Below are 55,814 nucleotides of genomic sequence, written 5' to 3'. Positions count from 1 at the left end.
GGATAGGCCACCCTACTCCTTGTCACGTACAGCCGAGGAATCGAAACCACGCCAGTTGACTCAATGACAGACGTTTAGCGATCATTTTCGCCTCGCAAAATTGAGTTTATGCCGTAATATAATACCAAAATTTCCTACCAAATTAAATTATAAGAAAATAAAACAAAAACAGATATTGTGATAAATTAATGCTAATAAATAAAATAGAAATGTAGGCCTAATGTGGGCAACCCTTTCTCTGTTTAAGACATAACTAAGGATACTTTTGAAATAAATAAATTAATCTTACTTTCTGGAAAACAAAAGAGATAGAAAAACGACAAATTTAACCTAATAAAATGGAGTTTTCTCCCTTACATTAGCTAGAACTTTACCGAATGGAAGGTATTTTGCAGTGAACATCGACCGCGCCTTTCACGAGTCTTTGATGCCGATCTGTATATTCTTACCAACACATAAATCCAATTCTATTCAATACTTATTTTGCAGCTGTGCATTAAAATGGAATTGAACCGTCCCTCAAAAGTTATTTACAAGAACAATTTAGGGTATAGGCCAATTTCACCCCCAAAATCAATCACTGCATGTTATTAATAGATATATTATTAGTTGTTTTGTGTTTTATTTGTGTGTGTGTGTGGAGTATATAATTTGGGTGAAATGTTGTTCTATAAACTGGAATATTTCACTATCAAAATTAATAGCGTAATCGAGATGTTTTAATTTTGGCCACCACTTATCATGGGTAGCACCTTTTAGTCGTGTAGACAACATAAACATTTTCAAAAAGAAACTAAAAACTCATTTTTTTAAACGAAACTTTCGTGATTCCCCGGTACGATTTTTAAACTTTTTCCTTACCATTATGAGAATTGTAACAGCGCACAGAGCAGCTAATCTAGCTGGATGTTGGCGCTCTATAAATGTCCATTATTATTATTAGTCGTTAGGATTTTACCAAAATAATGAGATCCACCCGTCTCCCCATTGGCATCGGCCACACGTAAAATAATAGTTATCTTTTTATACACACACATCTTCATGTGGACGTATTTTGTCGCCCCTGTCCGCCCGGACAGTACTGGCGTCCGTTCACAATCACATTTTGTTTATGACACCCTACAGGCCACAATTTTTAACCGAAATTTGAAATATAGGTTTATATCCCAAACATCTCGATTCCTTTCGATATTGGCATGTATCGGACCGTTACTTCATGGATTATGGCCCCTGATTGTACGAACAATCGTGGTTTTAGCTTGTGGACACTGTGGAGGTCACAATTTTGAAGAAACTTAAACCATATGTTTATAAACCAAAATCTTTGTTCCTTTCGATATTGACGCAATATGTCGGACCATAACATCATGGGCTATGGCCCCTGATTTTACGAAAAAAATCGCTTTTTTTACCTTGGTCTCTCGCCAACTCTTGCAAAATGTGGGCGCATTTTGCATGTCAATCCCTTGTGAGTAGTAGAGTAAGCAGAAATTGACATTTCAAACACTATGTCAGTCTCATAATTACCGTTGCAAAATATCGCCAAGAGGTACACCATCTTACCTTCTATCCAATTCTTTTGTTGTGAAAGTAATCTAAAACAGGTCAAATATCTTTTATCATGATATCAGGTCTTCGTTAGTCAGGATGGTGCATAAAATCGGGACGTTATTGTCGATTGGAAGCAATCATGTAGGCATGGATGACTATATTTGGCCAGATATTAAAAAAGCTACAAAGCTTGGGTCTGCACGCAGATATGTTTTCGAGGCAGAAGACATTCAAAATATGATGTTGTCTTTAAACCGAATATTTAGTTGACATAAAAGTTTTGAAAGATGGCATATTTCCAATCAGTTAGAGAAAACCACTTCTCTTACAGCTGAACGCTTCCAATCCTCTGAGATCCCTTCGGCTATAACAGAAGCGTCAAGGTTTACCCCATACACGAGGGGATGGTACGGGTTTATTGTCTCGTTTTGTGCCTAGGGTAATACTCCGATGTTGGGCGTACCACTCTGCGGCATGACGGCGGTCACAAGTTCAGAGAGAAGAACGTAAGCTGCAGTCCCGGTGTTCACTCGATTAAACACGATTCCTGGGGAACAACTCATCCAGCTTGATACCCCGTTGTGTCTCGCGTCTTTGAAAGAAGGGAGGGGTTTATAAAAATGATAAAAACTTTCTCATTTCTCCTTTCTTGAGCGTTTTTATCAGTATAACTGCACGTTTTCTTTTATGAAAAGAAAACTTTAATTGAATACCGTTTTAAAAGATAGCTTCAAATCATGCGCCTATTCTAGATGAACCAAAATGCACTTTTGTTGTTCTTACAGGGACACCTCTCACCAAAAAACTAATATGGATTAATTTCTTCAGAGTAACCACAGACTCGCCCAATAATTATCCATAGTCCAAGGCCCGACCAGAGGTTCAAGTCACCAGTTCATCAATTGAGGCAGCATTTCATTATGCATAAGGCAAGTTATAGTTAGGTCCCCTCATCGCGACTCGAGTTCTTAACCCTTTCAAGTCGCGAGTTGTCTCTGCCGAGTCCGTCGCAAGTCGGATCTTCTATAAGGTCGGACTCGAGTCAAGGTCGCAGGACTCAAGTTTCTACCTCTGGGACTGACCTTCCTATGAAGAGGGTGTTTTTTTACGCGTATTTGTAAAACTTCTTGAAAACTACTAACAAGCTTATATTATTCGTAAGTTTGAACTTCTTTACCTTAGCAGATTTTAGCTCAGAAACATCCATGATGTAACTGTATAATCAAATCATAAATTCATTATGCTACCCTCTAACGAACACATCAAAAGCGAGTGCAAGAGAGAAAAGGGGTTTAACGCCCTCTAAACGCAAACTAGTCACTAACATATGTCACGTACAAGCATGGGATCGAAACCAAGCCAATTGCCTCTATAACATGCCTTAAGAAGTAAAGTAGATGCATTACTTATGTAATATCGGGGATAAGATAGTCTAGTGATTGCATATTGACTCAGGGGATCGATTACACGCACTACCAATTTAAACACGGGACCACGTCGTTTCCTGCCATCCGAATGATAAGACAGACTTTTCATAGAAGCTCAGCATACGTTCCTCCGGTTATTGGGAACAGGAATGATGTATTAAAACAAGTATTTCTCGTTCACCTAGTAACGTAATTTAGATATTGGGCCCGCCTCTCAGAGTTCCGTGACATGGAAATAAGAAATTATGTTTTTTGTTTAATTTTGAAATGTTAAGAGATGTTGCCAGAAAACGCAGTAAATCCTAATCACATTTACTACGCGATCATTAAAATTTAAGAAACCCTAAAAACTCAAACAAACCAGATCATAGTTTTTATGAGTATTATTTCCGATATTGTATGCCTTGTATATAGCTCAAAATTTATGGAGTATAAAACTGAAATGTATTTATATAATGTCACCTTTACAAAAAGACACTTGACACGGGTTTAGTTATTTGTTTTGCATGTAATAATCAGAATATACGTTTTAGCAGATCATTTTCCAACCGTGTTCCCATTTGTCTGGGTATAGCGTCAGTAGAAAATCCGAGGTTCGCCTGTAGGCTATACACAGGGACAGTTAGAATTCGAAAAAGTGTAGGAATAATCTGCACTGCCATGGCGAAATTCTACTTTTATTAGTATACACCGTGTTGTTTTGACGGAACGTTTATCTCTTTCCTATTGCTAAGAGGACAATATGTTCCTTTAATTGTCTATATTACCCAATTATGGAAAGTTAACCAGTTCAACAATACCGAAAATAAAGAAATTTTTAGAATAAAATTCATAAATTAATTTTTGGGGAATTTTAAAACTTTATTAAAATTGAAATATTTGTTCTTTACTTCAAGAGAAGAGGGAAAACGACAAATATGAACAGATTCATGGTGGGATATTCGAGGCTTGGCGATGTCTGTCATTGATTTGAATGAAATTAAATTTCAAACTCCTGTTTTAATTCTAAATTTCCGGGTTTTTTGTGGCCTTTGAGACCACCATACTTTACAATCTAATTACAAACTTATACAATTTCCATTTGTGTTTAGGTTTAATACCATTTTAATTATTTTTATTGAAATTGCAAATTTTTAGAAATGTGTGTTTCTACTTGGTGAAAAAAAAAAGGTCTGCGTCTATCACTTGCTGTCATGTTGATTTCATACTTCCTATTAAAAATCTTGTAGTTTCTCAAAATTTCCATTTTTTAACACCAATCAGTGACATGGGGAAATGAATCCATTTTTTAAACAGTCGTCTGCTACAATCAGAAGAAGAGGCACGTCTTGTAGACATCATGCAGAGAGTTACGGCCTATAACGAAGCCACTTAGCTCAGCAGTTGAGATGAACGGTCTTTCTCGATTTTACGAAGCGAGGCCCATTATCTGATAATTTTCCGGTAGTTCATCGTTTATCAATTCTTTTCAAGATGTAGAACAGTCACTGTCACAGAAAATCAATACTTACCCTTAGAATTCTGAGAAAAACGACAGTGTTAGGAATTTATCATGTTATTGCGTTTTGATATTATCTGAAGTAATATACAACGGTTTTTTTTTAGAGATTGAAATATGGCATGATTGTGATATATGTATATATACATTCTGAAACGCAAAATTTAAAGGAACATGACTAGTGAGCCGGTCACCCTAAAGAAGCCCCCCCCCCCCAAATCCGTCAGACCGTGTCTGATAGCGTCGTGGACATGGCCAGGTCTTTGTGAGCGTGGTGCACATGGGGTCATGGTAGATCACGGCCTTACTAAGCGGGTTTGGAAGTAGCGAGGTAATGGTGGAAAAGCGTGGCCAGAGCGTAGTGAGAGCGGGAACAACGTAGTAGACCCGTACTGTGCGCGAGAAAAGCATCGAGATATAGGCAGTGTAGGGCCCGCGCCAATGAGCGTAATTCGATCAGCAAGAGCAAGTGTTACTTAACAAAGATTATTTCAATATTCTTGATTTACTAGCGATGGAAAAGGGAGATTTTTTGTGATATTTGATATTTTGATATTTTTTGTTTTGAGTATTAGGAATAGAGAGTAATGATATGCTGGCGTTAATGCGTCTGAAGGAGGTTCCGGAGATAGAATATTCTATCTCGTCATTGCTCCCAAATACTTAATACTTCTGGAATCTGGAGGAATTGACATGCTGAGGATTGGTGCAGATCCTCACGTGACATTTCCGATGATGACGTGTATATATGATATATTCAATTCACTCTTCATTAAAAATACATTGTGCAAGAGCTAAATCTGCCTATTGCAGGTCTTTCTTTAGCCCCGAAATGTCATATAAACTATTAATTAGATATTTATTAACATGGCAAGATAATAATAAATTCTCTATGCTATCGGATATCTCCGATATTAAACAGATTAGAATGGTTCAGCTATATTTTGATTTAATCTAAAATGGAGGAGCGAGACTTAGCTTCAAACAACCAGTACCGGGGTTGCAATTAATGCACACGTCTTGTCAGATCTTCAACGTCTAATATCTACGCTCGCAATAGAGTAATTTGAATGAAATTTTCAAATTAATCATTTTACATTATCTATTTTCGAACTATTATGCAAGAATGGCTAGCTCTTTATCTAAATCTTACATAATGTATCTTTAAGACACGGGTGGACATGAGATTTTTCCCACCCAATCCAACCCACGGCCTTTTAGTTGTGTTGATCCCCTTGCATTCAGATTTATCACATTATTGCTCCCCAATTTCTTGTGAACCTAGCACGGAAGGTCTGGCAAGTGCCGTGGCGCCGCTGTCCCGGCAAAATTCCCCAATAGCACACTGTATGGCGTATGCCCGTCTTCATTAGCCCTGTCGAAGCAAAACAGTAGGACGTTAAACCCCATTCCATTTCAATTCTGTAAGTGGTAGTACAATGTGATTTATGATGGGATATATTATTTTTAAAAACTAGATTACAATATCCGATTTATGAATAAATCAACACGCACTAATAGGCTATATAATATCCCCCCCCCCCCCGCCCCCAAGAGGAAAGGAAATAAAATAAAATAAAATAGGGTTTAACGTCTCTGTTTTCAGGCCCTACATCCTGAATCCCGAGGAACTTGCTCACCCAACATTGGTATAGAACCTACTGGTCAATAAGCCAACGGTTTACAAACTGAGGCAAGTATGAGCCTTATTAAACATTAGTAAAGTATGTTTCGCCGTTGACAAGGGGAACAAGGCTTAGAAATTCAGAGGAACTTTCGCGGCCAACACCATGAGATCGACCCCGAAACCTCCAGTCTATTGTGTCGACCCCTTACTCGGTGATCCTAATTTAAACCCTATAAAGACAACATCACTCTGAGAATGAACCTTGTTTTTTTCCTGTAATATGTGGATGGACAATGGTTTGTGTGTTTCTGCTAGTTCTGGCAAATGCCAAGTGATCTTTCACATGCACCAAAACGAGATTTAAGTGTTCATCTCTGAACGACTGGGCAGTTTCCTCCTACGTCTCACAGACATTATTGGTGACAAGAAGGAACTGGGATTGATATAACTTTCCTTCCGGGGTTCTTCTTCCGGAACATTCTATTCACGATGAAGTGTTTTCAAATTGGACGACAACCGCCAAACCCCTGAAAAAGAATTTGTGTAGCTCTTCAAAACAACAAATAACCTATACAAAACTGATTACATTGCACTTTCACAAATGTCCGTGGAAAAGAAAGAATAATGTTTGACAAGTTCGATCTCGTGTTCAGTGTTGTATTAGATTACATTGAGATGAATAGGAAAATCGGGACGATGTTTTATATCTTTGTTATAGGTTGTGTCCGTTGTTCTTGTCTTAATGCAAATAATCGTGGATGGTATATAGCGACACCGGAATTCGAATCTATGGCATTCTATTTACTACAGGGGCCCCAAATAATAAACAAATAAATACTAATTAGTCGAAAAATATAGATAGAAATTATGGAACGGAGTTTAACGTCATCATGATACTTCTGTCAATCGAGTTTTTCTAGGGAGAAGGATTTTAAACTAGAGAGCGTCGTTTTCTTCTACTCTTAAGGGTTCTTTTATTTTATAACTGCAGGCCAGTTTGTAGCCCTCTTACCTTAGCCTAGCAGGAAATACGTCTGATAAGAGGGAACTGGGTTTGAAAATTGAAAGAAAAGAGACAGTCTTATCACCACCGTCATTATAATCCTCATCATTTCTTCAATGTTTGTTTCCTTTTGGCTTTTGGTCTATATTCCTGCAAGTTGTCACCGATGGCAAAAAAAGTAGTTTATCATTTAAGTATAGACAGGCCTGCACCCAAGACAGATAATGTGAGCATTCCCATTCATTGTGACAAAGACATCTAGAGAGGCTGAAGATACGGCGAGTAACTAGATGCCCCTCCCGAGTATAATTATAAATCGATTAAGGTCGAGATCAGTTGATCAGGGGGGTTCGCTTTCAAGGAGGGGCGGTCTTAAGAGTCGGGCAGTGCTCGTGTCGGCTAGCGCATCCAGCTGTACCAACAAGCAAGTCGCGTGCGTCAAACAATGCCATAGCGACAAAAGACACGTGAGTGAAACGTTCTGCCCATTGAAAAGAACGTTTCCGTCATCTAGTAGTCAAGTTCTACTAACAAGCCATATTATTATTTTTTATAGATGATTACAATATTCGACTGTCCGAGGCTTTAATAATAATTATCGGTAATGTAATATCTTGTCAAGTAGTTGACCTTAACCTTTCCACGGTTTCTCGTAATCCTTTTTATGATGTCACCGTCGGAAGCAAAATATATAATATAATATACCATTGACAGGGCAGCTTAAAAAAATACTCCACAATGTCTTTAAACTTTTTTATACTAGTTGCACAAGGAGCCTCCTTCCAAGGTTTACTTATTACTGTCCAGCATTTGCGACTGCTCTAAAATTAAAACCCCCATAGTCATTAATACTGCTTGTTATACATGGGTAACACACCGAATCCCTACACATGGTTCCTCCAAACACCAATACTGTACACTTTTGTAACTTTTTAATATTTTACACAAACTATTGGCGATGCACAGAAAATATACTACAAATTTATCAAATATTTTATTTATAACGCCATACTTTTGATTCTTTAATTTAATTTATATAAAAAAATCTAGTCTCCTGAGTCGGGGTTGCAGTTTCTCTTGGCACACGGAAAAATACCCCCCCCCCCCCCCTCGCCACCCCCTGTATATTTTACAATGGCTAGTATTGAAACCCTAATAACAAACATTGAGAAAAACGAATGCAGTTTGGAGATGACTCATATAATAAGAAAACTAAAATGCTTGATCCTGAAACCAGTAGGAAAATTAAGCGTAGAGATGCAGAGCCAGAAACACAATTTCAAATCATGACAATGCTAGATTTCCCTCTAGTTACAGGTTCAGACGACTTACGAATGGTTGGAGCGAAGGGAGGAAACTGTCACTCGGACACGTGGTTAGGTTTACATGCTATTGATGATTTGTGTCAGGACTGAAAAGGGATATTTTTCATCATCGATCATAATCTGAAATTGCGTTTCCAACTCTGGACCTCCATACTTATTGCGACTACTATTTTAGCATGAAACAGTGTTGTTGAGGTTTTTTTCATCAGAATCCTGATTAAAAGATGTGTTCTTACAAAACCATATTCGTTTTTCCGTAGTTATGTTATCAAGGTTTCAAGAAAACGAAATGAAATGAAATGGGGTTTAACGTCCTACTGTTCTGCTCCGACAAATTTGAGTGAATAAAAGTGGTTGATTATCTGTAAAAATTATTAGAATCTTTTATTCCCGTCCCTCTGTGGCCATTAAGCGAAATGTTGTGTTTTTGACCGAGTGTACCTATTTTCATCATCCAATCAAATCTCACCTGAGCACCATTGACCTTGTTGGAAATGAAATGGGGTTTAAGGTCCTACTGTTCTTCTCCGACTAGACTAATGAAAACGACCATACGCCATACAGTGTGCTATGAGGTAAATTTTGCCCGGGCAGCGGCTCTGTGGCCTACTCTTATATCGAAGTCCAACTGCCAGTGTGTACACGGGACCTCGATTTTTCGTCCCATCCGAACGACTAGACAGCTGTCCCCGTCAGGGCCTATCCTACACCACGTGGCAAAATCTCGATGAACTTTCTCGGCGAATCCAAAGAGTTCAGTTTACGGGAAATGGGGTGAGTAAATACAGATTCGGGCAACAAAACTGCACACGTATTCTTAAAGGGTCTAGGCCGCTATGAGTTGATTTGAGTTGAGTTGATTTGATCTTATTTTGATTAGAGACGGGATAGCTCTATACAAAGGATTAAAGTGGATGTTGGTTTGTTAACTAAGAATTATTTTTGGTTAAATATAACTTAAATGTGTCGACACAGAAAATAATAATATGGACGTATATTTTTATCATCTCAATAAAATTTTTAGTATTGACCCAGATTAAATCTTGGAGATCAAGGTAAATAATTCGGTTAATTTTCTGTATCGAACGGAAGTAGTGTTGGTTACTTATTTTACTTTTGGTTTAATCCATTATCTAAACCGGTTTTATTTATGGACGAAATTTTAAAATACTTATAGGTCCTACCTTCCAATTTTAGATCAAATAGGGTTTGTAATTTTAAAGGAATCGATTATTAAAATCAAAGTGGAATAAAGTCATGTCAGCGGGTTGTCTCATTATTATCTTTAACAAGTGATTACCGATTACTACGAGGCGTCATAATTTCCTTTAACTTGAACAAAGTTGACGCTACAACGAGTTCATCGCTAACATTGTAGCACGGTACCGATACCATGATAGCGCATAAATAATTGTGGAGCTGGTCCTTGCAAACTGTTTTGGATTTAATGGTTTTCTTGTTGTCTGTAATATCAAAATGTAACAAGAGGAGATTTATTTTGTAATTCACCATGACCACTCCACACACCATTCAGATCGTTCGAATTGTTCGGTTATATCACCTTGGGCAAAAGTAGAGACTTGTTGTGTGGTCCATAATTCCCGAAAAATCTAATCGGGCTTGCCAAGATGTCGTGTTTAACTTAAATGGCGCTACCCCGTTAACCGATACTTTCAGACAAGGCACAAATATTGAATCCATACAACCCATGTACATGGCAAAAAGTGCAATTGGAGATACATGTAGCTCCAATATCTGTGTACGAAAACTTCGCAAGTTTCAAAGGATTCTTCGAAAATATTTAAATAAAATTTTACCTACTTTTCGAGCATTCAAAAGATTGAGAGCCCCGGTTTGTGATTGTCTAACAGATTCACAGATATATCAATGGATCAGGCGCATAATGTTGTTACGGTAAAGACTGCAGCCTACCAAACTAATGGAGTTTTTCTTGTGGGGCGTAAGGAGGAACGTTATCAAAATTTAGAGTATTTCGATCTAAATTTCCGAGTTGTCTCCCCGCTTACTTTTTTTTGGGTGAAATTTATATATGACCAAGTTCTAGTAAATTGTTTTGTCGGTCATAAGGATTTACCTTATAGAAACTCCGTATTACCACTATATATAAATTTCAATTAAAGCTTGCGGAGTTCATAATTAAATTGTTTAAAAGAGCCAAATCTCTAACTAAATATCATCACAGTCTTCGACACTGCAAACATAACTTATTAACCAATTTCAATCGACATTGATCTTGTTATCTTACGGTGAAAATATGAGCTTCTGATATCCAATATTTAAGACAAAATGAACATTTTAAAATTGGTACACGAATCGCGTGCCAGAATGCTTTCGAGCGCCATTTGTGGTAGAATGGTTGGACTTTGCTGATGGTGAGCGTATTACGGGGCCGGGGGTTGAGAGTCGGGTATGCCTGACCACCACCCGTTCTTTAACGTTTGTGGAACAAAAAGTGTTTTTAACTTGCGGGCGTTCTACACGTTCCTTCGGCACTTATTAAAGGTCTCCCTTTAATCAGGGGGGTTGGATGGCCAAATGGTTAGCACGCGCGCGCTGTATCATACGGTCTGTCATTGAGTCAACTGGCGGGGTTTCGATTCCCCGGTTGTACGTGACAAGGAGTAGGGTCGCCTGTCCAACCTCGTGGGTTTTCTCCGGGTCCTCCGGTTTCCTACCACAGCTAAAGACCTCTACACGCAAGCGAATTATTGAAATAAAATTGAACCATGTGTTAGTCCCGAAATGACCTAGTTTGGGTCGAGTGGACGTTAAACCCCATTTCTCCCTCTCTCCCGTTAATCAATACCTGATGACTGCAAATCAATACAGTTTCCCTTTCTCTCCTTAGATGTCCAAAATAAAAAGAATATTGTAGAAGTATATGAAAAAAAAGAAAAACCTAGGGGCATGTCGTGGATTTAGAACGTAAATAGAAATATAGAAGGCTATGATCGCCAATATTATATTTCTTGAAGATAATAAATATGATAATATTACATGTTAATTATTTTAATCACCTAGCGTTGTAACGAATAAAATATCAATTGTTACATGATAACACACCTGTAGTGCCGTAGCCGTTCACATATCTGTATCCGCAGGAAAAAAGCGGTTTACGGTAGCAATTAACAGTAGCAAGCAGCGTGTTCAATTTGCCGTAAGAAAGATAGAAGATATCCTGTAACTAACGCTACATGTTATGCGAGATTTTAAATATCGATTTCAATCGATATGCGTTTGTCGTGATTCATAGTTAAATTCTAATCATTAAATAGTGCGGTTGGTTAACGTGATTGACGGAACCTGTAGTTAAGGACGCTGTCACACGTCACCATTACAGGAGAGTACACCGGTTATTCGTATTTAACTCCTACTATAACGTATAAAGATCTTGTCATCTTAACCATTCTTTCTACATGATCAACTTGTCGACAAATTGATACTAATCCATTTCACATGTGTCAATCATTAATTGCCAGTTTTCTTCCCTCAAACAAGCAGACGACAAGATTGCAATGATGGAAGCAAACGTCGGACGGGATAGCATTTCCGCGGAACCTGCCGAAAAGAAACGATTACAGAAAACCCGATGCGTTTAATCTGTTAAAGCAGCATGACATTTGAAACTCGACTGACAAATCAACGGAAATAAAGAAACTACGAAATACAGAAACATTTGAAATGGCAGGCGGCCATATCTCGTATTGTCAATGGAAATCTGGCGTTAACTACGTGCACATCGGACGATAAAAAATGATATCACGCCAGGACTATAATTTGTCGCGGGAGAAGATTTAGGAAACGGGGGACCACACGAAGCAAATCACTCCGATAATTATTAAATCAGGAGCAAGCATTGTTCTAAGTTCGTGTGGTTGTTTCTGTGTGAAGAATAAAGTTCGTCAATAGGATTTGACCATAGTATTGCTACGTGCTGCACCTTTCATTCTAATATCAGTCAATCCTTACAAATCAAGTTGGACCACATTTCATTCGTCCTACCTATAGAAATTAGGAACGACCCTAGGTCCCCTCCCACCCAAGCAACGATGTGAATGTTAAACATAAAATATAAAATCATGTCATTTGAAAAGCCCATGTCAGTTCTGTTGGCATCTGCTTCCCATATTGTTAGATTATGCTGAGTCTGAATTTCCTGTCCAAAAGTGAGGCGAATCGAGGGTGTTATAAAGATAACTTATATAACTTAACCTCAAATAGTGCGGTTTTTTTTTTAACACGACAGGGATTTTGTGTCACATTGGTTTTCTTAAAAACTTTACCCTCTCAAACTTTAATTTTGGTTTCAATTTTTGCTTTGGTCTTTTATGCAGTATAGGTGAAGCGATATAATAATTAGCTATTGACCTATACTTAAGTACGTAAGAAATAATATGTATGTTTTCTCCTCAGCCATGTTTGTTACGGTGTGTAATATTTATAGATCAGTTTACATAATAGGGGGCCACGGTGGCTCAGTGGGTAGGACGTTGGCTTGATCCCTGCGTTGGCTGAAAAAGTTCATTTGATTTTCGTGGGTCTCCCTTGTCGGTGGTGTAGGACGGAAGGCCTGACAAATGACAATGTATAGCCGTTCAGACGGGACGAAAAACCGAAGTCCCGTGTACACATTGGCTTGTACGTAAAAGAACCGGACAAACTTTCCCTAATAGCCATGTGCGTGGCGTATGCCCGACTTCATTAGCCCAGTAGGAGCCGAACAGTGGGACGTTAAACCCCATTTCTTTTCATTTGTGTACACAATAACAGTATTCGGTATGTTTTAACTTGTAAACAACAGTTGGCCATCTAGAAACTAACATACTTTGTTTCACAGAATGAATGAAATTCAGGTTAACGTTCCATTATTCGGCACCAACCGGGTTGACGAAATAATGAAGTGTGCTATGCAGGAAATTTTGCAGTGGCAGTAATTGAATTCCAACTGCCGGGGTTCCTTTACGTTCACACTAACGTGTACATGGGACTGTTTCACAGGTGTAATACCTAATACAATTGTGTCTTCTGCGGCCATGTCATGATTTGAACCAAGACATCCCAGTTCAATATTCTCACAACATGCCAGACCTGAATTAGATTCTTTATTTATTGACTCTTTTATTTTAAATTCCAATTATTGCCCTTTTAAACATAACACGATTACCACATCAATAAAACTATTAAACTAATATTAAACAGATCACAATCCTTTCAACATATCATTTAGACACGAAGAAAAAATATTAGACTACAATTAAACTAGAACTATGTGCACTTAAAATATTCAGTCAAAGCTCTTTAAAACATGAATATTATTCAGATATGGGAGTTGTTCATGCTGAATTATTAGATTATATTGGCCATACATTGTATTATAATCCAGTTAATTGAAAAAATAACTTCTCTTTTAATAAATGATTAATTTAAATGGTGTTTCTTTGTATTGCTTTTTATTATTTTGTATATTGTTAGTATGTATTTGATAAATTGTTCAGTATGTAATCTAGATATCATCTTGAAAAAAGTTAAAACAATGGTTCTTGGAGACCATGTTGGTATTTCATTTGATATAATATATACATTTTTTTCCCAGTTTAGAGTTCGTTACCTCCATGAAACTTCTCCTAAATGTCTCCCCTTAGATTTGAAATACCTCCCCTGTCTCCGGTTTCAGTATCACTGAGTTAGGGCAAAGAGAAATATTTAAGATGAACACCACCACCTCTCCCATATTTGATTTGCAGTGACTATAGCAGTCATCCCGCACCCTCTTCCCGTTTTAAAAATTCGGGTGTCTACATTTTATATGTTCGTGCGTTCCACCCTACAGTTCTACCAACCGATATCACTGGAAAGTTCGACTTACATTGCATTTTATCATAAAATTAATGTATTTAATTCCTCAAATCCATACATAATTTTCGATCTGCTATGAGTTGGCTATACATTTATTACAAATGAGATCTTTGGAAATATCTGAGACAGGTCTGACGATCCATCGTTCAGGGTCTAAGTGACAGGTGGTAATGAAGAGCTTTACGGTATGGGTTTAGAGGTTTTGTAAATAAAAATATAAGAATGTATATGATGAATAAGGTATAAGAAGTATAATATAAAATATAAGAATGTTTATGAACAAAGTATATTAAGAGGTATAATGTAAACTATAAGAATGTTTATGAACAAGGGTATAAGAGGTGTAATGTAAACTATATAAGAATGTATGTGATGATCAAGGTATATAGGAATGATATTAATGTAAAATATTAGAATGTATATGAACAAGGGTGATGTTTTATAGGAAGGACCCTTCTATTATCATACCCCTCCTCTCCGTTTATCCGACCACAATACAACTATGGAGGGTCCATTGAAGAAGCATTATTTGTCGCTGTTTTTCAAGTTATAATCATGTTATTTACTTTAGTTGAGCACCTCAAGGTATATGTTTACCTAGTTTTACATCCTCGTATTTATTATGATTCCATCTTATTCTCAATACTAGTGGGCATCACATCATAGACAAAAATGATTGACATCTGCTGCGTTCTGCTCGCCAGATTGAGCCAATCACAGCCACTATCTCAACGTCGAACGCCCAGCAGCTCGAGTGATTAACGAAGGCTTTCTCAAGCCCGATTAAATAGTGAATGTCGACTGTGACCGCTAGCCCCTCCCCTCTAATCACGGCCGTATAGAAGCCATTGAATATCGCCTTATAACAAGAAGAAAAACCCAGGACTTCGTCAATTTCTAAACATTTGCATTGAAAACGATGTGTTGTGTGTTTATAACCTTATCATTTTAACGAGTTATCATCCTGTGTCATAGTGTTTTAGAACTGTAATAGGGGGATTTAACGGTAAAATACTGTATTTACAACTCGACGAACTACAGATTCCTCACGAATCGGTTTCATATCACGACGAAGAACCGTTAACGTAAAGTTTACAAAACTCGACGTTAACTTTTAACCATTACTAGAGACTGTATCCCCCTTCTCTCGTGGAGAGGACAAGGGTTTGGGGATAAGAATATGGTAGAAAAAACGGCGATGCCTTTGTCAGATAATGGTATGCAAGGACAAGGGACATGCTCGGATATTATTCCACTAGACTGCTATGCTCGGGTAAGTTATTCATTAATTGTATATACATTGATATAACATGTATGAAAATACCTGTCTTATAACCTTGAACATTTTCATATCAAATATATACACATACAATTTTTTCATAGCTTTTACATACCAAATAAACACGGATTCTTATAACTCGCCGAATTTCTTCTCTATATGATTAACTATATTATGATATTTTTATTCTTAGACAATTGTTAAAATTTAATTCTAATTTAAGTGATAATTGTCATTGTGATATAAAACACAGATGTGAATGTCAGTGATAATAGATATCAATATATCATTAGATTATGCAATAGGATTGAACCGTCTGTAGTCAGAGATCTAAATTATCCTCTGCTAGTCATCAGGTACCTGTCAAAATGGCACCACACACCCCTGTTAGATGTATAAGTAAATTAACGATGCAGTACAGAATTCTGGTTTAAGGAATTTCACTGACAATAAGAAAAACAGCTGAAAAAAATGAAATAATTCCTCGTCATTAAGAGTTAGCATTACAGAAAAATATACCGAATTCATAAAACAATTCTAGATAATAACATTTTAATATTCTACATAAGTAAGAATCTCTTGACACCAATATTATTATTTAACAGATTTGTTTTTTACACAATTATTGATAGTTTTTGATAAATTATTTTCATTTAAACACTAATAAATATAAAAGGTGTTCCACTGTATATCATTATATATTATAAGTTTGACACATATGTATTTATAATATTTGGGTGTGTGTTATAGCCCATGTGTTGAGAAACAACATCTCTGATGGGAAAAAGAGATGATTATTAATGATCTGATTATATACACACAACTATTAAAAGTTTTCATAATTATTGAAATAGATTTATGCACTATACAGTAAGTATAAGACAAAACAAAACTATAGTTATTTAGTAATAAATTAAAAAATGAATATATTTACTCGATTTGGATGCCCTTTATTTGTTTATAACACTGCATCTCTAACTTAAAAGACGATGAATTTAGGAATAATTTCATTACACACAAAAATACTCATAGTTTTATAATTAGATTTATTTATTTATGAAATGCAAAACTATTTCACTATCATTATATATATAATAAGTTTTGGTAAGCACTGAATTTGAATGTACTGTATAATAAATATCATATGTTTATAAAATTACATCTCTCAGCTGGATAGAAGATGGAAATAAGTGTGATAAATTCATTAACTGATGCACTTCAAGTTATATATAAGTAAATAAAAAAACAAACAAAATCATTCCTGTATGTCAGATATATGTTTCAATTTTAACAGAAAAATGTCATACTTTAAATCACTTTTCTTCCTGTTATATCTTATTCAGATGCTTATTTTATTTGGGTTATTTGAATAATTGGTATAAAGTAGGAGATACTGGTGCAGTTGGGATGTGGTCATAACGGTCAAAATTCACATTGGTCAAAACGGCCAAAAAAGCTATACATTTTTATAAAACATTATTTTTTCTTTAATACAAATACCAGCTGATTATTAGATAAAAAGAACTATTTTGAACATTACTCATCAATTCATGAATAAAGCGGTATGCTTTTACTATTAATTACATAGAATTATGGAAATGAAATGAGAGTATAACGTTCTATTGCACCAGCCGGACTAATGAAGAAGGGGGGGGGGATATCAAAATAGTGTGCAACATGTAAATAGATTGATGTATTTGTTTATAATTATATAATTGAATAAATATTACTGACTATTGATTATTGTTTAATAAAAAAATAGTTAATTTTATACTCCTGAATAAACAAATTATGCTTGAAATAGGGATTTAACATATTCAAACGTATACATGATATGAATATGTCATGAACTTGTATTTACATAAAGAAATATACCATTTGCAGTTATATATAAATAACACAGTCATGAACTTGCGTGGGCTACAAAATTGGTTAGCTTGGGATTTTTTTTAAATAGAAATTCAGGATGATTAAATAACTAGCTGCCATTGATGTGTAGCACTTTCTGTTTATTTATGGTACTAAAATAAATGAATATTAAATATTAAACTGGTCTTTGGTGGACCATAATACATACTCTTACAAGTTCCAGTCCATTTGTATGACATATAAAATATGCGCATAGGCCACAAAAATGGCTTAGTTTGAAACCCCTTGTCCCCAATAGAAATTCAAACATTGATCAAATAATTTTGCAGGGCTCTTTTACATGAAGCACCAGTTATTGGTTCATGGTACCAGAATAATTGATTATTCAATGTTGGAATATATTATAGTGTCATTCCATTCAATTTGTATAATACATAAGACTACAAATGTGTTTAGTTTAAGAACCGCTTTCTTTCCACAACAGAATTTCAAACACTAATCAAATAGGTTTATAGAACGATTTTACATTAAGGTCGTTTTATACATTTAAATGTCTGTGAATATCAAAACGACATTATAAATTAAATATTCTGCAACAGTATTCTGTTCGCATATGTTATTCATGCAAATGCTATATTCTCTTACGACAATGTGATAGTAAATTATGTTAAACACACTATTTGCAAACTGACAAGCGTTTTTTCACTAAATTATAGTAATTAGTTTAGAGAGCTTAATGAAAATTATTTAGTATTTAAAAATGTACCCTCACTCTTATCATTGTTAGCTTAAAAATAAGAACAGATTTTATTTTCTCGGATATTTTACAGAATTAATATTAATTGGTTGTATATATTTTTGTGACAGCGACCAGGTATGGAAGTAGACGATCAACCATGGATGTGTGCTGGCTGTGGTATGAGGATTTGTGATCGGTTTTACCTCATGGCTGTCGATAAACAATGGCATGTGCAATGTTTAAAATGCAGTGATTGTAAACTACCTCTTGATTCTGAATTAACCTGTTTCGCCCGTGATGGCAACATATACTGTAAAGAGGATTACTACAGGTAAGATAGACAGAAGAATGAATGGCTTTATTAAAGAAATGAGCGAATGAATTGATCATTTGAACCATTCTTAAAGAGTATAATTAATAATAAAATGAATATATTCAAATGTATCTTTAAATTTTTATAATTTAAGCCCATATATTATTGCATAGTGAGACCGTTTCTCTTATTTGAAATTCTGTGGCGAATGTTCACCAATAATAAGCAAGCTGATCAAAATTTATATCAATTAAGAATAAATGAAGGATGAGATTAAATATGAGTTGCTATATTTTCTGTATAATTATTTAATCCAATGACAATGTCATTTGATGTGTATGTTACACCGAAAGATGTAATGTATAAGTGTACATATAATCAATTTAGAATAAACCCAATAAACAATAAACAAACACAATATCTACGACATCAAAATAATTTTTAAATTCATATTTCCGATTTTTATATAGCGTCAATCTGTTTTCAACAATTGGTATTGTTTGTATCCATAATATCCTTCTCTCACTCTTCCTTCACTCACTCATCTTCACTCAGTCATCGCTAAGTAGATATCTTCATTGGTGGTCCTTCATGTCTAATCATTCATTAAAGATTCATTAACGACAATGACACAGATGATACCAACTTAATTCATTTTTAACTGTAAATAAATTTTAAATGTCTCTAAAGCTGGTTTATGGACACATTTAAGTGTGATGAATCAGTACATAGGAACAGAAGTTATTAAATATAAAACCAACTCTAGCATATGTATTTTGTAAACTTCTGACCGCATGTTTCATCACTCACTGTTCTGATCATGTTTCGGTACACATAATGATAATTAGTTAAAAATTCAATTTTCAATTATGTTAATTACAGTGAGTGTGACAATGTTATCATGAAAAGGACATGTTCAAATATCTCACGTCGATCAGTGTTATACTAACACTGCAATTTACGCTGGTCAAACGGTTGCGTGGCAGAACTTTAAGAAACGGGTACCTGCTATCTATTGCTACCTTTGCAATTCTATTTCGAAATTGAAAGTTTACGTGTGTCGAGATTGATTTTATCAAAAATGTCTATCTTCACTTACAAAATGACCCCCCCCCCCCTTTAAGTCGTATATTATGTTAGTTTAAAAAATCTAAAAATCCTGAAGCGTTGTCCATTTCCACGGGGTAGACAGTTCTAAAGAGTATTTAATTTTATATACATATTTTTATAAATATAATCTGGTAATATTGTTGCTTATGCAACAATTACTGGGTCGACCAAAAGTTAGCAGTGAGAATTGTACCAACACTAATCCATCATCAAAACCCCACAAAAGCCTTTAATGTTTCACATAATATGTTAATATTTTATAATTAATATTCATCATGCACAATTTCCCGAAGACAAAAAAAAGAAAAAAGGAATAATTAAAAAAATATATTTTGTTTCGGAAGTATTTTTCATAGTACACAACCGATTGTGCAAATACTACGGGATACATAAAGCGAAATAAAATTAGTAAATAGTATAGAATAAATCGATATATATTGAAACTGGATTGATTTAATTAACAAAGGAGAATACAATAACCCATCAACCAACAATAAAAAAGTTTGCTTAGTCACGTAGTCCAGATTAGTAAGACATGCGTAAAAATTAGTTATATGTGATTTGTATGGTATTTATTGTATAATACTAGATCAGAGTCCCCCAACGCCTTCATTGTCATTTGAAGAGTTTACCGTTATGGAAATGTTTTCATGTTTTTTCTGTATCTCTTTTAATTACCGTTCATCGTTTATTCTTTTCTGAGAGTATTTTTTATTACATGGCTTGCCTATAGTCTTGTATTTACCAGGAATCAAGATAAAAAGATTCCTTGGATAAAAGAAGTTTGTTCAGTGATATTAATTATTAATACACGGCAATTCTGGCACAATACCTGCGTTTTATATCGAGGTGTTTCGAATAGAATGGAAGGAAACGTTTTATTTATTTGATTGAAAATAGCCTTTCACTTTTATGTCACCATTATAGATTTTTTAAATTATTATTCATAAAACATACATTCATAGAATTTGGTAAATAAAACACCAACTAAGAAAACCGAATAACAGTTCGGGAAAACGAATGAAAATTTAATGAAAATCTATGAGAATTTTATAAATAAGTGAAGAATGAATAAAAAGAGAATAATAATAATAATAAATAAATCAATGGGAAGGAGAAAGGAACTTTTATTGTTGATATTCCTCGAAAAAAAAATGGTTTAGACTTTGATTAACGGCATGTCTTAGGGATATGACGTAAATGTATTCCACGTATTCCATATATGTATTTATCATTAGACTTTTAATGTCGCTACTTATTACGGCACCTTAAGATTGTCATAGCAACTAGCCCCAGACAAAATGGTGTACAAGCAGCGGCGTTAACTATGACATTTTGTAGCCCTCATCGTTTTGCCGTTTAAAAGTATGTTAAATTGGATGATGTTTCCTCTGATAACTATTTTTAAATCTAGATATCTATTCCTATACCAGAATAGAAACATATCTTTTAGGCTTGCTATGAATTATATACATGTGTGGAAAACAACGTTATGCTAGAAATAGAATGATTAATTAGTGAATGAAAAAAAACAACACAATGAATGAAAACATAATTATGTATGAAATAAAAGAGAAAATGAGAATAAATTCCAAAATGTTATTTTCATATTAAGAAAAGAAACATTCATAATTGTTTAAATTAATTTCTTTAATAAAAAACTACAGTGAATTTCCCCAAATAGTAAGAATGTAATTATTGAAAACGAATACTTCAAATAACAAAAATCTCTATATTAGAAAGAATGTGCAACTGCGTGAATGAATGATACTAACAAGTTTTATATTTATTCATTTATCATTCTGCACATCATCCGTCTTGCACACCAACTGTGTGTGTATTGTGTAGTGTAACGAAACGTCTGCTGGCTTATTTTACAAGATTGGAAATAAACTGACATCAGTCAGAAAAATATTGACTTTGTTATTTGATAGTGGAAGAGATAAAAGTTGAAATACCGAGGGAACTATAGAGAACCCATCGTCAACTTGTACCTCGTACCATCTTAGCATCTTTTTCACCAACCTGCTGAGAAAAGCACAAATTCTAATTTTCCTTTTCACAGATAATTCCTTTAAGATGGTTACGTTAAGGATTTGTTTCTAATTAATAATCATCGTTCATCAGCGATATATACTTCATCGTCTGTTGCGATCCTATATATTTAAACGCTGATGAACAAATTGTCTTTGATATATTTTAAGAGAATCTCAGATTACACGGAAGACGGTAGTTGGATGAGTACTGTCGTCAACGTAATCTATATTTTCATTTTTGCTGGTCATTAGAAATATACTTTCAGATCAAAATAAGTTATAATTCGGGAAACGTTTCTTTAAAGGGACAATACGCACAATCAAAAGTACTCTTAACAAAAAAACAACAACCTCATTTTCCTAAACTTAAAGGGGCATTATGGGAGACTAGATAAAGAGCTGACAGTTCTCTTTAAATAGTCAAAAAATAGATAACGTACAGAGAATATGCGGAAAATTTCTGTCAAATTGCTCCACTCTGAACCGAGATATTAGCGATTGAATTTTAGGCCTAGCCTCGATCATCATCTTGATTATCCATTTTGACGTTAAATCATCCATCACAAAATGTATTTAAATCCAATAAATATCGCAGGCTAACGATAGCAACAAGCGTTGATTATGGTCTTGATAAGTTAATTAATGTCTAATTAATAATTTAGATAACATTTCAGGCCTAAGGAAAGATCTGCAATAGGCAGATTGACCTCTTGCATAATGTGTGTTTAAGTCATTTGGTGTTTATATCCGAGTTCATAAAAAAAATGATTTTATACAAGTCAGACCAATTTAAAAACAGGATGATTGTACGGGAACTAATTCTACTGAAATTTGAAACATCCGACATAAACGTCATGACGAATACATGCACGGGTATATAAGCACTTAATCAATTTTGTAGATAAAAATATAAAAGTTTGATATTTTATACATTAAAAATGTCTTAATTTTTGAATTTTCAGACGATTTGGAGTGAAGAGATGTGCTAGATGTCATCTTGGTATTGCTGCTAATGAACTTGTTATGAGAGCCCGAGATGTTGTTTATCATTTATCCTGCTTTACGTGTAATTCGTGTAATAGACCTTTAACTACCGGTGAACAATTCGGTATGAAAGACCATCTTGTGTATTGTAGAACGGACTATGAAATGATATTTCAAGGTGACTATTTATCAAACATGTCACTAGGACTAGGGGGCCATCACCACAGTCCAACTTTACCATATTATAACGGGGTCGGAGCAGTTCAAAAAGGACGACCACGAAAACGAAAAAGTCCGTGTCCGGAAATGGACGGATGTCCACAAGGCATGGGTAAGTTTTTTTCAATTTTTGATTTGATTATTTTTACACTATATCATTTACATAGTAAATTTATCAACATGGAACTCGGGTACCATATCATTGATCAGTTATATATTTGCGGTGCCAACATAAAATGGACATCGTGGCAGTTCCAACACGTTAGGCACGTATTGGTAACCATTATTTATTTGGAAAAGTTTCATTTAAAAGGCTGTATTAACAATGGCTTTAAATCCTGTAGCCTTTGGCATCTCCATATTTTTTTATTATCAGACATTAAAGACAACTCATCAGGTTTCAAGAACGGAAACGTTAATGTAATTAGCATCACTTTATTGACATAATTTGAACATTGTTCTAGCAATGTTGTGGTATAACTGAAATTATCCGATTTTTGTGCAATAATATCGGGGGATTTATTTACTAGTGTGAACAAATACTGGACTAATTCTAACACCAAATCCTTTTCACATCTACTGTTAAATCGACAAACACACATTTAAATCTCTGATTCATAGTATTTAACACAAATCTTTTCATTTCATGTCCACCCTGTTTTCTTGTGTTTTTATCATTAATCTATGTAACATTGTGAATATTGTCCCGGTTGTACCCTAGTATTTATATACAGTAAATATATTAAGATATATGTATATAAAGAATGCTCTTACAATAATGTACATGTGTATAAAAACTCTACTAAAGGTATGGTGTATTACGAGGTTTATATGTACATTGGTAGTTTGTCTTCCATATCCGATACATTCATACCACAATGTCGACTAAATTTGAGAACAAAACCCACTTGTTCGCTAAAATAGTGAGACGTCTTATTGAGCACGGCTCATGGAACAATTAGTGTTTGCCTACCGTCCATTTCTTTTAACATAAGGTGCGTTGCCTACAAAATAAAGCACACACCTCCCAACACCTTTTCCGAGTGGGGTCCTTCAACAGGCCATTGAGACGGATACTCTATAGATTGACTTCCCACGTTTATGAAAGCTCTATCAAATTTCTGTCACTTGAATCAAATGTCTTTATTCAAACAACTCGCGCTCTGTCCATAAACACCGGTCAACTTCGCAAAATAAACCCTGGCCTTTTTACAACTGTCCACTGCCATGGGGGGTCCCCCATCTGACTCGAGATCGTCTGCTACCAATCTGCTTTCTCAGGGTTTAAAGGCAACCGTCCAGCCAAAGATATATAAGAATCTGCCCTAAAACTATCAAATTTGCTACCGGCTGCCACAAGCCTCTTGGGAAAATCTGCTCAATACGGTCGCTACAACATTGATAAAAGTTTTAATACATGTAGAATGCAGTGTTTATTTATTATTGTACACGTCCATATGTAGTTATATTTTATCTTTGATATCTCTCTACATATATACTGTCGGATCAATTTTCATACGAACTAATTTTTTTTAGTGCAAGAATCTGTGTATTTTTTTTTAGTGCAAGAATCTGTGTATATTTTTACTGCAATATCAAAAGTAAAATTCTCAAGCCATCACGCCATTTAACAATTAAATTATTGTCATAAAAAGATTTGAAATGTTTTAATCATAAAGAAACAAAGTGTTATCTTAAATAAAGCTGGTTTGGCTTAAAAATCGTCCTGATAGTTTTAAGATTTTTATTTTCTTTATTAATTTTTTTTTGTGACTTCTCGCAAATTCCATCTTATCACGATAAGTGTGTATTTATTCATAAACAAACGAAGAATGTTTGCACACCATTGGAATAGTTTTATTCAAGTGAGAAAATATTTTAGTTAACGGTATCGAATTCACGTTGATCTACATTCCATCATTGTATGAAAAGTTGTCGGTTAGTTAAACGTCACTGAATCTAGAATGTCTTAAAAGATCAACCACCTTCGAGAACCTTGTGCCATGGCTTTGGGCATCTGTATACATAAAAAGAGATGCCTCTAAAACGGGTCTTATTAAAAGACGTTCATTGATATTTAAAATTGCGAATATAAAGCCTAGCTTACAATTAAAAGTTGATCTGACGTTATTACAAGGTCTTCAACCTTTGATAACTGGTTACAGCTATATTTTAGGCATATAGGATGCTTTGCTAAATGTTAAACTTATTAAATAAATAATTATGGTTATAAACACTCCTTATCATACGAAAATGAAATAAGACTGGAATGCTAACTTAATGGGGTTCTTTTACTATATAATTATTTTACAATTTTCTTATAGATTACAAACTTTATGCAACATACAAAAAGATTTGTAACTCTTTCATAGGGTTTGAACATTATAAAATACACAAAACAAATGGTAAATTCCAAGACTTCGTGACGGATAAAGTGACCAAATATTTGGTAGTCTGAATAGGGATACAAAAAGGTAACATTTGATTAGTAGATAAATGTAATTTATCGTTGATTAATGATACAAATTTCAAATATTTTAGTTAATATATAGATACGTCTTATTGTTGTTATGGAGACCACCCCACAAGATGGCGTCCATTCTGGCTTCATTAATAACCTTGTCATCCTGAAGATTAAAGGATGTGGATGTAAATAGAGGGGGGACTTACATCTGAACACTCCCCCTTCTCCTTTCTGTTTATATGATACCAGTCATTAGTTAGGTGTCGTGTTTATCTAAATCTTTTTGATACATTGAATTCATTTCCAAATCTTTTTTCTACATAATTAGAACGGTCGTTGTCACTGTATCTTCATTAACAGGTTAAAGGGACGATCGTACATTTTAGGAGAAATAGCATCTGGTATATACTTACATTGGTTTTTCATACTCAGATACACACCTTTAATTTGCAAATAGGTTATACCCTAAACTATTTTCCCCAAGCTCCATTTAGAATTCCTTATGTTCTATATTTTCAAATAATACGTCTTATAGGATATATTGAGTCATTTGGCAGGTAACAAAGAGGATTGCATAACCATTTCTTGTTCATTAAAATACTGGTTAAGTTTATTCATGAGATATTTTCCCACGAAAACTGTCATTAAAATCGAAAAATCGTTTTTACAATTTAGACTTGACTTTGGATTTGAATATAAAAATTGCAGCAATAAGGCGACGTTGTACTGGTAACGTCGAAAACCATTCTTCCATTTGACTAGTGAGGCGATTGTTGGCCACCAAAAATAATTTAATAATCCAGTAATAACAGGGATTTTAGGTTGTGATTTCCACCATTAATTCGATGTTTAGTATTGAGATGGTAATTACCCAGTGCCTATATTATTATCAGTCGTCTGGGGCGGCCTACCACCATTGTTAATGGTCGCCTCGTGTATAATGTTATCTCTGTTCTATTTTGCTCTATCTGTTGATCACTGTTATCAACTAGTTGCTCATCTTGTCAAAATTAGGCGCTTAGTTAGATGAAGGCTTTATACTGTGACGAGCAAAGTGATTTCAATATCGCTGACTCGTATTATACAGACAGCGTCAGGGATTGCCCATGGTTTGGTCGTTGCGCGGAGCTCATCGCGTGGTGTGCCCTTCTAGACAGCCCACCGTGACATGACAATGTATCTGTTTCAATAACCGATAGATAGAAGACAGAGATAGTCTGCACCAAACATTTAGTTTGCCAGATGATGTTTACCAGGGCAGATGTCTCTCTCCTCCCCTCCCCGCCATACTTTCGGAAAACACCTGACCGCGACGGCGGCTTTTCCAACACTAAATGTTTCCTCCCGCTGGGATCCCAACAAATTATTTACACCTCCGACTAGTTGTCTCTGATTACCTAAATTATCTGTTAAATATAGAATAGGTAATCCTAATTAAGGAACTACTGATGATACCGTATCTTTTATTGTTGAATTTCACACTATTTCCGATGAGCAATTATCAGTCCTTGATTTGCAATATCTTGCATAGTAACTGTGATGATACAGCATTATATATGCTGAACATTGTTTGTTGAAAAGCAAATTTGTAAACACGATCGAAATACAAAACAAAATCCAGAAATATTTCAGTTACAACAGAGAAGTATATGAAGTGATGGGAATATTGTAAAATATCGAATTTTCAAAGATCTGCTGGTAGGAAAATTGTCACATTTGTTATAATATTGACTCAATCATCTCTGATATATTGGTTATTTTCTTCTCAGATCAGTTGAACATTTGTTCAGCATACAGAATGATAAGAGCTTGATTGCTACCAATATTTGTACGAAATTTGAGAGAACAGCTTGGAAAACTGTATGGAGAAACTTTGCTTAGATTGGGATTATTAATGTGAACAGAACTAATAAAAGAAATGGACGAATGTAAACCCAGAAACGGAGATGAAAGAAGGCATTCTTATGATATATAGATCTAGCTAATTAGTAGCTGGCAGATGCAATAATAGATTTTTTTCTCTCCATTTTGACGGAGCCGTTGTTTCAGTTTCGCTGAAGAATCGATATACGTATAGTACGGGAAGAAGTATGTTTACAGTATGAAATATTAATAATTCTAGAAGTCGTGATCAATCGTCATAGTTTGAACACTGGGAATCTGAAGCTCCTTCTGTCACGTATTAACAAACTTTCTTTCTTTACTCTCTTATATTCTCTTCATTCATTCTTTTCTCTCTTTTATTCATATTTTCACCTTCTTTTTCTCTCTGATTCCCTCCTTGACCTCCCCAGATCAATATTAACGTATTTCATAGCATTTTGTAATACATTGATTTCCCATCCTAAAAAAATATTTCAATTAGTAAGGACAAATGAAAATTTCTGTCAAACGTTCAATAGTGTGAAATATTTTTACAGTTCTTTGTCATTTAAACATGATGTTATTGGACGATGTGTAACGATTTTTGTTTAAAACGACACTTGCTGTCGTGGTTTCTGAATCATGTAATAAGCACATACATGTATTAAACTCAATACATAACAATTATTTCATTGAAATAAAGCTTATGATCAGATAGAAAATTTATTTCACGAGGGCAGTGTCTTGAAGCATCACTTATGGTCAACTGTTTTTTTTGGGTTTTTTTTTTTGAAAATATTAATTGAGATAATATTCGAGATTTTCGTATTGAATTAATGAGATTTTAAAAACATAATATTTTAAAACAAACCCGGGAAAACTAAACTGGTTCATTGCTTAAGTATTAGAATCATAGCACAGATTTTTACCTGTTGGCCATTAAAACGGCTGCATTCTTAAAATATTTTAGTTTAGGTTTTCTTGTAAAGGGCCCTGGTGGTATCATTTATTAATTTTAGCCAATTTTAACAAAATATATTAAAGACTTTGGAACTGGTGTTTGGAGTGTTTTACCTTTTTGTCGTCTCAATAAATTCAGATATTCGGCCATATAACAGTAAAAATGTCAGTCATCAAAGAGAAGTTGGAGATGTCTATCACCAGAATTACAGAAACTCTAATTCTGTTTGTTATGTTATTCTGTAAGATTTTCAACTTGGATCTTATCAACATCCCGCTCTATTTATTATTTCAATACGACTTTCATCACCGTGCCCTCGTCGTAGTTTATAGAAGGTGGTCTTAACACAACAATTCAGACCTTTGAACAGATAAGACAAGGAAGGATCGGTCCTATGTTCGGGAAATTCTGTTTTTGCCGATCATCTTCCAGAGGAGTCCCCGGTGCCGCGGGCTTCGTCTCAGGGGTCATTTACTAACATCTTTGATGTATATTTTAAATACCCGACCCTTATTCGCCAGTGTCAGATTCTTCGCACTTGCTTTCAACCCCCGCGACGTGGGGTCTGTTTAGCGGGCTAGCCTGATTATATCGCCAACCATTGAAGAGAGTTGATCACAGGAGGGGGCAAGGAGAGTATTATAACACTATTTATCTAGCTAGGATATTATAAACTCATCTCGAGTTTTACTTATTTAAACTTATGTAAGAAGTCGAGGAGTAGAGATTTTTTTTCTTCTGTGTCTAATATAATAGGCGAGGTTGATCTGATACTCGGTGACTCGGCTATTCATAATATGTTCATGTATAATACAGATCAACATTACTTACATGTATATACCTATATCTGTCATAGACTTGTACAGGGATTATATATTACATAACTCTCTCACTTATACACTGTAATTTCTTTATTTACAATATACAGCCAAGTGGTTAGGAAGGGCAGTGACACTGTCATGAAGACTATTGAAGGGGAAACTTGAAGCGTCTTAAAATGTTTGGACGGTGAAGCACTATAGAATAGATTTTAAGCCATGACTATTTCAAGTATCTATAGTTAATTGTTGACATATATACAATTGAATATAAGGAAGAAGGTCACCAGACATAATATGCCCTAGTTGAAAAATAGTTTTTCTCTCCTTGATTTATTCTGTTCTTGGCAAATTCCCGAGAACATTAAGTTTTAAAGCCATTTTTGATTACTATTGTTACCTATCCTTTCTTATTTTCTTAATAATGAGTTTATTTATTCTCCAACACCTTAATGTTTGAATATTTATACTCATGTTTGAATATTTGGTCTCATGTTTGAATATTTGTACTCATGTTTGAATATTTGTTACGCATGCCTTCTTCCGTGTTTGATTTTTTTAATACTTGGTTTAGATTTTCTTCTACATATTAATGATTTCTCAATACAATTATGATAAAAGTTAATCGACCAGATTAAAACACAGATCCTATTTCGTTTCGTTTGTCGAAAGTATAAAAAAACCCAAAACGAAATATAGATCTGTATTCTAATCAGATTGAAAGTTACTAACTGTTTTTTATCCACAGTATTCATATGAGATTTTTACAATTCAAAATATCTTTTGCATTGAGGTATAATGTGATTTAGTTTTAGTATAGACCTGCAGTTGCATAAATTTTTCAATGCCATACAAGTATCGTAAACAGTAATAAAATTTTATACACGAACAATGATTTGGGTTTGTAAAAGTGCATTATCAAGAAGATATTCCTCTGAAATTAATACAGTTTAAGTATTTTCTCAATTGTCACCAGATTAATTTTCAGTCTTCTACTGAAGCCATTATGCCGGAAGTTATGAATTATAATCTTATTGATTTCATTAAAAGAAGAGTTCCTGGATTTAAGTGTCAAGGTCAATAAATGGCACGAGTATGAGCCTGACTAGTCAACTGACGAATAACGGTTAATCGGCTGTAAAACGATTACATGGCGATTAGTAACAGAATTAAAGTCATGATATCCATTCGAGCTCAAATGAAACGGTCTTTTATCGCCATATCAAACGGATAGCCTGATGCCAGGGGGCCTCTTCAACTGTTTGAACTAATTTGGTACCAATCTGGGTGGACAAATTGGAAATTGATAAGGAGGTTTTGGTTGAGGACAAGTGGAGCCTGCAATAACACCAGTTTTAAGGCTAAATTCCACTAATCATTTCTGGAAACAGTTGTTCCAATATTGACATTGGAGAAAAACAAATCACTGCATGTTTGTTGGTATTGAATTTTGTATTGTTCGGTAACAACTTAATGTAGCACGATAAAGACACAGAAATGGTTTTTAATGGGTTAGACAGAAATTTGGCACCTAACAAAATATGTTACTATAGAACAGAACAAATTCCGAATATCCAGAGAAATATGAAATTTAACACGGCGTGGAATTACACCATATTTATGGGAGTAGGAATATTTATAATGAGGTAACTGCAAAAGTCGATAGAACAGTTTTAAAAATGGGCATTACAAACATACAAAAAGTTGCTGTTCACAAATACACGCTCATTTTTTTTAACAGTTCTACAGATCGTGGCATTTCGTTCTTGAAATGTTTATCAGTCATTCTTTTCGTAGGGATTAGAGATTATGTGTATAATTTCTTTGAAACTTTAGCAGTAAGATATATAAGTCGTCTTGTTGGATTTGGCAATTGATTTAAATCCGTGTAGGAATTTCTAGCTTAAAGAATTCCGATTACATCTTAAATACGAGTATTAGCAAAAAAAGCTTTGATATATTCTCTCTATTTGTGACATGTGTTCTTGGGTGTAAAAAAGGAGTGATTTACGACCAGAACTTTATTGTAGTGACATATTTAGTCCACCGACTCAATCAAACACAATAGCAATGTGTTCGACAACAAGAGACCCATACAGGCGTAAAATCTCTGCTCCTCTTAATATTATCAAAGCCACCGATCACTCGAAACAGATAAATAAAATAGCTGATCTCCCTACGAGAGCTCAGGTTGCCCTAGGGTGGGTGGCAGGGGGTCGCTATCTTCAGATTATCAAAACACAAACTCAGGGTAGAATTGTGTGTTGGCAAGGGGCGGGTGGGCCAGGGATTGACTGCCTAAGCTCAGTCTTTCACACTGCTGTCTGGCATCTGTGTTTTAGATAGTTTAAGTTGTCTTTAAGTTTATTTATCACATCTTTCTATCAGATAATCTCTGTTTATCTTTAAATCACATAATCTACTCATTTATCAACTAAATTATTTGTCCAGTTACATCATAATCTCTTAGTTTGAATATATATTACTTACCTTGATCTTTAAACCATCGTGACATTCATACACCAACTGGTACATTAACAAGAAATAGCAAAATGGAAGGCTGCAATAAAATCAAACTTTCCTAGAAAAGTATAAAAACTACGTCATCGATGTGAATTACTGATATCTACAGTAGTATCGGGCGTTCTAGAATAATTACACATACCCTATCTCGTGCAGGATACCTGCCAGTTCTTATATAGTGCAAACTGGTTTGGGCATGAATTTCAGACGCTATCCATCTCTATATTTTCATAAACATTCATCTGGTGAATATAGGAGTAGCCTATATTTCAGTTATTTTTATTGTCCCTTTTTTCTACGTTTCTTTCTTTTTTTGTGTGAAAAGGTAAGCATATAAAAAGAGTATTCTGCTTCGTTTCGTAATTAAAGCTATTAGCATATCATATGAATTAATTATTGTTTTTTTATGTGTTGTTTTCTTCCAAGGTCCACATAGTTGAAGCCGCAATATATCATTTCAATTAAGTTAATAATTCTATAGAAATGTTATAAAATCTATGTATAGTGGAAAGTTAGAAGAGTTCTATGTCTAATAAATAGAACGATTATTGTACTATGAGCTGGATTCAAGGTATCTTTAAGAACGCAAAGCTAGCAATTTGATTCCCTCTAAAGACTAATTAGTGCAGGAAATAAAGTTAAATGAGATATGTATTTCTCTAATTTAAAGCGTATCAACAAACAGAACGACCTACTTCTCACTACCAATACCACCAAACAGATGACGTAGATCACATAATTTTACCTTCTCACAAAATTTAACCGCATTTCTACGTCTGGTTTTCTTGTTCGTTTCGCCAATTATTTTTCTCCTATTGATTTTGAAAGCATTTGTTAACCTTCCTAATGAGACACGTAAGGTCAAATGACACGTCTTGTTTCCCAGCTGTTTTCCACTACCTTTTGTTCACGCATGTAAGTGTGACGACATGTAAATACGCACAAACCTTCTTTAATTTATATATTTATTTGAATACTATAGAGTTAATATTTGCCCCACTTTATTAATAAGACCTTGCAATAACATATACTACCGATATTTGTCTTAAAAATTGAAAAATTGTTTATGTTTGCACATTTTGTTCTAGATTTCATTTCTGGGGTATAAACAAAATACCTGGAAAACAAGGTTTTTTTCATTTGTAAATTAGAATATTTATAAAATTTTGATATATTTCAGATGACATTTTCTTGATTTTCACCATTTTGTGTTCATATCAGTTATTCTATACCATAAACGTATTATGTTGTTTTTATTAAATTGATGACTCTAAGACTGATTCACTATTTTTCTATGATAAATTACTAAACTAGTAGAAAATTACAGGTTGATAATTACTCTGATGTGATAGTATCAAAACAATATCAATATAATTACAAATTGATTCAACAGATATAGACGATATTAATATAAATACCACACAATAACAACATTTATGACATGTCGTATTTTCTTTTTTTTTTCTTTCTGACAGTTATTGCCGCCCATTTCTAGAAGAGAAATGATTTATATGATGTAAACGATTAATAAAACAATAGATCCTATAAACATTACAAATAAAATCGTTTTGTAATTAATATCTGCTTCATATTCTTCATCCGGATTATCTTTTCACATACACTGATCCCCGATTAGTTGTATGGAGAATGACAATCATGTGATTAGTAGGATGATGAATTAACAAAGGTTTAGCTGAGACTTAAATTAACTTGAATTAATAGGAAAAGTCAAACTAAATTAATTATCAATGAGACACAAACTCATATTAATTGCTTTAAACTTCTGTAGTCTCTGGGCCTATACTTATTTCAACATGTCAGCTTAGCTTTGTAATCCATATTATTAAGCACGATGCGAATAAGTTATTTAATTCTCAGTATTTAATTTCATAACGGTTGCATTCAAAATAAAAATGAATATTTATTTTTCGACCCTACACTTTTTGCCCTATTAAACTAACTCGTGTTTTAATTTTTGTTTTAAATTAAATTAAATAATATAACATATTTATTACTGAGGAATACGCAAAACAAATTCGTGGACTTCTATGGACTTATTTTTCTGTTATTATTCTTTTCCTGGCGATTTCACACACGAGCTCTATAATCAAACAGGTTTATTCGGTGTGTCGTGTAATTCTGGCCTTAGGCTACCCTACAAATCATATTTCTAACAATATGGTCGAAGCAGCCGTTTGATATTCTTGAATGCATTGTTAAACACTTTAAAATCATGAACAAGCCTTCGATTATACTGTTAAACTAACCCCCTGAAGATATTTGACATATTCGTAATATAGTCTTAGATCTTGTAATATACACATGTAAAAAAACTTATGAATGAATTAACTCATTGTGAATAATCTACGGTGCCACTGTTTATTACAGTTGACTGTTATTATATAGACAATTTTTTTCTTGTCGCCATCATATTTTCACATTTTCTCTCAACATGACGAGAGGAGAAATCAGTCACGTTCTGAGGTGTCAATCAACGATTGTTCGTGATTTCCCGCCAATACTCTTCAATATAGGAGTTACATTCCGTCTTCCACTTCCTGTCTTGTGTAGTGAAGGTTTCCACGTTAAGTAGAGTTTAGAGGATGTTCTTTAAGAGACGAGAGGACCTTGTTCCGTTGTGATGAGTAATACCACCACTGGACTTTCATTCATTTAATATTCAAATACCCTCTCTTTTCCCAGCATTTCCTCTTAATGAAAAGAAACTAGCGTCTCGAATTATTTTGAGTTGTCACGATTTCACTTGCTCCCTTCCTGCTTTCGATTTTGTTTGTACAAATCTTAAAATTATCGTGAAATTTGTTGTCTTGCGGCAATCAGTTAAATCTATACTTATAATGGTCATCAACAGATAGAATAAAAAGAACTGTAAACTTTGAAACATTTTCGCAGACCTCGGATACTACGTATAATATGTCATTCCCCAAAAAATAAATAACTCGGAGGACATTTTTTGTAAAAATAAAATTAGTTTCGTTTGTTCAGTCGCGTTCCATAGTCTTATCGGCTTTCTAAAAGTACCTGCTTTGAAATAGAGCCATAATTTAAGTTTATGGTATTTCTGTCAAGACAGTCTTTGTCTTGGGTACGTCCAGAACCAGTAATGATTAATTGACTTATCAACATCAAAAGTAGCTGGAATCGTAGACGATGCTTAGATGGATGCCGTGTCTACAGACATGACATAAATGGTAGGGAATCAATGACCTTGAAGTCGTGTTACTCATTAACGTACACGTTATCGTTAAAACCGCAGCAATTTGTAAAGTAACATTTCAGCTGCAGACATCGCTGTAGTGCTTTTGAAACATGCGATCGCATCCATTTTGTAAAACTAAAACAACCCTCTGCTATTTTCCTATTATTTTACAAAAAAACCAAGAATAAATCATCTCTAAACAGTTGTGTACAAAATAATGTGTTAGCTCAAATAAGAACTGACATCAGGTGTTCTAAGAAGCAAACCTTTTATAATTATGGCTAAATTTCAGAAGCTAGATAGTTTGTGTTTTCGCTGTCTAAAACATAAAAAAATATTAAAAATATTATTTAAACAAAATTTAAAATCTCTAAACATGTGTGTTATATATAATTGTTAAATATCCGCGTCTAAGATTTTCGAAAACAGAAAAGTATTTAAATAAGCCTTTAAAATGTTAATTTAGATCCAAAATATCAATTCATAGAAATTCGTCTCCTAAAATAGTTATGTGATATAGTAAAAAGCGATGATTTTTATTGTAGAATCCGCGAATAAAGGAGTTTTAAAGCACCCTTGTACAACATGTTTGTTACAACTCATGTTCTTTCCTCCCTTTCCTTCCGGGATAAGACGATATCCTAGCGAGAATTTAAATACTTGTTAATAATGAAATAATGGAGGCACTCATTAAACAATGGTCGTACTTCTTTACTGCCACTTTACTGCAGGTGGCACAAACTCGAATACGATGCTCTAGAGACTGGAGTATTGTAGACGGAGAGTCTCGATCATCGCGACACTCATCTTTTTTTCACTAAGTGGTACTTTAGCTGTACATTCGCCTGGTTGGATTACTGACGTACTTGCAACATAATGAATCGCTTCCCAATGATAATAACTAAGCCGACAGGATATATCTATTTATTTGTCAGAAAAAATCACAATAAAACAAAGCTTTCCCTGTCCACGTGCACATCGGGGAAAATACGCACGCGTGCGATTTACGTTGTACGCACGTGTATTTTAATGCACGTGTTTTGTCGTAGGTTAGTGAGTAAAGTGGATTGTAAAGGAGTCAGATGGTTTGCAGGAATCACCAGAGAAAGGAAATGAACTGATTTAGATTTGTAATAAAGTAATCAGACCTACAAGGATTTTTTCTGTATGATATGGTTTCATATCCGGGTAAAACGAAGGCCACTTTAATTCCTAAATTAGAAATCACAGGAAAGAAATCCGCTTGATCCAAGTACGAAAAGATGGACGAAATTTTAGAATTAGTCTTCCATTTATTTTCTGTGTATTTAGAGTTGTATGATGTTTCAGAACAACGGCAAAATAAAACCACCAACGGAACAACACCAATTTCATGCAATAAAAGAAAATAAATCGCTAAATTTCAAATTATGTGAAACATTTAATTATTGTTTAACGAGTAAAGACAGACAATCTTTATAAAAATAATAACAATTGTGGTTCGGTAGCCTACTATAAAGTTATCAGTAAGGGTATTTGATAAGTGCTCATCATCTGAACACGGTAATAATTGTCAATAACATGGTGAATAAGTACAGGTAATGGATGTTTTATTAGGTTTTGTTAGAGATTAGACGAGTGATTTAATCTTATACCTGACAACTGACCGATAATACAACTAAATACACCTCTATTTAATCTAGCTTACTTCATGAGGTGCCAAATTTGAGTAGCAAAATACAGATAACAATTTTACTTATTAAAGGTTACAAACTCGTTCCTTAACACGCTCTATTTTCTCCTTATATATTTCATTGAAATGTTTGAAAATATCGCCCCAATTAACTATAGGGGACCGCGGAAGTCGAGAGGTAAGTACACTAGACTCTCGACTAGAATGGTTTGACCAGTCGTTCGGATGGGGCCAAAGACCGAGATCCATAATGGATTGCTCGTAAAGGAACCCCAGAATTCGATTAAGAGTAGGCGGAAACGCAGCTATCCGGGCAAATAATCGCCTCCCAAGCATTATATTTAAACGACTAGTTACAATAAAGAGCATTCTAATTTATTTTGGGTTAAAGCAATTTGGAAGAATTGTAGATCAAGTAATAGCTAAATCCGACAAAATGGCATTTGAATTATTTTCTTAGTTGCTTTTTAACAGTCCATTGCCCCTTAAAAGTCAAAATGAAATTAATATGTTTGTAGACAGCACAACAAAAGATTGTTTTTTGTGTGAAACCTGTTTTTTTGAAATGTTGCAAACAGATTTAACTTTGTTGTGTGTTTTTTGTCAAGAAAAGTTAGACGACCTGTTTACACCCAGTCTTGTCTCTTATCCCAAATTAAACTAAATCTTGTTTAATGTTAGATAATCAAACAGAACAAAAAAACTCTTACAATTGTTATCTACACCTTTAATTGTTAGCAATTTAAAAAAAAATAAGATAAGAAATTTTGTCTTTGTTTATTTTTGGTTCTAAATTGATTCAATACGATTTATATTGTTTAAATGATCTTTAAAACTTAACAATGATTAGAAAGAAAAAAAGAATCGACTCTCTTCGTTCTCAACCCCCTCTCTTTATCATCGTGAAATGGTAACTAGGACTAAGAATTTTAAAGTGACAATTTGGAACTTTAAAGACATTTTAAGCTTTGTTGAATAGTAAATTAAACCTCGTGATATCTATTAACGATATCTTAATTTGTTTAACATTTTAAATCCAAGACAGATTTTTGACTTAAAACGTATTCTTTAAGATAGATTTTAAAAGTCAATCTTCCCTTTGCAACTCGTTGACATTATTTTGAAGATAGGATGCAACACTGTGAACATTGTTTTAATGTCATCTATGTATTCTTTCAAATTTAACAACTATTTTGCTATCATGGTCATTTTGAACTTTTAACGGTATTTTAAATTTTTGGGCGTGTATCTCTAATTACAACTACGAAATTAGAAGTCGTCCTAGATTGTACAAGTAGCATGTTCGACAGGAAATATGGCTACAGATTTAACTGTTGATAAACATTATTATGACAATATTTAAAAGTTATTCTAGAAAAACATTTCTTTCTACTACTTAATAAAACTAGACCAAATGTTTTATTGACGTGAGTGTGTTTAAAAGCTCTTAATTTCTCATCAACCAAGCGAATGAAAATGAAGAAAATTAGGTTTTTAATTTGCCCTGCTAACCTCTGCCAACAGGAAACTTGACGGGTCAGAAAAATTAGGCAAAGATTGAGACTACTTGATATCAATTTTCTACCGACAAATTGGCCCAAGTTGAAGGCAAGGCGAATAGTGATAATATTTATTTAGATTCAATGTCTTGCACGTGTGACTCAGGAAACGTATCATTCACTTTCTTGTGTTGTGGAGAGGTGGATGGGCGAATAGAACGAATGAATGATAGATAAAGATATTGTACTTAATTATCTTGGAAGCACACACACACACACATCTTATACTGCTACACGTGTGGGCTATAAATAGAGTAAGATAGATTGGGAAACTTGTAAATAAATATATAACTTTTGATTATTTGACCAGATCTTTACCGATGTCAGATTATAAAAATTGTTTATATATATAAGTTTACTTATCATACATAAGAGTTGTGGATATTTTGCCTTAGGCCGAATCTAGAAACAGAAATGGTGCGAATGTCTTGTTGCTTCCATTTTGAAACATGTCGAATAAACAGAAATAGTATTTCTTGAAACATTATCCCAGACCTAGCTGAACTCAGGTGGCACGAGCAATATGTTGGGGTTTCTATTGTTTCTCATTGATGGTAAACGATACATTCTTTGAACAAACTATCAGGATTAAAAGGCATTAGTAATTATTGAATAATCGACCTTTTATCACAAAGAACGTGAATTTGTCCTTTTAGTATTGATCTAAAAAACATAACAGTTTTATAAAATAGCAAGCTTACTTCAAGTTTAAATTTATGTGATTTTACAATATTATAATTTCAAATATATAATATAATTTATTAAAATTCAATTGTTGCTTTAATTAATTGACTTACTGAGTGTTTTCTTTGCTTAGTTAAAATATTTATTTGCATTAACTAAATACATTCTTGTATATTTAACATTACACGAATAAATCCTGTTTCGTTTACAAAATTATAATCTAGCTAACAGATTCAATTTATAATATAAGACCTATTGAAAATTCATAAAATCCACATGCTATTTCGAGCAATTATAGAAACAATCAGCGATAGTCTATTATGACAGTTACATAGATCAAATTAATATAGAAAAGTATTCAAGTTTATCGCAAAGAAAACATTATTCAAAACATTTGCCCTTGGTTGAGTTGCTTGTTATAAATTATGAACAAAATCGCGAAAGAGATCAGTAAGCGTTGCAAAGTGATTTTAAATTATTTAAGATGAATTCCATCACGTTGTAAAGTTAATCAATGCTTACTATAAAACAAAATATCTAATATGATATTCATACCGCTTTGATGATTTTATTATGTGTAACAGAAGACTGGTTTAATTAAAGAAAAATCGTTGATGACGTATTACTAATGGATCACTGGATGATAGAAACGATTCACGGATAAAATCTTTTTTTTTATCAAGTTTATTCCGGAAGTACAGACTGGCAGACGACAGAATTTGTCAGGGCAGGTGGAATGGAAGCGAGGCTAAAAATATATAGGCATGTTTGATGTATATAGCCAACATATCCTCTACACGAACATAAACAAGCCTCGTTATATCTGTCATTTTAAACAGTCGTAAAACACACGGCCAACCTCGCTGTCCAACTCTAAATTGGGCTGATCATTTGTAGAATTCCAGACATGTCGTTTGTCAGATTTTACTAGCACTAAACTTTAATATATGACTCTGCTTATCAACACGTGCGTGTGTGTTTGCTTCATTCGGTCCGTCATTGTTTCGTCGTATTTAGTTTCTCTTGCGAAATGGTCAATGTCGTAAATTTGCTGTTTCGTTGTCCGTAATTTGTTTTCTGATGAAATTTGTGTGTAGGGTTGAAGGTTTGACAGACGTCACATGTCCTGGTAAATTACAATGGCAGACTTGTGTCAATAAATCAATATTAACTAGTATTATAAAAACTCAATGACATTATGGTGGTTATTGATGTCATACTGTCATTTTATCAATTATACATTCATAATATTTACTTTCTTCATTGGAAAAACTTGAAACGCCCGGCGCCAGTGTGTTCTGAAGATTGCTGCAATTTCCATAAGAACATTTTTCTACAGAAATAATTGTTGGAAAAGTTTTCTCAAAGTTGTCCGGTTCCAAGTTACACAATTTAAGTTGTCCAATTCCAAATTACACTCAAAGTTGTTCGATTCCAAATTATTACACTCAAAGCTGGCCGATTCCAAATTACACTCAAAGTTATCTGATGCATGTAACATTGGAACTTTAAAATTTAAAACATGGGAATGATTTATTACATTTTTGAATCGGGGCTTATTTTTAGTCCGTTTGTCGTTTTCAGATCTTGTTGTTAAATAGAACCGTTTTCTATTTTTGACTTTCGATGACTAATTTTAATTTGATCAATGTATATAATTATTGGCAGTAAGATGTTTTTTGTAGTTGTAGCAATCCGAGTGGCGTTTCACAGGAAGTGTCTGTCATACAACGGTAGAGTTAAGCGACTTAACACTCTTTAATCCTACTCTATACGCAAACTGTTTGTTTTTATCTCAATTTTTACGCCTCGATTAACCGAATGACATGCTGAATTTTTCATTATATCCTTAGCAGATGGCAACTTCGTCTTTTCGCGGGGATTTTTTGTGTTTGGTACACCCTTCATATTTTCTTGCCATCAGTTTTTAAAACGTAAGTTAAATGAGAAAGATTGAAGTTTGTTTACTATTGCTTGTAAACGACACCCAGTTTGTGTTGTAATGCCTATCTTATCCATCGGTTCTTGACAAGCTCCCAAAACACGCTGATAGGTGTAACACAAACCCCTTCTACAAATAACACACACAAAAAACCAAGATGGAGTCATATTTTTTTTAAAACACACAAAAATACAAATGAATTGAAAAAAGTATATATTTAAAATGTGCTTATCAGTTTCATTCTTAATTCTATAAAAATACGACATAGTAAATAGAGAAATAAACACGACAGAGGAATTTAAGGGAAAATATTTCATTTCGTAAGAAATTTATCAAGATAAGGAGATAAGGATAGAGGGGGCTATTAAAACAATCTGGTAAACTGCTGTATAAAGTGCCATTTTCCACGCTACGTGCTGTGTACGACATCTTTTACCAAACGCCATTCTTCTTAAATCTCGCTGATACGAGACTCTACGGAAAAGACATAAAAGTGCCAAAATCTCGTATTTAGCGTATAAGAGTGACAGGGATTGAGGATTTCCGTGCGCGAAGGCGATAGTGAGAGCGCTGGAATCGAGCTCGACTCCCTGGGGTTTAGGCAAATAACCTCGGAGATAAATTGACAGCTGAAGAGATTTTATGGGCCGTTTAACAACATAACGAAAACTGACAAAGCAACAGTAAAAGACAAATATTTAGATATGTGTGTTTCATCAGGTCAGTTTGTTGTCTAACAGGTGACCAATAAACATCACTGTAACAACCTCCACTAATAATAACAGATTCTTCTTACCTATGATCAATTCAATAGACCTATATCATCTAAATTAAACTAATGAATTATATATACGGAACAAATTAGAGAAAGTGGAGTTCTTATAGAATTTGCTTAATGGGTAATTTGACTACAATTCTGAACCTGCATCCGTGAATCTGTTTTTTTCTGGGTTGACAAAGATGTGATTTTCTGATGGGTTTTATAAGTTACTTTCTGTTCTTTTTAATAAATCAGTTTAATTAATACATAGACTAAATATAAATCTAAATACAAAAACAAAAGAGAGAGAGAGAGAAATGGGGTTTAACGTCCACTCGACACAAACTAGTTCATTTCGGGACTAACATATGGTTTAATTTTATTTCAATAATTCGCTTGCGCATAAGTGTCTTTAGCAGTGGGAGGAAACCGGAGGACCCGAAGAAAACCCACGAGGTTGTACAGGCGACCCTACTCCTTGTCACGTACAACCGGGGATTCGAAACCACGCCAGTCGACTCAATGACAGACTTTATGATACAGCGCGCGCACGCTAACCATTCAGCCATCCACCCCCATCCCCCCAAAAAAGAAAAAAAGAATAAATAGCAAAGTACAAAGCACCCGTACTTCTAAATGCCAATAAAGATTTAACCCCGAATTATTCAAAGCTGGAGAGGTGGTCTATAAGCCTGTTCCCCAATCCAGTTTCTGTACATACATATTGTTTAAAAAACGACAAAACGTTCAAAAAGGCGTCCGAGAATCGAAACCCACTTATGAAATTTGAATTCTATATTTAAGAAAGAATATCTATCGTTAGTGACACGCTGAGGACCAGATCTCTTTTTAGTCCTATTTAATTATCATCCCATGAGTTTTCAAGGTTTCGTGTCAAACTCCAAGTATTTAAAGATTTGTGAAACGCTAAGCCGTGTTTACGACTTGATTCCTGCAAATCATTAGACTGCTTTAGACAGCTTGTGGAATTTACTTTCAAATAGGATTGTGCTTGATTGGCCAAATCTGGACGTATTAAATGAGGAAATTGTCCGAATGGAGCGTCAACTAACTGGTCATGAGTTCAACTGGTACCATAGACAATAAAATCTTATGAATCATTAGTGTATCGGAAATCTCCTGTCATGGAATTAAAACTGAAATAGATTTTAACAATATCTGTCATTATTAAGAATACTTATATCATGAATTTATTATACAAGAAATGACAATGCATTAACACGACTGCCTCACATGAATACACCTAGTATTTATTGTAATTTAGCTAAAATAAATACATACTTTAAACTAATATGTCGATTCTGGTCATTAACCTAGTTTAAGTAAAATTACAAAAACATTGGGTAGATATACAAAAATTATATAGAGAAACTTATATACATGTAAGTACACGACTTGTAATAGTTTCTCCAATTTGTGACTTGTATTGCTGGAACGTTATAGAACTGACAGTTACAATGTTAGGCTTTGCAATACAGTTTTAAAAGAATTATTAGTTGAATGCCGGTTTTAAACATATCAATTAACTGTTAAATGGTGTTGTTTCAAACATACAGAAATTTACTGTTAAAACCTTTTAACGGCACCTGGTAAATTTAAATTCAAGCATGAATCTGTTAAAGACGTATAAGCACCACGCATCATCTGGATAAACCCCTTTAATTTATATATCTTTTAATGTGTTTCCATGCATTAATATATGAGGTGTGATGATGAATGTATCCACACATTGAAATACGAGGTATGATGATAGATGGATGTATCTATGTATCCATGCAGGAAAGACGCATTAGATGTAGACATGCAAATCACTTGGTGGGCAGCAATCTAGGACTACTGATTTGATCTCACAACATGCATTGGTATCGCACTTATTATTCAATAATTTGTAAAATATTTATTTATTTCACAGGTTTGGGACCATTAGATAATGGCGAGAGACCAGGGGAGGTTTTGGATCGAGAATCATATCACAGTCAAGGTTCCAGACAGAAAAGAGTTAGAACATCATTTAAACATCACCAATTGAGAACAATGAAATCATACTTCGCTTTAAATCACAATCCAGACGCCAAAGACTTAAAACAGCTCGCTCAAAAAACGGGCTTAAATAAACGAGTTTTACAAGTGAGTTAAACATATAAATTATTATAATCGATATTATGTTATTTCTTTAAATTTGCCATCTTTTATCCCTGTTCATCGTCTCAAGAACTTACAATGGTCGTCCCACTGCGGAGACGCCCTAGTATGGCTTAAGTTGAATTATAACGATAGATTAATTAAATTAATTACAAAGGAATAGAACAGGATTTGAATTAAGTAACAGTGACGGAACTAATTGGATATAAAGGTTTTTCAATTCAGACATTTTAAAGACACAACGAACCAGATTTTTCACGTGTATCTCAAAAGTAAAAAAAATGACAATAACATTGATCGATTAAAATAATATTTGGACTGATTTGTGTTTGATAAAATAACTTCTGATTGTGTATGATCAAAAACTCTAAAGTTTAAACAAATCTATTAGTTAAAGTTTTTGGTATATGTAGTTGAAACTCAAAACAATACACTTCTATTGATCAAAAACTGTTTAATTACTTCATACATTTTGGAGCGCCCTTATCAGTTTGTTATATTCGAAATAATAAGTTTCGGTTATAGCTAATTAATCGATATTTCTCATCGCGATACCAAACAGATACCATATTCCCAGTAAAGGAAAATGGCCAGCATAAATATAACATCAGAAGAATTTGAGTATGACGGTTATATAAATTATAGTATTTACTTCTTTGATCATATTGAATATACATGATATATATATTTGATCTTATATTGAATATACACTGTACAAATATAACTTCTAGAAGGTGATATACATTGTTTGTGTATTTTGTCGAGCTTTTGCCCCAGCTCTACATCTACACCGACTCAACCCCTACCAATATTTTGGTAAACTTTAAGTGTATATTAGCCTTAAACCGTGTGTTTATTTTCTAAAGAGCGTACGTAACATTGAACACTTTCGGCTTAAGAAACCATCCAGCTATGTTTCAGCAGATAATGTAGTATTCCTCCGACTATATAAATGCATCTACACGAATGATTACTTATGCATACAGATTTAAATGTGCAATGCACATTCAACACTAAAACATATTTCAAATCCTGGCGAACCTATTTTAAAATTATACTTTATTTTTTTTTTTTTTTTTTTTTTTGCTATTTTAGAAATGGTATGTCATTGTTATTACATAAGAGTACGAATATCGCATACCTGTTTGCTTAACATAAGTTTATACTAATATGTATATAGCTATGTTTCAGCAGATAATGTAGTATTCCTCCGACTATATAAATGCATCTACACGAATGATTACTTATGCATACAGATTTAAATGTGCAATGCGCATTCAACACTAAAACATATTTCAAATCCTGCCGAACCTATTTTAAAATTATACTTTTTTTTTTTTTTTTTTGCTATTTTAGAAATGGTATGTCATTGTTATTACATAAGAGTACGAATATCGCATACCTGTTTGCTTAATACTAATATGTATATTACAAGGTCGGGTTTATCGAGAAACAATTTTTGGCTTGGAAATGAAATGAAAATGAAATGAAATGAAATGGGGTTTAACGTCCTAGAAAACAGGTTCTATTACTTTGCAAGAAAAATAAGTGTTCAATTTAAAGGGTAGCTCACATTTATTTTTTAGTGATAAAACCAGTTAATTGAGGGTGAAAGAGCAAAGCTTTATCGTAGTCATGTGCAAACATCTCAAGCCATATGGTCTATATACTTGTAATTATTACAGTATATCGCGATTAAGAAATCACTCGTATGTTTGAAGAATAAAGTTCTGTGACATCTTTAGACATGGTATATGCTACATCGTCATATTTTGGCGGACTCCTTTTCTGGAACTCCCTCTTAGTATAACATATTATATTAACGTTAAAAATTTAAAATATTTGATTTTAGATCCTAAATTTATTGTATAAGTTTCATAAAATATTGTTTAAATATCACTGGATGTAAGGATGTGATGGGTTGGATCAGTCAGAACAAAACAGTAACAACATTTTAATATGTTTTGGATTTATTGCAATGTCATAATACCAATATCTTGTACTTTTCGTTCCTTTACTATGCTTCAAATATAACATCTAATTTTTGTTGTATTTTGAAATCTACCTCTAGACATATTTCATTGAGCAAAAAAAATTGCAACGGACTTTTAAAAAAATATTCCTTTGAAAAAAAGTAGTTTGTATAATCGGCATCAACGAATGTGAAACTTGCTTGTGTCGATACACGATCTCTTAATGCGCCATATGTATATGAAGGGCGGGTAATCCCCTTCTCAGCTCTGTTTGATCCATATCGTGTCAACTTGGTGGAAATCGCGTTTTATATTTCACTCAAGTCAATCATTATTTTAATGACAAACATCCTTCTACTCTCATTTTACACTTCAACAACTCACTGTATTATCCCACAAAGAAAAAAAATACATCAATTTGGATGCGAAAATTTGAAACCGTTTAAAATTCACCGAGAGGTCATGTTCAGGGTTTTAAATCGACCCTATTTTTATATGTCTTACATGCCCGTCGTATATTTCATAGGAAGGCAAATAAAAAACTAAAATATGTAATACTTTAAATTTTAAAATTAAAAGAAAAAATATTCCAGCTTTGTGATCATTCGCTTTATTTTTCTTCCTAATTTTTACAGTGAAAGAACATTCAAAATTTGGCCATGTTAAAATATACATTCAATTTGTTTGATATCGATCGTGAATTATTTGACACTTAATTTCTTGTCAGAAAGGTTGGAAATGGAGTAGTCTTTCTATGCCATACAGTGTTCGTTATCATGTAAGACGCCCAATTATATTTTTAGTATGTGCAGGAGGGACGCACCACAGATACAATACCAAGACAAACCTGCGGACAGAACACGTATAATAATATGCTAAATATACGGTGCAACCCCTGTTTACATTTTAAACAGAATATTAACAATTTTCACATTATGTCCATATAACATTAAATATAAACGGTAATCGGTGGTATTTATACTGTTTATATTGGTGATGAAAATATTTTAAAGTACTGTGGTAAAAATATGAGTACCATCTGTCATTGACACTATACCAACAACATATCACATTTTCACAGCTTTGATTCCAGCTTTCCCTTCTCTGCAAGTCGTCCTCTGTATCGCTCAAGTTAATCTTTTATTGATGACCGCGACTAACTGGCGATAACTCGATCAATTTACACTTTATTAAGTCAGATCAGTGACTTCAGGCTCTCTGATATAACCAGGCCCGAACAAATTAATTTAATTTATTAGGATGAAAACATGGTTTAGGCAAATTAAACTAATCTGTTTTACAGCAAGCAATTGGCGGGTGTTTAACACATTAAAACCGCTGGCTATGCCGGGATTGTAATGTGCAAATCGTAATCTGTATATTAACCACAGATTTAATTAAAACAACATAAAGCTTCTTAATTTTAGATGTGATTATTTCCCTTTCATGTTCAGTTTTGTTTCATTTGAATTATTGGGTGGCCTTTTAGTCACCACCCCTCAAAATACACACAAAAATTATTAACTGAATGATGAAAAGTTGAAATTTAAATTGAATTAGCGAATTGACAATAATCTTAAGCTAAGATAGTATTGCATACAAATATACGATTTGTCATTTATACCACAGGATGTGACGTTAATACCTCGCCATAAAAAGTTATACAAGTAATAGTACTATTTATCAAAATAAATATTGGTTTACTGGAGATATTGTTTTGAAAGTGTAATGTTCTTGTAGTGAATTCATTCTTCCATTTGTATTTAAAGTTAAAAACGACTACCTGAAATGCGAACCTTGGTGCACCGCAAGAGATAGATAGTTGGTGAATGATATTAACATTACAACAAGCACAAAACCGGCTCAACTTTTCTCCACCGACCACACACAAATCACTCAGTCATGGAAAAAGACTTAAGTTTATTTGCTAGCGATAAAAAGGGATATTACATTCATTTACACCTCTTATTAACATTTGATTTGTAAATTATAATTTGTTTACAATACACCTCCTTCTCTCGATTGCATATTTTGAAGCAGAAAAAAAACGGTGAAAACAACCCATCTTCTTCAATTCTTTCTTTTTAATCGTGCTTACGTATTTTTTCTGGTTTCTCGACGGGGTGGGCGGGCTAACTTGGTCACCATTTCTATGAATTTTCTATACATTACATTGCCCTTTCTTGGTAAATATTGAATCGGGCTCTTAACAAGCAAAAATAGATTTTTGTCATGGTTGACACCTTTTGTATGGGCAGACGACGAGCCACAACGGGACAGGCACGAATCTTTATTTACTCATTTTTTCCCCTGCTTTTTGAAATTTCAATTCATCATACAAACTATATGTTAAGTGCGCTTGCCTGTGTATCCCATTCAGATATTGACATTTTATAAAACACTGAGCACGAGCAGGATTTTGAATTTTCAATGATGTAGTTTTTCTTGAATATTACTGTGGAAGTTTGTCAACGACTTGATGGTGGAAGGTGAAGTGTTTGTCCTCCTCTTCGCGTGAAAATCTACAAATATCCTCCTCAAACAAACCATACAAGTTTTTATAGACGGACGTAACCTGTTGAAGGTGACCCAGTCAAACATACTTTTGTTGCATTGTTTTACCCCATTTCCGTGAGCACACGGCTTGAATGCTAATGTAATAGGTAATATAATATTAACTAATGCTGCCTACCTGCCCTGCCATTCACCTCTATTTATCAGCTGAACTGTTCACATTTTTAAAATTTTCAAGCGCACAATAGTACATTACCATTCCGTGGTTTCATTGTAGGAACTGAAGCTAGCTTTTTGGGTTGGTTTAACCTTAAATGGATTGATTAACACAGACATTATTTATTATTCAAGAAAATTTTAATGTCCTAGAGGTTGTCGATTTGCTAAATGAAATGATTAACACAGATTTAATTATTCAAAAATATAACAGAAACAAGGGTGTGTGGATTCGGGTGGGGATGGGGGAATGAGGGTGCCATTAGTGTACATACCTATGTCTGCCATTTTAGATGAAATCAAGAATTAAATCTGATACAGTATTTTTTTAAAAGGACAATATCACTAAATATTTTCTATGGAGGACACAAGACAGAATCGTATAGTTTAATTATATGAGAATACAGGTATTTTTGATGAAATTTATCTTATATGTTTTAATGTATCCTATTTTTGTATTTTTCAGGTGTGGTTTCAAAATGCAAGAGCAAAATATCGACGAAATGTGTTAAAACAAGATCCTGATAATAAAAATGGCACCGCGCCAGGTTCCCCATCTGATGACAAGTGCACAGACTCTCAATCTATTGATGACATGTCTAAAAATCAATCTCCGGCAGTCTCCGATATTAGTTCCTCCCCCTCTCTCTCTGACCTCCACACACCCTCCCTAGACGCTGATCAAAACAGTAACAGCATTTCTGATATATTCAGCAGTTCGATCGGTGCGCTTAATTAAGACAGTGTGAACTACGAGTGATTATATTTCTTCGTGTATTGATGTATAAACTAAGTGACGTCACAACGTACCATAATACACATTACAATGTGTATAGCAAAAAGTCGTTTTAATTTAAAGAGCTGGTCGAATATAACAAAAAACTAATGACCTATCGACAAAACACTGACCCTTCTAAATGATTGGATAGAGGAATCCAAGACTAGTGACATCAAAGCACATTATAAATCCCCATGTTTATGACTGAAAGTCGTAGTGGTTCCAGTTTTAATGGAAGCCAGAAGACGAAGAAGCAAGGATAAAACAATATAAATGATATTATATATATACATTATTTATGTGTCCTCAAACCGGACTAAATTGTCTATTTTACGATTATGAATATGATTATTAATTAATATTATTTTATTTGTTTTAAAGTCTGGTGGTCAACGTGTATCAAAGGTCGTTAGTATTGTCAAATAGTGTAAATTTCTTATATACCGACTTTTATATGAAGACCCTGTACCCCAGTCTCTAGTGTTCAAACGATTATATATATATTTTTTTTAAATTACCCAGTTAAACGTACATAAATTTGCGGATATGGGATAACAATTCCTTTAAGCACATATTTTTATTCAAAGTGCTGTTTTAAGGTGGTCATTTTAGAAACTCCAAACCGGTTACGAAACCGATTAATCAAAACCTAACGGAATACTCGTTTGAGCACTACTGTACCCTTTCGTTTACAAAATACAATGTATTGCATAGAACAGTACTGAATGTAAAGATACTCATTATACCATGTACAGACAAAACCATTCCAATTAGTGTTAACTCTTGTTGGAAGATGAAACCATTTTTGTATACATATTATATAGATGTTCAACTTCATTATTTTTAATATTGTGTTATTTTGACTACTGCATAATAAACATCGAGTTAGATTTTGTGTTCATTTGTATATGAAACCATAATGTCAGCTTTAGTTTCCAGTATTTCAACCGAAATATCTTTTTATTTAAATATTATATCAGCTCGTCTTGTAATATGTAGTTCGAATTTTAGTTCTGAAATGCGTGATTTTGTACAGTGCAATGTCATCTGCGTCGCTATAAAATAAAACTGGTGTCAGAACACCACCTTGCGAAACTCTAAATTTGTGCACTGTATTAAAAGTCTACCTATTGCTATCATGCCTTTAGTTACAAATTTATCTAATTCTAGCAGCACACTGATGGAACAGGAAAAGAACAATTTTAAATATTTTTTGTTTAAACGGAAGAGAAAAAATGATCATGTTTATACTTAAATATATTTATATAATGTTTTGACCAAGAATGATATTTTGAATCTGTTTTATTCTCTAAATGCATTTCCGTATATTTTTTCACAAGGAAGGAATTTTGTATTAAAACAATGAATTGTAATAATAACATAATTAATTTTCTTTTGGTATAACGCATAATATCAGTTTTACTCCAGTTTTGTTTGACGATTGAAACAGGTTTTATTTTCTTTAATTTTCTTTATTTAGATTTGAATATTTTTTGGTTCAACTATTCTGTTATGTATTATTGAGAGTCGTGTCTATAGTATGACATAATATAATATTAATACTGTTTTTATAGTTCTAAGTGCTGTTTGTTAACTATTGGTTTACCGTCATGGTAAACCCTACTCGTTGCTTTCATATTGTTTAATATTTGAAATAAATCCATATTGTAAAACAAAATTAACACTCGTCTTTGTCATCTTTGTTTTGAAATGGGGATTTAGAGTGGAGATGGGGATGATTCAACAATGTGCTAACCTAAACCACCGGATGTGATACCAACGACATCAAGATAGGCGATTAAACGATTTTCACTCATACTCATTACCTCATTAGAAAACATTTAATATTTTCGATAGTTCTCTATTGTGCTAATCACTATTACAATTACCAATATTGTCAGTTTTCACTTCCTTCGCTTTTTAGTATGTATCTAATTCCATTCAAAATAAAATAGTACAAACATTTATAGTATCAGCAATTTTGTTCATATTCTCAGTTTTATTATTAAAACAATAAGAGGGAAAACTGCATTCTAAATCTGAAACGAAAATGAGACAGTTGTTATTAATACAAGCGTGTCCACCCCCCCCCCCCCCCTTTTAAAAAAATATTGTTGAGCTTTGGAAGTTTTTGGTGCCATTTTAAACATTACCAGCATTGCTCCATTTATTAACACCATATAGTCATCCGTTTTTGTAAAACAGATTGTATAAGTATAATTAGGTTGATAATAGTAAACAACGGATAAGGCAATAGAACACAGGCTAATATAAGGTATAGTGCATTGCAGAAATAATAAAGAAAAAAAATAGACGTGACGTCAATGATTTATTAAAGACGGAGAATATTCCCAAGAGTGGCGTTTCCTCCCCAGGACACAACAGATATCATGAAGAAATAGAGCAATGGGGCAGTAGGTCAGTTACATGTCAAAATTGTCTGAGGGCCATGAAGGTAGAATTTCATCATTATCGGTGAGCTATTTCGCAATACTGGACATGGAATTCTGCCTTCTTCCTATTCCGCGAGCGACGCTGTAATTGGATTTGTTTTACGCAGTATCATACATGTACTGAACACTTCGCAAGATGTTGACCAGCCTTGAATAGAATGAAACTCGAGGTCTCTGGACACTGTAACCTGGGCATATTTATATGATAATTTCAATCAAAACAGTTCGGGTCTGCAGGCCTTATATCCAAAGGAATTAAAACGAGGTACTGATTTAGTTGATAGAAATAAAATGTTGAATTCTGCTGATCTGATGTGCCATTTCGTTTAAAAAGATTATAAGCGACAGTTGGGTCGGTCACTATTTTTTTCTGTTTTTAGCCGAATCGCCCAACCAAAAATTAGTTATATCTAAACATTGGCGTCGATCTGCGGACCTTAAATTTTAAATGTAGACACATACCAAATTCGCAAATAATAAAATCAGCAGATCAAATTCAATTCAATAAAAAACTTTGTCTTATTCCTTTTCTACCCACATGTCAATTGTTTTACCCAACGAGGTCGTATCCTTTCACTTTTAGCCTAATCAAGGAGATCATATCCTTTTTTACTCCCCGATAAAATAGGTCGTATCTTTTCATTGTTATTTTTACCCTAATTAAAGAGATCGTATCATTTCCCCCCCCCCCCCCCAAACAAAGATGTCGTATCCTTAAATTTCAAAAGTAAATTAGATTAAAATATGATGTATTATCCCTTATTACTGTGAACTTTCTGGGGGGGGGGGGGGAGAAATGACATAAATAATAAGCAAATCATGCATCGTACATGACACACGTCGTCCAACTGTGGATATTGAAACGGTTGATACAACCGTACCGGCGTATCATGACTCGGGAGCTGAGCATGGAGTCGCCATCTTGGAATTGTGACATCACATCGATGGGTATCTGTCCAAAGCACACGCACTTGAATTGGAGTCGCCACCCCTAACAAGAACAAACAACAAGATGAGCAGCGCTAGCGGCTCAGTTTCTGGTCAAAAATTGCACAATGTCAATTCAGTCAGAACTGAAAATATTATTCACTGTGGTTTGTAATAATCCAATTATTGACAAATGTTCTTGTATAGCCAGTGCATAATATTGCATCGCATCAACAACTTTGTTCAACTTGAAAATTATTCCATTAAAAAACAGGGTTTGGATAAAAATTCTAGGAAAGGGTAAAGAACATGCAACAATAATGCCAAGAATGTTTAGCACGTGCGGAACAGAAGTCAATTGGTGCATGCGCATGTTTTCAACGTGATTACTGGGTTTTGGCAGGCCTGACACCAATGTCGGATATATTACCTTCCACGTCACAAAAATATCTCTCTAGATTTTCTGCAATTCATTTAGCGAACTTGATATTTTATCCAAAGCCCATGTGAAATAAATGTTACCAGATGATAAAACTATATACCTTTATTTTAGATATGGGACTTTACTGTTAACTACGTTACCGTTGATGTAATCAGATTATAGTATCTTAGATTAACTAGCATTTTTACTATAACGTTCTATTCCAGTCACTATAAAGGCTTTCATCAACACTTAAGAGTAACGATGCGCCAGTAGCATTTGTCGCTAAAATATCAAATTTCCCACGGCTTAATCCACGTTAATATGTGTGTGTGTGAGAGAGAGAGAGAGAGAGAGAGAGGGAGGGAGAGCAATAGGGTTTAACGTCCACTTGACACAAACTAGGTCATTTCGGGACTAATATATGGTTTAATTTTATTTACACAATTCGCTTGCGCGTAGAGGTCTTTAGCAGTGGGAGGAAACCGGAGGACCCGGAGAAAACCCACGAGGTTGGACAGGCGACCCTACTCCTTGCCACGTACAACCGGGATTCGAAACCACGCCAGTCGACTCAATGACAGACTTTATGATACAGCGCGCGCACGCTAACCATTCAGCCATCCACCCCCCTACGTTAACATGTACTTAGATTGATTATTTAACATTTAATTAAGAAAACAAAATCAAAATACCAACGCTAGATGATGTCCCGGTTTGGATTCAATCAAATTTAAAACAGGCCTATCGTTAAATTTTCGTGGACAAAAATTAGCTGCACGTTTATTACATAAGCGAGCAGTATAGAACGATGACATTGCAATTCCACATATCTTTGTAAATACTGTACGGAAATGAACATCATTGGACTGATAATTCAATCACAGATTCATCTTTCACAATATTAATAGTTTGCAAATGATTGCTATTGCTTAAACTGACGCACCGGGACTTTAATATGCCGACCTATGATTTGGGTAGATTTGGATATGAATGATGATATTAGTTAATGATGACCATTTACTTAAGGTCCTGATCTTTTCTAAGCTTGTTATTTTCACCTGTTAGTATAGTGTACATCAAATGTCTTTGATCAAGCACGGTTACTTTTCATACTGCCACCGTGAAGCTATTTCTAAAAATCTATTTTTTAACAACCCGTTACTTGGCCCCTTTCATTTTTATCCGAAATGGCGTATTGTTAGTTTCAAATTGACTAAATATTGACGAAATGTTAATTATATTTATTTATTTTTACAAATGCTCTTAGAAGACATTGACGTCATAAGAATTAAATATTTCTCATAAGAATTGTTATGTGAATTGTAACTAATTTCAGAGAATATTAACCGCTAATCTGGTGACGATACGTTAGCGATCGTGTACTTTAAATGACCTTTCTCAAACTACCGAAGCCATTTTAATTCGAAACTAATACGAATTGTGGTGAGAATTGTAACGAATATAAGATATGGGTGCAGTATATAATAATATACTACAAGTTGATAATAAATTACAGATTAGAGGTATCGGTATGCTACGGTTATGTTTCTTTCAAAACAACATCCTATATATTTCGCCAAATTCCCAAACACATGTCTTCCACAAATCAAAAGTATGGGATAAAGATGGGAAGAAATATAGTTAGCACGTGTGTGAATTATTTTTGATGTTGTCTTTGGTAGGGTTTTGAATTTCCTCGCAGGAGAATAATACAATAATGTTATGGAAAATTCATTACATAACAAACACAAGAGTCAGACGTGACGTTGAGTATAACCAGACGTCCTCGGTCTACCATCACATGGCAGTAAACAAAAACACTATTTATTACATACCACCCCTTTCACTACCACTAACTTTCACTTAGCTGTTAAAAGCACAAACCAAATTTGACAGCCACGAAAACACAATACTACAGTAAAGTTATTGAATACAGATTGTATGTGTGCAATCGTCCATCCAAAAATAGAACAAAGATCAAAGTAAAAACATAAAGTCTCTAGAAACGGTTAGAATTTATTTACAACAGTTTGTTTAGACTAACTAATTTAGACATCTATAATCAACCCAGACAGAAGAAAATCCAGAATCATTATTTTTAAAAAAAAAAAAGTATGTAGGTGATGGTAACCTGTCTTTTTTTGTTTATTAATTGGTGTTTGTTTGGTGGTATAAGGATTGTGGAGTTAAAAGGTAACGGGTCAATAACTCCTCATCTCATGATTATAAACACCGAGTACAAATTTTAAGTTAATCGGGTAATAACTAGAGTGCCTACAAGAGCAACGACAAAAATATCAGATCTGGCTGTTTTGTGTTTGTGGTATTGGTGCTTCTTTTAATGCTAATGTTTCTATAATTGTTTTGGCTGCTGCTTCGCTGCTAATGACGCTACATGTATCAGGCTTAGTGATATTGCAACTGCTGATAATGATGTCCCCGGTATCATAAATATACTGGTGTGGAAATGTTGAGAATGATTCTGTTTGGATGGATGCTCCCTGGTATAGATATATTGGCGTTGGTTGTGGCGCTCCTGATGTTGTTGAGTCACCTGGGTTGATAATGCTGAAAATGATGTTGATGTTACATTGAGTTTTCGTGCTGGTGATACTATAATTTTTATTTTGGGTTTGGTATTCGTGGTAATGACAAGGATGACACTGTTTTGGATAATTATTGTGCATGTGTTCGTGTTTATGGTTAAAACTGATAACGGTATTATTATACGTGCTGATAGATTGGGATGACCATTGTGGTCGTGGTGAATCATTTGCATTTTTAAACAGACAGACTATGCTTATACTTCATTTAATTCAAATACTAACTGCTTGTAACATTTGATGTTTATGACCCAATCGTATAGGTTATAATGATAGAATGGGCAGTAGTTCTAGTGTCATAGTGACTAACGATAGCCCGAATCTATGACGACTAATGACACACACTTATTATATCTATATATGTCATATATAAACGTTTGTATATTGTAGTGTTTTAATACAGATAGCAGAAAAGTAGGAAGGTAAACCCCATTTCATTC

The 55,814-nt window shown here is 34.0% G+C and overlaps 1 protein-coding gene across 1 annotated transcript; it reads left to right on the top strand.

The window, feature by feature from the left end:
• The first annotated feature begins 15,203 nt into the window (after positions 1 to 15,203).
• Positions 15,204 to 50,632, top strand: LOC126826511 (LIM/homeobox protein Lhx9). Its single transcript, XM_050555585.2, has 5 exons — positions 15,204 to 15,581; positions 18,324 to 18,526; positions 22,617 to 22,969; positions 43,257 to 43,471; positions 48,656 to 50,632. The coding sequence occupies exons 1-5, from the start codon at positions 15,489 to 15,491 to the stop codon at positions 48,926 to 48,928; spliced, it is 1,137 nt and encodes a 378-aa protein (XP_050411542.1). The 5' UTR covers positions 15,204 to 15,488; the 3' UTR covers positions 48,929 to 50,632.
• Positions 50,633 to 55,814: the final 5,182 nt, after the last annotated feature.

Source organism: Patella vulgata, chromosome 1 (assembly GCF_932274485.2).
Source record: "Patella vulgata chromosome 1, xgPatVulg1.2, whole genome shotgun sequence".
NCBI classification, from domain to species: Eukaryota; Metazoa; Mollusca; class Gastropoda; family Patellidae; genus Patella; species Patella vulgata.
The sequence above is the reverse complement of the archived record's forward strand: the minus strand, read 5'-3'. Positions and strand labels throughout refer to the sequence as shown.

Coding starts and splice junctions, on each gene's coding strand:
- LOC126826511 (XM_050555585.2), top strand. CDS start 15,489: ATGGTAGAAAAAACGGCGATGCCTTTGTCAGATAATGGTATGCAAGGA. Junction 22,970..43,256: donor CGGATGTCCACAAGGCATGG/GTAAGTTTTTTT, acceptor TTTATTTCACAG/GTTTGGGACCATTAGATAAT. Junction 43,472..48,655: donor TAAATAAACGAGTTTTACAA/GTGAGTTAAACA, acceptor TGTATTTTTCAG/GTGTGGTTTCAAAATGCAAG.